The sequence below is a fragment of the Aotus nancymaae genome, unplaced genomic scaffold, assembly GCF_030222135.1.
Source record: "Aotus nancymaae isolate 86718 unplaced genomic scaffold, 86718_ANA_hifiasm-v0.15.2.pri h1tg000007l, whole genome shotgun sequence".
In the NCBI taxonomy this organism is placed as follows: domain Eukaryota; kingdom Metazoa; phylum Chordata; class Mammalia; order Primates; family Aotidae; genus Aotus; species Aotus nancymaae.
In genome coordinates this window covers 668,107-724,049 of record NW_026988418.1, presented here as the reverse complement: position 1 = coordinate 724,049, position 55,943 = coordinate 668,107, and the positions used below count along the sequence as shown (strand labels likewise).

At 48.1% G+C, this 55,943-nt stretch overlaps 2 protein-coding genes across 4 annotated transcripts; one reads left to right on the top strand and one right to left on the bottom strand.

Moving 5' to 3' along the window:
• Window positions 1-5,105: 5,105 nt before the first annotated feature.
• CDCA8 (cell division cycle associated 8) lies at window positions 5,106-23,004 on the bottom strand. Of its 2 annotated transcripts, XM_012439186.2 has the most exons (11): window positions 22,914-23,004; window positions 22,708-22,816; window positions 22,458-22,586; window positions 18,906-18,946; window positions 15,857-15,929; window positions 13,767-13,855; window positions 12,437-12,501; window positions 11,282-11,377; window positions 9,076-9,202; window positions 7,778-7,864; window positions 5,106-6,501 (listed from the first exon to the last, which is right to left on the bottom strand). In XM_012439186.2, exons 2-11 carry the CDS (start codon window positions 22,799-22,801, stop codon window positions 6,457-6,459), a joined length of 846 nt encoding a protein of 281 aa, XP_012294609.1. In that variant the 5' UTR covers window positions 22,802-22,816; window positions 22,914-23,004; the 3' UTR covers window positions 5,106-6,456. The 2 variants fall into 2 exon arrangements, with proteins under 2 accessions (XP_012294609.1, XP_012294604.1); XM_012439181.2 differs by having other exon boundaries at window positions 22,708-22,999.
• A 2,321-nt stretch (window positions 23,005-25,325) lies between these two features.
• On the top strand, window positions 25,326-33,484 carry AIRIM (AFG2 interacting ribosome maturation factor). 2 transcript variants are annotated; one of them, XM_012439196.3, is made up of 5 exons: window positions 25,326-25,491; window positions 25,619-25,896; window positions 29,670-29,849; window positions 32,678-32,796; window positions 32,955-33,484. In XM_012439196.3, exons 2-5 carry the CDS (start codon window positions 25,622-25,624, stop codon window positions 32,990-32,992), a joined length of 612 nt encoding a protein of 203 aa, XP_012294619.2. In that variant the 5' UTR covers window positions 25,326-25,491; window positions 25,619-25,621; the 3' UTR covers window positions 32,993-33,484. The 2 variants fall into 2 exon arrangements, with proteins under 2 accessions (XP_012294619.2, XP_012294647.2); XM_012439224.3 differs by having other exon boundaries at window positions 32,674-32,796.
• The last annotated feature ends 22,459 nt before the right edge of the window (window positions 33,485-55,943 follow it).

Genomic DNA, 55,943 nt, shown 5'->3' with positions numbered 1-55,943 from the left:
TCTGAGTTACTGGGAGTTAGGACTTCAACATAGAGGTCTGGTGGGGGCACAATTCAACCCATAAAGGTGACCTTCATTGTCAGGCGGAAGCCAGATGAGAGGACTGGGGAGTGGACTTTGGGAATCTCTGAGGAGTCCAGCGAAGGGAGGAAGAGTGGGCTGAGACAATGACCAGGAGCCAAAGGGTGCAGGGGCAAGGCCTGAGTGCCCATGCATGTGCACATATACGTACTCGTGGACACACGTACATGCACACACTTGGACCACATGAGTCAGTCCTCCGTGTCTCAGTTGGCTTGCTAGTGCTTCTCCTCTCCCTGCCCTGGGCCATTCACATCCTTAAGGCTGGAGAAGGAGTCTTCCTCATCTGCATAGTTCAGGACATGGGAAGTGCTCAGCGCAAGGGGTTGGATGGTGAGGGTGGTGATAAGTCACACCCCTTCCCCCACTGCCTGTGCTCAGAGCCAGTTAAGTACTAATTCCTTGGGACAGATGGAGAGCAAAATACCAGCTCTCCAATAAGGCTAACTAGAGAATGTTGCTTACTAAGTTTCTTTGAATCTAAGATGCCATTGAGTATGAGACATCCTACCAAGAAAGGAACATCACAGCCGACTGGAAGATGCATCCCAATCTCAGAGATGTTAACATGTGCATCTTCAATTAATAAGATGCTGTGCATCAGGGACAAAGTGTGTTTCCCATCATTCCCCTGAACTAGACCCACCCAGTGCCAGGCTGAGCCATGTGGGGCAGGCACCTGCTGCAGGGGCAGAGCCGCCCCCTCGGCTCCTGCATGATGGGAGCAGAGCAGGGTGCACCTTTCTTGTGGGCAAGCAGATCTGCAGGAGAAGCCAGATGGCACTGAGCTTAGCAGGTTGATCGTTCTGTCCCTCCATTCCACTTACGAAGTCACTCCCGGTGGGGAGGAATGAATGAGGAGTGGGTTAGAGATATTAGCAGCATTGCTCTGCTGAAGTCAGCCGCAGGAGAGGCATGCAGCCAGGGAATGCAGGACTCCAGCATTACCCCAGTGTCTGGCACACAGAGCACAGGAAGTGCCCACTTGTTATTAGCGTTACTATTAGCATCATCATCTTTATTATCACCTAGCTGGTGAGAGGCACCAGGTAGATGTACAACATGTGGTCAGGAATGGACCTTCTCTAGGCAGTGGGCCTGCTGATCTGGCTTGACAAGGAATTTACCCATTCACTGCACGTGGACTAGGCACCTACTAGATGGCTGGCTTGGGCAACGTCAGGCCCCGCTGCATAATGGGAAAGTCAGTTAAGTAAAAAGTACCCAAGCCATGGCAATAGGGATGAATCCTAGGTGTTTTGGGGACTAGAGGAGGGCACTACCTGACCTAGTCCCCAAGGAGGTGTGAGTGGGCTCCCAGGCGAAAGTGGGTGGTGTGTTCGCTGCCTTTGGGAGCCAATGCCTGCGCTCTGGGCCTTAGAGGAAGGCATCTCAGTTCCTAACATTACCTCCACCCCACGGCTCAGGATGTGAGTAGAGCTCACACCGCACTGCCCTGCACCCCTCCCTTTAAATCTTTTTATACCCTTTGCTGTTGAAATGGAACTGTCTGCCAGTATCTTGGAAAAACCCTGCTATTCTCAGGACATTTCCCACCCGAGTTTACTAGTGGAGCCCCTGGGGTCTTGGGGCAACAGAGAGAAGCCAGAAGTTGTTTTGGTTCATGAATGACCTCATGTTATCAGCATCTTGGGAGCAGATAATGGGTATCTCAAGCCTAGCTCCAAGGAATGTGTTTTGATTAAGACATTGTATAAGTGTAAGAAGAAAATGAAAACATCAAAACCAAACTTGTTTCCCCATTGCAACACCTTCCCTTGGCTTTCATTTAGGGTTCTCCTCAGCCCCTTTTCCTTCCTCCACCCCACAGCACTCCTTTTTTTTTTTTTTGAGTGCAGTGGTGTGATTTTGGCTCACTGCAACCTCGAACTCCTGGGTTCAAGTGATTCTCCTGCCTCAGCCTCCCGAGTAGCTGGGACTACAGGTTCTCGCCACCATGCCTAGCTCATTTTTGTATTTTTGGTAGAAACAGGGTTTCACCATGTTGGCCAAGGTAGTCTCAATCTCTTGACCTCGTGCTCTGCCCACCTTGGCCTCCCAAAGTGCTGACATTACAGGCATGAGCCACAGAACCAGCCTTTTTTTTTTTTTTTTTTTTTTTTTTTGAGACAATCTCTCTCTGTTGCCCAGGCTGGAGTGCAATGGCATGATCTTGGCTCACTGTGACCTCTTCCTCCTGAGTTCAGGCGATTTTCTTGACTCAGTGCATAGCTGGAATTATAGGCTTGTGCCACCACACCTGGTTAATTTTTGTATTTTTAGTAGATACAGGGTTTTGTGTGTTGGCCAGGCTGGTCCTGAACCCTTGACCTCAGGTGATCCACCCACCTCGGCCTCCCAAAGTGCTAGGATTACAGATATTAGCCACTGCGCCCTACCAGCACTCCTTCTTGACCCTCAGCTGGGCCCTTATAAAGAGTCAAGGGGAGGAGGTTTGCCAGGGTAACCTTGGCATTCGACTGGAAGAGTGTATCCTTGAAGATTGTCACCTGTCTCCATCCTGATGGTTCTTAGCGTATTGTAACATGGGTGTGCTCGTGGGTACTGAAAATTTGCAGATGGAGCTGAGCTCTTCCTGGTATCTTGGTGCCAAGGGTATGTTTGTCCTCCACCATATCCACCACCCAAGGATCAGAAAAGATAAATCAGGCAGATCCTAATATCAACTAAGGGAAGGATGATGGCAAAGCATAGAAGGCAAGAAGTGCAGGTTACGGCTGGCAGGGAGGGGACGGAGGGGCCTCGTTTGACAGATGAGGTGATGCAGGAAGGGACGATATGGGACTGAGGAAATGTCTAATTCCGGAAAGGGAGACGGCACCTTAGGCAAAGCAAATTGGATTCCAGACTCCCCGTTAGCGGGGAGCCCAGTGTAGCCCCCAGTTCTGATGGAATCCTCTCTCAAGCGTGTGTCTCAGTCCTTCCATTTCTGAAGCCACAGGAATTATCTACTACGAAAGTTTTGAGCACATAAATCATGCTGAATGTTAGGTATGGGTCAACAGCTATGATACTGTGTAAAATTAGAAAACGGACCCACCAGAGTGTGTACACAGGTGGACACTGAGACATGCTTTGTTTTTCAGAGGTGCGGGGCTACCTCGTGGAGCTAAGCCCTGCATTGGTATGTGAGCTCATTATCGTGGGTGGGGCTGGGGATATTAATTCCTCTGGGTAAAAGGCATGTCTGATGCTTTGGAGAAATGCTTAGGTGATGTCCTGTCATACACCCACACGAGCTAACTCTTCGTATGAGCAATGTAATCTAACCCTTTCAAGATAATACATTTGTAATCCTCACAACAGGAAGCCCCAAGTAGAGCTTTTGGAAATAACAGGGGCCCTATAAGACAAAGAATGAACCTACTGTTTACTGGACCTCTAGGGTTTCTTGAAACTGCCCCAGGGGCCTTGGGGAAGGACTCCAGGCCTCCATCCTCCTTTCAACCTGGGGCAGCCCTACTTTTCTATGCTTTCTCTCCACAGCAGACAGTGCAAAGTAAATTGCCTACAGAGATGAGGCAGGTAACATCAAGGGAAGAAGTAATCTCATTAGGATTGCTTTGAACCGGAAGAGGATTCTCCGTGGGCCCGGGAAAGCTGCTACTGAGCTCCGGCTGACTGTTGGCCTGGGCTGTCAGATCTTATTTTCGTAGGCTAGCAATCTTTGTGTAATCACCCCATATTTAAATGGTTAGCCACTAATTTGGAAACAACACAAAAAAATGAAACAAAACAAACCCAACCCAATGAGTGTGAAAGCATGTCTGGGGCTGGCAGTAAGATTTACATTGTCTTTGTTCCAGCCCTGTGACATAGTTCAGCCTGTACTTAAAAATCCTTGGATGGTAGGGACATAAGTAAGTTCTGCAAAATATATCAACAAGAGATATGAAATGATAAAAATTTTTTTTTTGGAAAAAATCCTGGAATAGGGCCGGGTGCAGTGGCTCATACCTATAATCCCAGCACTTTGGGAGGCTGAGGTGGGTGGATCTCCTGAGGTCAGAAATTGGAGACCAGCCTGGCCAACATGGTGAAACCCCGTCTCTACTAAAAATACAAAAATTAGCTAGGTGTGGTAGCGTGCGCCTGTAATCCCAGCTACTCAGGAGGCTAGGGCAGAATTGCTTGAACCTGAGAGGCAAAGGTTGCAGTGAGCCAAGATCGTACCACTGCACTCCAGCCTGGGCAACAAGAGCAAAACCATCTCAAAAAAAAAAAAATCCTGGGTTGGGGACCTTTTTACTTTCCAAGCCAGCCCCTTATATGAAATGACGAACTGCCACGTCTCAGTCCCAGGCATTAATTAGGCACCTGCTGCATAACATGCATTTCCTACAACGAGGTGATTTAGGCCGTGGTGCAGATGGAGTGAAATGGGATGAACTTGGTTCTGGGTAAAGCATGTTGGATCCTAAGTATTTCCTTGGTGTCAGGCTCTTTAGGCCTGATGATGTGTAGTCTGGGTTACACCCTTCTTCCAAATGCTGTCACCACCAGGCTTCTAGTCTCTTCATTGTCCATGCCCAGTAACTTGGCTAGGTATGTCCCAGGTTGTCTTCTTTTAGGCAGAACCCTCTGCATCATTAGCTCCCGGTTGATCATTTTCAGCCTAGGGCTCCGGGAGGCAGATCTGCCAGGGCCTCAGAAACTTTGGGAAGTGAGACTCATGATCACTGAATTACTCTTGCCCCGCTTTGTTCCTGGCCAGCAAAAGTCCACTGTACTGGGAAATTTTAGAGACCCTGGGTGTTCTCCTTCCAGATATAAATTTCTAGCTCATAGAATGAAGGTATTGGGGAGCTCTGCTGGGGGATGAAGGTTCTGATGCCCTGGATCTTGTAGTGAGCCCCTCTTTCAGATACCAGAATGATTCTGCCTGAAGCAAAAGTTTTCACATCTGAGACAAGCAGCTGTGCAGACCCCATACCAGTTCCTGTCTCCCTAGTCCATGGAGCACAGCTTGGAGAGGACGGGCAGAATGAATAGTGATTACAAAAGAAAACACAAAACCAGAATTTATTGAAACCAGGTACCAACTCTGACTACAACAATCAGCTTAGAGATACCATTACTCAGAATAACTATACATACAAAAATCTCAGGGAAAGGAGAATAAAAGAACTTAAAAGAATACAACTTGAACAGGACTTTTTTACCAAAATGGTCTTGTTGCAAAATAGTAACTACCACAAAGAGCCCAACATGAGAAAGCCATGTGTCCTTAGACCTGGGGGTGAGGACTCTAGTTCTCAAATTCTTAGAACACAGTGCATGATTCTCAGGGGGAGAGAGGCTGGCTGGAGCATGAGGACCTCACTGCTGACTCCGTTTAACAAAGCCCACGCCCCAGGCACAGGCACACATGGAATGAGACCACCGAGCAAGTCACCCGCCCCTGCCCCCATGAGCTCCATAACAGAGAAGTGCTCTCTGAAGTGATTGTCCATAGAATAACTGTCTCTAAGCTGGCCACTGGACCAGGGACAGCTTAGAGACAGTTATTCTATGGACAATCATATAAACCCCCCAGAATCTAAGCCCTACAATTCCCTTATCCAAATTCCCAGTAACTAGGGAGGTAGAAGAGCAAGACATGGAAGTTGTCTCCAAATCAGTATTTGGTCTCCAGTAAACAGGGATAAACATAAAACACTGTTCCACAAGCGGGTTTCAAAAGAACTACTGGGCACAGCAGGTGAAAGATCCCAAAGTCCCATTTAGCACCTCTCATAGGAGAAGGAAGAGGAAGGCTGGAGGGGGAGGTGTGATGAGTACAGGAGGGGAGACGGGCATGTTCCCTGCTGAGGTCACTGCTGCCAACTGTCCTGTTCTGCTGATCTGTACAGCTCTGCCCACTTTCTGGACCTGCCCTCTCATGGCCCAGAGCTCATTTATCTGAGCCTAAACCTCCCAGTCTCAAGCATAGAGAGCAGAGATGCCAGACGCAGAGGTTCTCTGGGTAGGCGTGGTGAAGGCAGTCTTCCCGAGAACACAGGGTTCTTCTGTGCCCTCTTAACTGCAGGGAGGGCAGGGCGAAGAGGATGCTGAGTTACAGGAGGCAGAAGGCAGCAGCTCAGAGGGCAGGGAGGATTCAGCTGGGAGACTGACAGGAAGCTTCCATGGCATGGAGTCAGCAAGCAGTGGCTGGGGTCGGCTGGAATGGGAGGCTGAACAGCATAGCTCTACCTAACTGGTGTGGGAAGAGCATGTCTGAATTCCTGAATTCCCCCAGAGCAACATGGCTCCTTGCTCTGGAACTTCACACTCAAACAATAAGCCTGAAGGGAAGAAGTCTCTTCAGAGTCCCAGAGGTGCCCATTAAAAGTCCATCTTGTCAACTTTGGCTTCTCATTTGTGGGTCCGTATGCTGCTGCAGATTTGGGCGAGACGGTTCTAAAAAGAAAAGGAGAAAGGTCATTGGAGAAGATGCCACTTGGCAGGCTTGCCCCTTGGCCACCCACAGTCAGCCTGAGCACAGGTCTGAGTGAGCCTCAGCCCCTCCATTCTCTATCTGTGTCACACATGAATTTACCTTTTTGAACCTCGTTTTCTCATCTGAACAAGGGAGTAAAATAACAACTCAAGTGAGACAGTAAAGTTATCATATGAGATTATTTGAGAATAGTATTGCAGTAGGTTTAGCTAGAGGATGACAGTCACAAGATGTGGGTGGCTAGGTGTGTGTGTGAGCTCAGCACTGGGCCTATGTTCAGAAGGACAGGTTTGGGAAACCAGCCCCACCTTGTCCCCTTCCTTGGATGTACCCTTCAGACCCCACAGAAAAGTGAGGGTAAGGTTGCTATGTTTGCACTAAGTGCTCCATCTACCACCCAAGACAATGGCTGACTGGACCAAGGAGGTTCATCCCTGGCTGAGCCAATTAAATTCTTCCTCTGGAGAATTTATTTTATTTTTAGAGTTGAGGTCTTTCATTATCACGCATGCTGGAGTGCAGCAGCACGATTATGGCTCACTGCAGCCTTGAACTCATGGGCTCAAACAATTTTTCTCCTGAGCTGCAGGGATTACAGGTGTGTGCTGCTGTGCCTGGATCTCTTGAGAATTTAAACCAAGACAAGAAATGGAACACCTGGGCAGTGAAGCAATAAAGCTGGAGTTGGAGGTGTGGTTACTCAAAGCCACATGCAAAGCAATGTTAAGTGAGAACAGAACCTAGAGCCTGTGGAGGTTATCTGCTGAGAGGGAGGAATGAAGAAGTGTGGGAGAAATGGGCACACACGCCCCAGCTGATGGGCCCCACCACTCCAGAGGCTTGGCTGTTCAGTTCGCTCTTTGATTCTGTTAATGCTGTTAAGCTTCCTGACAACAAGCCCGACCCACATTCTTGAACTATTCCAGGCTTCAATTTCCGGTGGCCAATAGTGCCCTAACATACCCCCAGCACTAACTGCCTGAATGAGGCAGAATTTTGATTTTGTAGTGGAACTTCTGCGGCACGCACCCTGGGATTAACCAAAACTCAACATCCACGGAGGAACAGAACTGCTGCTATCTAAGTAGGATAATAGTCAAAATCTCTGGGGAGAAGGAAGACAACATAAATTTAAGTAGAATGTATTAGCCCAGGCCCAAAAGACAATCCTAAATAAAGGTAGTGCAAGAAAGCTACTAGAGGCATGCTATGTGTGGAGATGAAGATGAGACTTACGGAGAGCTTCTTAATGTTTCCCAAGGCCTCTGGATCCAGCTGAGCAATACTGTGCCTCTGCAAGTCACTGGCCAATAATCGCAGGCTCTGTATAGAGAGGGGAGTGGGTTAAACTGGCATGTCCCTTAGGGCAGGAACCCTCATCTGGCAGTGTGCCCCAAAGGATCCCCCTGATATCCTGCACTTAGTGGTTGGGAATGGCTGGGATGGGGAAGTGGCAAGACAGGCAGGAAGGGTGTTAGCCCTATGGAGACAATGATAACATCAGTGCTATCACTGGGGTGGAGGCCGGAATACCTGGGCACAAAAGGCACGCACATTATCTCAGAAATGCCCAAATGCCCTGCAGAGCATGTCTGAAACAAACTATCCTCCCCTCACAGGGGCTGAGGTCAGCACCTCACTCCATGCAGTCCCGAGAAACTGAGCTCAGCCTGCTTCAGAATCCCTTAAAGTTACAGAAAGCTGAAGGCAGAGCTCATGCTCCCAGTTCTAGACTAAGCGCATAGCTTGGTGGTGCCCTCCTCTGCACCACCCTTTAACATCTCTATTATTGCGCACGTCACAGGTGCCATGATTGCAACCCCATCTTGACCACTGAGCTGCTTCTCAAGGGCAGGCCCCATGTCTACTTCTCAGGCCTGCTACAATCAGGTGGGCAAATGTTAGCTGATGGGCTCATGCCTGTAATCCCAGCACTTTGGGAGGCTGAGGGGGCGTGGATCACCTGAGGTCAGGAGTTTGAGACCAGCTTGACCAATATGGTGAAACCCCATCTCTACTAAAAATACAAAAATTAGCCGGGCATGGTAGCGTGTGCCTGTAGTTGCAGCTATTCAGGAGGCTGAGACAGGAGAACTGCTTGAACCCGGGAGGCAGAGATTGCAGTGAGCCGAGATCATGCCACTGCACTCCAGCGTGGGTGACAGAGTGAGACTCTGTCTCAAAAAATGAAACACACACACACACACACACACAGAGAAAGAGAGAGAAAGGGGGGGGGGGAGGGAGAGAGAGAGAGAGAGAGAGAGAGAGAGAGAGAGAGAGAGAGAGAGAGAGAGAGAGAGAGACAGAGAGACACACAAATCAGAAAAACAGAACCCAGAGCTGGGCAATGATCTTTGCAGTCTGGGCCTCTAACCTGGGAGAGAAAACTGGGTTCTGAGTCCTGCAGAAGTGTGATCAGGACCCACACAACTGAAAGGATTCTGATGGAGAAGTGTGGGTGAGGGCCCAGGGAAGGGAAATGCTTGACTAAGCAGCACACTGTGGCCTGGCTTCCCTTGGAAATACTTCACCTCTCCGCCGCCCACTGGCACAGTGAGGAAGATCTCTTTGCTGTCGGCAAGAGGGCTGCCATTCCCTGAGATGTTGTAAATCCGCTCTCCTGCTGCTGGAGTGCGCAGGCCAGGGGTCTTGAAGACCCTAGAATGGGAAAAATCTCTGTGAAGAAGGCTTGGCAACTGGATGACACCAGATTCTATAGACGCTTTTAACCTCCGTCTGGCCTCAAGCTGCAGTTTTCAAATCACACATTCCTAAGGCAAGTTCTAAATTAAAAAAAAAATTTTTTTTTAAGCAGTAATGACTAAACACAGCTGGAGAAAGAAGGATGTAATTATTGAACATACATCTAGCAAAAAGTCAACTCTTATCCACAAGTTTAGGTCCAAAGCTCCATATGGGTGCCAGTCATCCATCCATCCACAAAGCCAGAAATAAGCTGGTTAATTGTTTCCAGGAGTGGCTGCTTCCATCAGGAGGAATTTTTCAGAGGCAAGGAGGATGATTTAGAGATTACATCATTATACTAATTTCTCAAGACAGTTAAAATACGGCTACCTAGTTTTCCCTAAATGCCTTTTGTTAAATATTCATGTGAAAAAACAAGCAGTAAAGAAAAGTGGGAATTGGCTGGGAGCAGTGGCTCACACCTGTAATCCCAGCACTTTGGGAGGCTGAGGTGGGTGATCACCTGAGGTCAGGAGTTCAAGACCAGCCTGGCCAACATGGTGAAATCCCGTCTCTACTAAAAATATAAAACTTAGCTGGGCATGGTGGTATACGCCTGTACTCCCAGCTACTCAGGAGGCTGAGGCAGGGAATCACTTGACCCCGCGAGGTGGAGGTTGCAGTGAGCTGAGATCGCACCACTGCACTCCAGCCTGGGTGACAGGGTAAGACTCTGTCTAAAAAATAAATAAATAAATAAATAAATAAATAAGTGGCAATTAAAAGAAAATAAATCTTCCACACTTTCCCCACACCAGAGATAACCGCTTCTTACTCTATTCCCCAGGGGTAGCCACTCTGAATTCCTTATCTACCCTTCCAGAAACTTTCTATGTATATAAAACCAAATGGGATCATACAGCACAGTGTTCAGCAACCTGCTCAGAGATGCTCTGTGATCATGAAGCTCTTTCCTATCAGCACACACAGATCCAGTCTTTTTTAATGGCTATGCAGCATCTCCTATTTAGTTAACTAGGTTCTTTGGAAGGTATTAACTTATGCTGCAAGAACATCCTCCAAAAAAGCAGTATCAATTTTTACTTCTACCAAGAGTACAGGAGAGTACCTACTCATCTTTAAAAAACTGATTTGAGGCGGGGTGTGATGGCTCATGCCTGTAATCTCAGCACGCATTGGGAGGCCAAGGTGGGTGGATCGCTTGAGCCCAGGAGCTCGAGATCAGCCTGGGCAACCTGGCAAACCCCCATCTCTACAAAAAAACAAAAAATTGGCCAGGCATGGTGGCATGCATGGGAGGCTAAGGTGGGAGAATCACCTGTGCCTGGGAAGTCAAGGTTGCAGTGAGCCGTGATTGTGACACTGCTCTCCAGCCTGGGCATCAGAGTGAGACCTTGCCTCAAAGTAAATAAATATTTAAAAAATAAAAATAAAAACCTTCTGATTTTAATCAGAAAAGGCCAAAAACGTCACCTAGAGGCCTCCTAGTCATCATCGGCAGAATATTCGCCTCCCTCCCATCAGATAAAGAATCATTTTGCCACTGAAGATGGGTGAACCTACACTCAAGGGAGAGGCATACACCAGGAAACCCAGCTGGCCACTGTCCTCTGATGAGGCATCCTGGGCCAAGGACTCAGGACTATTTTCTTTTCTTTTTTTAAGACAGAGTCTTACTCTGTTGCCCAGGCTGGAGTGTGGTGGTGCGATCTCAGCTCACTGCAACCTCTACCTCCTGGCTTCAAGAAATTCTCCTGCCTCAGCCTCCCGAGTAGCTGGGATTACAGGCGTAGGCCACCACACCCGGCTACTTTTTGTATTTTTAGTAGACACAGGGATTCGCCATCTTGCCCAGGCTGGCCTTAAACTTCTGACCGCAAGTGAACTGCCCACCTCAGCCTTCCAAAAGTGTTGGGATTACAGGTGTGAGCCACAGTGCCCAGCCTAGGAGTATTTTCTTAGACACTATTTCTCTGGGTAGTGTTCAGTGTTGGAGTCCCATCATATCCAAGTGTTCCCCTCAATACTCACCTCGAGTCAAACCTAGGTGTCAGGCCTGGAGTTGGTTTGACCATGGACGCCTCCAATCGACCCATGGCTGGGGTAACAATGTTAGCACGGCTTGACCTACAGGTAAGAAACAGCCATCAGGCATGCCAACTCTCAGGTTCCACAATAGCAGCAGCAGAGGAGTGACACGTAGAGAGCTGACTGTGAGATACTGCTCTGGGCACCTCACACACCTCAACTCATGTGACCCTCCTAACAACAAGGGATGCCAGCACTGCTGCTATCCTCATACACAGATGCGGACACTCAGGTGCACCGAGTTTTAAAAACTTGCCCAAAATCACATATCCAATTAGGGTGGAGCCAGAACTTTGAACCAAAGCAGTCTGCCTCCAGAATCTGACTTTTTTTTTTTTTGAGACAGCTTTGTCAGCCAAGCTGGAGTGCAGTGGCGTAATCTTGGCTCACAGCAACTTCTGACTTCCAGGTTCAAGTGATTCTCCTGCCTCAGCCTCCCGAGCAGCTGGAATTAAAGGCACATGCCACTACACCTGGTTAATTTTTGTAATTTTAGTAGATGTGTTGGCCAGGCTGGTCTTGAACTCCTGACCTCAAGTGATCCACCCACCTTGGCCCCTCAAAGGGCTGGGATTACAGGCGTGAGCCACCTTGCCCAGCCTCAGAATCTGACTTTTTAATCAAGGAGACAGCTTCTTTATGCAAAGGCTCCCCCAGCTGGAATTCTGTCCTTGTGCCAGGCAGCTGCTGCTCTGCTCAAGGAGAAATTAGTTCACTCCTCCACAGACATGCAACCCAGTGACCACTCTCCTAAGCTGTTTCACCTTCCCCACATGGCTTATGGTAGAGTCCGGCATAATCAGCTCAAGCCCATAGTGGTTCTTCACTTTGAAGGACTGGAAAAAACATTTCAAGAAACTAATTATAGGTAAGTGACAGCCACTCTATGACGAGCTACGGGGTAGCTCTACACATGGGCTATCAGGAGCTGAAACATAACAGGCGGTTCTTGCTATACTTCAGACACTCAAGGGTTCAGTGATTTTAAGCTGCACTCAAACACTAGTCACCAGAGCCTTCCACTGCCCCTCTTTCAGCTACGATACATATAGCTCTTCAATAAAATCCAAAACGCCACAACTTTAGAAAGCCCACTACCTTTTCCTTTTGCCTTTTCCTTGTACAGACTGAGTTCTCTTCTTGGATGGAGGACACCTTTTGACCTGTAGTCACAATCAAATGAGACTAAGTTTACAAAAAACCCAGCGAAGAGGAAAGGTAAGGAGGGTAAGGAGGGTTTTTTTTTTTAAGGGTTTAAAAAAACAAAAACAAAAAGAAAAAACAAAGAGAAAGGGAACAAGCTTTGGATAGTTAATACTAAATAGATAGTAAGTTAATAATAAATATAATAAGAATTCAATGACTTAAAAAGTTCAGAACATAACTAACTGAATTTCCACTGGCTGGGTTTTCAAAATAGAGGATTTTGACCAAGATTAAAAGTAAATTTCTTTTGAACTGATTGCAGCCTGGCTTGTCCCCCACTACTATACATAAAGGGCTACTGTGAAGGTCACTCAGGGCATCCCAGGTGCCCAAAGGCAAACCCTGCAGTGCTCCCTTCCTGGGGCCTGGGAGGTCCCTGGCACGAATCACTCCTTATCTTCCATATATGCTCTCCTCCCTTGTCCTCCGTGATGGATCCATCTTGCCTGCTTCTCTAGCTTCCTTGGCAGCCTGCCTTAGGAGCTCCTCTCTCTACCCTCCCTCTATGTTCACCCTCAGGCTCCCTCCCTTCCTGCACAACCATCTCCACTCCCACCCTGAGACAAACACCTAAAATCTGGGAGGCAGTGTATTTCTCAATCTCTCTCTTCTCCCTGAGCTCCAGGCTGAAATTTCAGTCTAGCCTAGATGTCCTGGAAAAGTATCGAATGGTTCACATGCCATGCAATTGATACGTACTCCCCCTACCCCCAGTCCAGCACCACTCTGCCTCCTAAGTCCCACACCTCACTGGACGGCGGTTGCCTTAGCTAGAAACCATGGAGTCGTCTCTGATTCCTCCTTTTCTCCACCAACCATGCTACTTTCTAAAACCTATCTCAAAACCATCCCTTCTTTTTATAGTATCAGCATGTCAGTTCAAGAATTCATAAGCTTCCAACTGGTTTCCCCATCTCCGGTTCCCACCCCCCGCCATTCATCCTGAATACTGTTCCTCTTCCCTTTCTTCTTCAGCTAGCAGGCTGTCACTCACCTTGAAAGCCCTGCCTATGTCCTAATGGGGTAGGGGAGACTTGCTAGCTTCCTCTTCTGTGTTCTATACACTTTGGACACCAGTCAATTATCACTTTTGTCACTGCCATGTAAAGCAGAATCATCTCTACTAAACTGTGAGCTCTGGTGTACAACAATGTATTTTATGCATTTTTGTATTTGCTTGTTTCATGATAAGCCCCAGCTCCCAACCTCAGTGTCCACTTACTCTTGCAGTTTGAAGATTCTTATGTTTATTTTCTTCTTCTTCTTCTTCCTCTTCTACTATCATTTCATCTACTTGTATTACCTTTCGTGCTATAAGAAACAGTTTCGACAGTGTGGTATTTCTAATGAGAATAAAGTTTTGTGCATTCACATTTCTTATAGGAATAAAACATATGCAATCCTAAAAGAAATGAACTAAAATTAAAGAAGACTTTTTAAGAAAGAGAGTTTAGACAAAGGAAACTAATCAGTGTTAAGAAACCCCATATGATGCTTTGTAGGGACAGCCCAGCATTCTGAATAAGAGCAAAGACTCTGAGTCAGACAAACTTGAGCTTGCCCTGCCCCGAAATCCTGGCCATGGGTCAGGATGTTCTTATAAGAGCTGGATGCATCAAACTATCATAGTTTAATGACAGTGACATTAAGTCCATGTCACGATTCATCCTGACCCAATGCCTTGCTCACTAGTCACAACCTGGTTTCCCATATAACTTTTCCTGTAAGATAGTGTTTCTCAGAGTGTGGGACATGTATGTAAGATGATTTTATGCAGATAGATCATGGAATTGAATAACTTTTTTTTCCCCTTCCCTTCTTTCTTTTTTTTTTTTTAAAATCAGAGATAGCATCTCACTATGTTGCCCAGGCTGGTCTTGAACTCCTGGGCTCAAGTGATCCTCATGGCTTGGGATTACAGGTGTGAGCCACTGCATCTGGCCTGAATTGAGTAACTTTGAATTTTATGCAGAGAAAGGCATTCCTTTTTCTTTCTTCCTTTTTTTTTTTTTTTTTTTGAGACGGAGTTTCGCTCTTGTTACCCAGGCTGGAGTGTAATGACATGATCTCGGCTCACCGCAACCTCCGCCTCCTGGGTTCAGGCAATTCTCCTGCCTCAGCCTCCTGAGTAGCTGGGATTACAGGCATGCACCACCATGCCCAGCTAATTTTTTGTATTAGTAGAGATGGGGTTTCACCATGTTGACCAGGATGGTCTCGATCTCTTGACCTCGTGATCCACCCGCCTCGGCCTCCCAAAGTGCTGGGATTACAGGCTTGAGCAACCGCGCCCGGCCCCTTTTTTTTTGACAGAGTCTCGTTCTGTCACCAGGCTGGAGTGCAGTGGCGCAATCTTGGCTCACTGCAACCACCACCTCCCGGCTTCAAGGGATTTTCCTGCCTCAACCTCCCGAGTAGCTGGGACTACAGGCACACACCACCATGCCTGGCTAATTTTTGTATTTTTAGTAGACACAAGTTTCACCACGTTGGTCAGCATGGTCTTGATCTCTTGACCTTGTGATCTGCCTGCCTCAGCCTTCCAAAATGGTGGGATTACAGGCATCAGCCACTGCACCCGGCCAAGTCATTTCTTTTTTTATTTTCTTTTCTACTGAGACAGAGTTTTGCTCTTGTTGCCCAGGCTAGAGTGCAATGGCCCGATCTTGGCTCATGGCAACCTCTGCCTCCTGGCTTCAAGTGATTTTCCTGTCTCAGCCTCCTGAGTAACTAGGATTATAGGCATTCGCCACCATGCCTGGCTAATTTTGTATTTTTAGTAGAGTTGGGGTTTCTCCATATTGGTCAGGTTGGTCTTGAACTCCCAACCTCAGGGGATCTGCCCGCTTCGGCCTCCCAAAGTGCTGGGATTACAGGTGTGAGCCACCGCGCCCGGGCCAAGTCATTCCTTTTTCAATTCTCTTTCAACTTTGCTGATTCCATCAGGGAGAGTCTCAGTTGGCGTTATCAGTCTTTTAACACCTCTCTAGCAACAATGTTTGGTTTCTAGCACAGCTTTTTTTTTCCTTTTTTCACTTTCACTTTAGTTCACACAGGGGTCTTGAGTTTGGTTAGCAGCAGTCCTGCATATAATAAACTAAATTTCTGGTTTGAATTGGTGTTTGGGTAAAAAAATAAATAAAAAAATAACAAAATACAGCATCCAAAAGCAAGTTTTTAGATTTACAAGATTAAGAACCAGATATTAATTAAGGGAAGACACTCTACCAACAAGGCCCTGGCTAAGCAGCCAACCACGCAAGCTGAGCCTCAGTTCTTTCTATTGGACAAGGAGTTTTGAAAAGTACTCACTTTTGGCAGATTTCAGGGGTGTCTGAATAGCTTCTGCTGTTAGTTTGTTTATTTCGGTGATATCCAGGTCAGCCTATGACAAACATAGCCAGAAAGCATCAGAGTTATTTCACCAAAATACGAGGAACATTTCGAGATAAAAAAATTTTTTAACTATTATTTGATACATAAGACTGTTAAATGTAAGTGATAATACAATATATAATGTAGCAGACTCCCATAAAGCCACCACACAACCCAAGACCTAAAACATTGCCAATTACTTGCTTCGGCTGTGTATTTAGTCCTTCTTTTGTTTCCTTGTCTCTTCTCGCAAAGGTGATGAGTCTCCTGATCCTGTCATTCTCCAGAGGTAACTTACCATCCCATTCCACTTGCTTAATCATAAGGTGTATGTGTATGTGCTCACATTTACATGCATATGTGTATATACGTGTGTACACACATAGACACGCATTTTCACATGTACTTAAACATTTTGTTTGGTTTTGGCTGTTTTCACCACTATTTGTGGTTGTAGTAAATTTGTTTTCACTGTTATATCATACCCCACTGTGTGAATATACCACCATGGATTTGTCCATGCTTCAATTGTTTCATACTATTATAAACAGTGCTATCTTGAACTGTCTTATATGTGTCTGATGGACATGTCCAAGTTTCCCCTTGGCTCTATCCTTAGGATAGGGGATCAAAGGCATTATAGGTTACATAAATATTCAGCCTTTGTATTATGCCAAATTGTTTCCCAAAGTGGTTACCCTTGTCTACAGCCCGTCTGCAAACAATACAAGTTCCTAATGATCTACATCCTCTACAACACTTGGTGCTGTGTCAGGCTGACCATTTTTTTTAAATCAATCTACAGGGTCTCAATAAGGTTTTCTATGATGATCCTGGGTGTTTCAAAAAGGCTTCCAGTCACCATTCAAACTAGGTTTTTTTTAATATGTAGTGCCCATACTATGGGCACTCTTAATAAAGAGCAGTCATGATTCTTAGCCCTTTCCTTATAGAACATACGTAAATATCAGAATAATTATTACAGGTTTGGAATGGCACAAGTTTCATCTCTGGTAGGGACTGCTCGAAGTACTCAAAGAAGGATTCTGAGGCTGTCTTAGGCTTAGCAAGAAATACTGCTGTAATAAATTACTGATGTTTGCCAGGCTTGATGGAACAGAAAGTGGCTTTCCTGCCAACATTCTGCTATCTCTAGAAACAACTGACTCCATAACATGTTATGGAGTCATCCGTGGTGGCAGGCTACTGGTCATCTAGTGTGCAGGAGAGTTAGCAGGGCAGGCCTGAGGCTGATACACATAGAAAGGCCTGTTTGCAAGGCTGGCCTTGGTTGGCATCTGGGAACTTGGATTTCAGAGAGGTTCCCATCTTTCCTTAACAAGAATGCCTCATTGCACCTAAACTTTATGCAAACAATATGGGTCCTGCTGAACACCTACTTCCCTCCTGGAAGTCTAGAATTTTGACATGTGCTAGGCAGATGATGCCTTCACGAGCAGCCCCCAGTTAAAACTCTGGGCATTGACTCTCTAATCAGCTTTTCTGGTAGACAGCACTTCATAAGTGTTGAATTACGCATGTTCTCTGTGACTCCACAGGGAGTGGACTCCTAGAAGCCTGGTTTCCTCTGGACTATGCCCTATGCACTTTTCCCCTTTGTCGATTTATGCTTTGTATCCTTTCACTGTAATAAATCATCGCCATGGGTGTGACTGTATGCTGCTGAGCCCCATGAATCCTCCTATTGAATCACCAAACCTGGAGGTGGTCGTGGGAGCCCCAACACACTTCCCAACTAAGAGCTTTTATAGATTTTCTATCGTTCCTTTCTTGGATTTTAAATCATATTAATCAAGGCTAGAATTCGCTCAACTTGGTGTGGTAACAATGGATCTCTCGTATTACATTAGAAGTTCTCATTTGCAGTTCTGTATGTCTAATTTAAAAAGAGACAGCTGCATTAGCTAGTAAGTAGCATTCATCTCAGAGGTAACGCTTTTAAAACATTAGAGCTCAGTGTGTTTAGGGGGGTGAATAATCCCCACCTCTCTTCTATAGTATTCATCCCCAAATGCTCCAAATTTTTCCAAATTGATAATTGGCTCCTCATTATCTTTAACTTCTGAATGAAGCTGGTGGAGATCTACTGCTATGTACCCTTGGAGGTCAGACTCCTTCAAACCCTGAGATTCCAAATGCTTCTGATCAACTCAACAAAAGATTTTGGGGTTTACTTTGTAAATCCAGTGGAGGCTGCAATAAACTAACAGAAAGATACACAAATGCATATATACACACATTGTTTGTATATGACTTTAGAGTGCTTAGGGAACTCTGTGAAGCCCTTGTATGGACTAGTTTCCAATGCTGTCTCATAGAACTTTCGTAAGAGTAACAATGCTCTGTGCTCTCTGATGCAGTAGCCGCTAGTCACATGTAGCTACTGAACATGTAAAATGTGGCTAGTATATCTGAGAAAATAAATTCCTTAATTTTATTAATTTTAATTAACTGAAATAGCTACATATACTTTGTGGCTACTATTGGACAATGCAGCTTTCAATGCTCTATTTTGTATCCCCTTCTTACTCCCTTCAATCCTGGTACTGATGCTGGGAGGAAGGAGGTGAGAGGGGTCAGGGAGTAATGAGCATGCCCAGCAAGAGCACTGCATCTACAGTATGACATGATGAAACAGCCATGTCATCTAGCAGGCCAACGCATACTGTAATGACCCAGGGGCTTAAAGGAACTTGGGCTTGAGGCTTTCTACTTCCACTGTAGAATTCAGGACAAACGACTGCAAGAAATTGGTCAAAAATAGAACTGCCACCCTCTGTAGGGCTCAGAACTATCTGGGTCTCATGTACACAGTGTTTGGCCCAACTCTAACTTTTCAGTTGACACAAACAGATAATGTCTCTCTATGCAACCTCTTCCACAGTAAGCACCTATTCGTTGGATCTGGGGACTGGACTAGACTTAAGAACTAAGCAGCGGCTGGAAAACAGGACAGGTCACTTACTGTTGCTGCCTCTTCCAGGGCCTGCTTGTTTCCTCCAAGGGCTTTAAAAAGAACATTGTAGTTACGATTAAATTTTAACAATAAATCATCTCACCTAATAGTACCATTTATCTTTCTAAAACTGGTCCAGCCCGTAGTCTAACATTCAAGGACCTTCACCATCTAATCTATTCTTTCTCCAAGTTATATCCCAAATGTGCCACTGATTCTCATGACTTGTTGCTATGGTACTTTGTATTTCCTCTGCCTGAAATTCCCCTCCGTACTAGACTAATTTCTAAATCATCCTTCAAAACTCAGCTCAAACATCACCCCAAAAATTCTGCTTATTTTTCTTTTTTAAAAATACATTTTAAATTTTATTTATTTATTTTTGAGACAGAGTCTTGCTCTGTCACCCAAGCTGGAGTGAAGTGGCCATCTTAAGAGCTCTCTGTCTCCAGGGCTCAAGTGATCCTCCCACCTCAGTCTCCCAAGTAGCTGGGACTACAGGCATGTGCCCCCACATTTGGCTAATTTTTGTATTTTTTGTAGAGACAGGGTATTGCCAAGTTGTCTAGGCTTTTTTTTTTTTTTAAAAAACTAGAGATGTCTCTTGCTGTGTTACCCAGGCTGGCTTTGAACTCCTGGGCTCAAGTGATACTCCTGCCCTGGCCTCCCAAAGTACTAGGATTACAGGCATGAACCCTCACCCCAGGCCCTGCCCCCTGCTTATTTTTCTTTAAAAATTTTTTTTAAAACTTTTGTTTTTTCTTGTTTTCCTTTTGCTAGGAACTCATTAAAATTTTTATTTTTTTAAAGTTTAAAGATAGGGTCTTACTATATTGTGCAGGCTGGTCTCAAATTCCTGGGCTCAAGCAATCCATCTGTCTCATCCTCCCAAAGTGCTGGGATTATAGGCATGAGCCATTGTGCCCAGCCTGCTTATTTTTCGATCTCACAGGCTGCTGCAAAGTGTGGTGTTAGTTGCTCACCCTCATAATACCCAACAACTACTCAAAGCTGTTTAAATGTCCATCTCTGCCTTGGACTGAATTCCAGAGATGATATCCTTTGCTTCTGGCAAAAATCTAGCAGACAATAGCTGTACAGTAAACATGTGTTGAATGAAAACGTCTTTGTGAGATTTACATGTAGAACAAAAAGTTAGCTGAGATCCTCCTGCTAGAAACTCTCATAGTATCTTGTAAAACAGTTAAGATCTTAGGCTATGAAACCAGAATACCCGGGTTCAAACAGACTATGCCACTAACTAGCTTATGAGGCCCTAAGCAAAGTATCCAATTTCTCTGTACCTTAATCTTGTTTTGAAAAACAGAAATATTAAAGCTGGGCACGGTGGCTCACGGCTGTAATCCTAGCACTTTGGGATGCTGAGGTGAGTGGATTACCTGAGGTCAGGAGTTCAAGACCAGCCTGGCCATCATGGTGAAACCCCATCTTTAAAAAAAAAAAAAGAAAAAAGAAAAGAAAAAAGAAAAACAGAAATATTATTATTAGTTAGGAAGAAAAATTAGTCAATGTATATAAAACATTTGGTACAATGCCCATCCGGCATAGGAAGTACAATATAAATATGCTCACTGACCACGACTCTGTTCTATCTCTTTTGTAGTACCTATACTTAATTAGATAATTGCATGTGGATTTTTCTAATAGCTCTTTTCTGCTAACCTGCATATTCCTGAAGGCAGAGACACTGTCTGTGTTATTCCTCAGTGCATCTTTAGCATCTAGCACTGTGACTGACACATGCTCAATGTTTGTGGAAATGAGCAAATGAATGGCTTAATATTAATAAATAAAAGGGCAAGTCAAAAGGATCATTAAATGTCAAATATGTGAGCAGAACATGCATTTCTAACCAAGAAGGAGACTACATGCTGGGTAATTAATAATAAGGAAAAGAGAAAAAGTAAAGGCAATCCAGCAGAAAGTCCAGCCTCCTGCATTTCCCTGGACATTTAATAAGGGAGTAGGGAAACAGGCTGGGATTTTTCTCTGGCCAGGAAAACTAATGTGTCCATTTTTAAGGTAGCAATTTCCATAAGCTGCAGAAGGAGCTGCTTCAGGTTATTCTTCTATCTGAGCTCTGGTTAACTAACCACATCATTATTCATTGTTACATGGGTTGGATAAAATATACATATATTTTTATGGTTTTTGTTTTTATTTTTTTTGAGACAGAGTCTTGCTCTGTCACCCAGGCTGGAGTGCTGTGGAGTGATCTCGGCTCACTGCAACCTCTGCCTCCCGGGTTCAAGCGATTCTCCTGCCTCAGCCTTCTGAGTAGCTGGGACTACATCCACCCGCCACCACACCCAGCTAATTTTTGTATTTTTTAGTAGAGACAGGGTTTCATCGCATTGGCTAGGCTGGTCCTGAACTGCTGACCTTGTGATCCGCCCACCTCAGCCTCCCAAAGAGCTGAGATTACAGGCGTAAGCCACACCCCCTAACCCCGCGACCGGCCAAAATACACATATATTTTTAAAAATACATGGCCGGGCGCGGTGGCTCAAGCCTGTAATCCCAGCACTTTGGGAGGCCGAGGCGGGTGGATCCCGAGGTCAAGAGATCGAGACCATCCTGGTCACCATGGTGAAACCCCGTCTCTACTAATACAAAAAATTAGCTGGGCACGGTGGCGCGTGCCTGTAATCCCAGCTACTCAGGAGGCTGAGGCAGGAGAATTGCCTGAACCCAGGAGGCGGAGGTTGCGGTGAGCCGAGATCGCGCCATTGCACTCCAACCTGGGTAACAAGAGCGAAACTCCGTCTCAAAAAAAAAAATAAATAAAAATAAAAAATAAAAATAAAAATAAAAATACTATTTCCTGGCCGGGCACAGTGGCTGACGCCTGTAATCCCAGCGCTTTGGGAGGCGGAGGCAGGCTTGAGGTCGGGAGTTCAAGACCAGTCTGGCCAACACAGCGAAACCCCGTTTCTACTGAAAATACAAAAATCAGCCGAGTGTGGTGGCGGGAGCCCGTAATCCTAGCTACTCCGGTGGCTGAGGCAGGAGAATCACTTGAACCCAGAAGGTGGAGGTTGTACTTGAACCCGGAAGGTGGAGGTTGCAGTGAGCCAAGACCGCACCACTGCACTGCACTCCAGCCTGGGTGACAGACTGAGGCTCTGTCTAAAAAATAAATAAATAAATAAAAATACTATTTCCTGATGTGGAAAAATTATGTGGAATTCACATTTCAGTGTATCCATAATTAAAATTTTATTGCAATGCAGCCCATCCATGCCCATTCACTACAGCTGTTTTGGAACTGTATCACAAGAGTTGAGTAGTCCGACAGAGACCCTCACCGCCCCCGCACCAGTGGACTAAAATATTTGCTAGCTAGACCTTTAGAGAAAAGCATGGAGAAAAATGAAGTAGGGAAGTGAGACAGAGAGTGAAGGGGAGCAGTAGGCATTTTCCGTAAGTGGTCATGTCAGATCTCATTAAAAGGTGACATCTGAGCGAGCCCTTTCTGAAGGGTGTCACCTAACCCCAAGGGGCTCCAGGCCTCCGCCAGGGAAGCGTTCCAGCTCTTACCGAAGTAGTCGAGCCAGTTCATCTCGCGCAGCGCCTTGGGGAGTCGCAGGATCTCGATGTTGTACAGGTTATCCACCTCCTTGAGGAGGTTCTGCCTGTCTGACTCAATCTGCTTGATTCGTATTTCCACTGCGGGAGGGTAGAGCCGACGGGACACGGGTCACGGGGCGGCTGAATAGGTACTGTTCGTGTCCCCACCCGCCAGCATCCCGCGACCGCCCCAGGAAGCCGCGACGGCCCGGCCCCTTACCTTCGCGGTCGAAGTCTTTCAGAAAAGAGGCGAGCTTCCGCTTCCGTAAGGAGTTGGTTTTGGCCACCCGACTGCCGCCCTTCCTAGGAGCCATGGCGCTCGGCGGAGGCTGCGGGGAGCGGCGGAGATGGGACAGGGAGGCAAGGAACCGGGTAGACACGAGAAGGGCGGACAAATACCACCCGAAGAAGTCCCCAGGCACGTACCTGCTGTCCCGAGACAAGGGCTGAGCAAAACCTTCCTGTGCTAGTGAGAGAGAGCGGCTCTACCGCCAACCGCCACCCAATTCAAACTCCACAGCCACAGGCTGACGAATGAGAAGCCGCCGTCCCACAACATCCAATCACAAGCAAGTTCCTGCCGGCCCGGGGTCTCCCGTCCAATGCGCCCTCTACAGCCTGAGTAAAACAGCGCGGCCCCTGCCGTCGCGGGTGCTCCTGGGAGTTGTGGTTCAAGATTGTTTCCCCGCCCTCTCCACCTCCCACCCGGCTCCGCCCTGGCCAGCTGCAAACGATATAAACTACTACTCCCGGCAGGCCTTGCGGCGGCACCCCAACCTTGTAAAATCTGGAGGGCTGGGGGCCGACTAGGACGCTGGGGGCCTGCTTGGATGCCGGGAATCCCAGCACTTTAGGAGGCTGCTTCTTTCTGGCCTGGTTGCCACTGAGTAGCCGAGGGCCGCCGTGATCCACTAATTGACTGACTACTGACTGGCTGGCTGCCTACCTCTGCGCTTCTCAGGGCCCCAAGCTCCCCAGGCCGAACTTCGGACAAGTGGAGGGAACTTCGGACAAGTGGAGGGTAGGCGGGGACAGAGCAGCCCCACCCAGCAGCGTTTGGAAGGGGGCAGGGGTGCTAGCGCGCGGCCAGTCTGGACAGCGAGTGGGGGAACCCTCCAGTTCCTCGCTTGCCCGCGGGCTGGCCCTTCCTGCCCAGTTCTCATCCTGGCGCCTCGACTGGGTTCGCAGTGCGGGGCCGCGACTTCAGGTGCAGGTAGTGGCGCTTGGCAGCTGGCCATACGGTGACTGCAGCAGGAGCCGCGGTCGCCAGACAACAGGGAGCCCAAGGCAGGAGGCAGCCCTGGGTGTCGAGGCCGTGGGCCTGATGGGCGTGTAGACGGCGAGCCCCGCCAAGCCGCGGTCCATTCGGAGGTGCTAACTGTGCATCTTGGCATCTGTCCACAGCCATAAGGTTGGATTGCTTAGTGGTTGTGCTGAGGCTCAGCAAGGCTAGAGGCTAGTCTCGAAGTCTCCAGGGATCAGAGCGATAGCTCAGGCTGAGTGTCAAGGCGGGCGGCGACCAGACGGCCAGACTGGTGAGCTCTTGACGGGTTTGTGGTATGATTGTTTGGATTTGGTGCTTTTCACCTGTGGATGCGGTCTGAAGCCATGTCAGAGGGGTTGTGACTGTGTTTAAGTGTGCATTCTTATAGACTGTAGGGGTAATAATCTTGCCTCTCCCCTCTGAGTTCAGGAACAATCGAGGAAATAAGCAAAGGTGCCAAGTAGGCTCCTGATAGGCACCAGCGAGCTTGGGGGCACAGCAGGTCGAGCATAGGAGCCCTGGCAAGCCTGGCCCTTCCTGGAGAGTCCTTTCTCTCCCTTCCAGCCTGTCCTGTTGCTCCATATGCAACAAGTATTTGAATGTCGCTCTTCCGCCCGAGGTCAGCCCTGGGCAGTGGGTGATGGGGGTGACACCTTAGTCTGCTGGGTGCTTGAGGATCTTCATCAGGCAGATGGCCAAGATGAGAGGGGATGACAACCGGTACCTCATGCAGGCTCCCCCCCAGCAGGTGTTTTTATGCTGGGCAAGTCGGGCTTCCAGTCTCTTGGTTTCAGGGCTTCTTTCACCCCACTCCCCAATGTGTCCGACTTCCCTGGGTACCTAGGACGTCCCCCTGCATCTTAGCTAGAGCTGCCACATCAGGAGACCCTGAATCACTAGTTTTTGCCAGTTGGCGGTGCCACGAACATTGTGAAATGTGTCATTAAGGCGTAGCCGGAGGCGCAAGCTGAGAGGAAGAGACTCCCAGCTAATAGGACGTGGCAACACCGCCACCAATTTAAACTGCCGCAGGCTGACAAATGAGGAGTTGCCGTGTTGGGACGGCTGCAACATCCCAAGGAAGCTTCAAGCCGAGTGGCCAATCCACATGTGGGACTACAGTACCCAGAAGTCATTGCGGCACTACGATATATTTTCGCGACTCAGTAGCCATGCAGGCTAGAGGAGCTTTGGGGGGTTGTCGCGTTTGAGCACACGCAGACAGACTACGGGTACGGGTGCAGGTCTGGAGAGTTCTCACACTTTGGCTGTCTCCGCTGGTTTCAGGAAGGGGACCGGCAGCCTCGGGCAGGGGAGACTGGCCTCTGGGTCAGAGAATAGACGGCACTTGGATGCCGGGAATCCTCTGAAGCAGGAGACTGCCCTATCCAGGCCACCCTTCCCGAGGGAAAGCCAGGATCTCCTTCACAAAGCTGAGGCAGGGCCTGACGCTGTGGCTCACGCGTGTAATCCCAGCACTTTGGGAGGCTGAGGCGGGCGGATCAGGAGTTCAAGACCAGCCTGGCCAACATGGCGAAACCTCGTCTCTACTAAAAATACAAAATTAGCTGGGCGTGGTGGCAGGCACCTGTAATCTCAGCTACTCTGAAGCCTGAAGCAAGAGAATCGCTTGAACTTGGAAGGTGGAGGTTGCAGTGAGCCGAGATCGCGCCACTGCACTCCAGCCTGGGAGATGGAGTGAGACTCCATCTAAAAAAAAAAAAGAAGCCACTTCTGGAGGTGAGACAACTCCTGTCCAAACACGAGGTTGGAGATGACCGCCCAACCTCTACCCAGCACCTCCCTGACTGACTTGGCACCCCTACCTACATGGTTATTTTCTTTATGTTTTTATCTTTTTCAACAGAAGATGACTCAAGACCGGCCTCTGCTTGCCGTGCAGGAGGCCCTGAAGAAGTGCTTCACCGTGGTGGAGGAGCAGCAGGGCCTGTGGCAGAGCGCCCTGCTAGACTGCCAGCCCCTGCTGGTCTCCCTCAGCAACCTGGCGGAGCAGCTGCAGGCCGCACGGAACCTGAGGTTTGAAGATGTGCCGGCGCTTCGGGCCTTCCCAGACTTAAAAGAGCGACTGAGGCGCAAGCAGCTGGCGGCTGGTGACATCGTCCTGGACAAGCTAGGGGAAAGGCTGTAAGCGGCTCCGTAGTACTCTTTCTTGGTGGAAGGATTTTAAAACGAGGTATTTTATATGTAGCTAGGATCAGTCTAGAAGGTGTTTTTCTCCTTGAAAGCATGGCATTTGGAGGTATCTCAACCTTCCTTATTTTCTATCTGGGGCAGTGGGACCTCTGTCAGAAAGCAATTTTCTGGTATTTTCCTTGTCAGAGACTAGGCATGGTAGTGGTGAGCTTAGTAGAAGTCACAAAAGAACAGAAAAGGAGCAGAGAAAGTGTATTAGCTCTCCCCTATACTTTTCTTTGGTAAAAGGCAGTGAGGAGCTGTGTAAACTTAGTAGGAGCTAGAGCTAAGCGTTTTACGTATATTACATCATAAAGTCTCTTCAGCATATCTCTGACTTAACTGCACTTATTCCATGCAGGTAGGAAACTGAGGCTCAAGCAGATTGCCCATAGTGACACAACTAGTAAAGAGTAGAGCTGGGATTCTAACTCAAGTGTGTCTGACACAAAAGCTAGAGCTCTTAATCACCACTTTGTTCTGCTGTAGGTTGTAATCTCTGTGCACAGGAGTAGCACATCTCTAAGCTCTGATATGCTTGTTGTCAGACCCAGTATCTGAGTTACAGATTTTTTTTTTTTTTTTTTTTGAGACAGGGTCTTACTCTGTCACCCAGGCTGGAATGCAGTGGCATGATCACAGCTCACTGCAGCCTCGACTTCCCTGGTTCAAGTGATTCTCCCATCTCAGCCCCCAAGTACCTGAGACAACAGGCATGCACTTCTATGTCCAGTTAATTTTAAAATTTTTTGTAGAGATGGAGGCTTACTTTGTTGTCCAGGATGAGAGTTATAGGTTATTAAGGACAGAGAAGAGACAGGGCATGTGTATCCTTTCCTTGAACCAGAACAAAAGAAAGTTCCAGTATATAGAGTCTGTGCCATAGACTAATAGGAAACTGTCACAGATGAGGACATTCCTATTATTTATTTGTACAAAATACATTCATCAGGCACCAGTGCAAGATGCCAGGAATATAATAATGAGCCAGACTTACTTCCTGTTCTTAATAAAACAGAAGAAATAGACAATCAGTGAATTAAATTGTGAGATGTCTTAAGATATTGATAAGTATGGCTTGTGAGGAGGGAGAAACTTCTGGGAGGAAGTGATATTTAAAACCTGATGGTTGAAAAGGTGTAAACTGAGTCAAGACATGAGTGTGAGTAGTGTGCATAGAGAATAGTATGACTGGCCAGGCACGGTGGCTCATGCCTGTAATCCCAGCACTTTGGGAGGCGTATCACTTGAGGTCAGGAGTTTGAAACCAGCCTGGACAACATGGTGAAATCCCATCTCTACTAAAGATACAAAAAATTAACTGGGCATCATGGTGCACACCTGTAGTCCCAGGAGGTTGAGGCAGGAGAATCTCTTGGACCTGGGAGGCGGAGGTTGCAGAGAGCCAAAATTGTGCCACTGTACTCCAGCCTGGGTGACAGAGCAAGACTCTGTCTCAAAAAAAGAGAGAATAGTATGACTGGAGCAGAGGCCTGGTAAGAGATGAGATCAGCTGGGTATAGCAGCTCAGCCTGTAATATCAGCACTTAGGGAGGCAGAAGCAGGAGGATCGCTTGAGACCAGAAGTTTGAGACCAGCCTGGGCAACAAAGTGAGACTGACTCTACAAGAAATCAAAAAATTATCTGGGTTTGGGGATGGGCACCTGTGGTCACACGGGGGCTACACACGGGGCTGAGGCAGGAGGATCACTTGAACCCAGGAGGTCAAGGTTGCAGTGAGCCATGTTTGTGTCACTGCACTCCAGCCTGGGTGACAGAGTGAGATCTCTAAAAAAAAAAAGATGAGATAAGAGAGGTAAAGCAGCTCATAAAATGATGGGTAAGTTAATGTAGAAAATCATACAGTTGCTAGATCTGTCACTTTTGACAGAGTCTCACTCTGTCACCCAGGCTGGAGTGCAGTGGCACAACCTTGGCTTACTGCAACCTCCGTAAGATCACTGCACCCTCCACTCTCAGGTTCAAATGATTCTCCTGCCTCAGCCTCCTGAGTAGCTGGGATTACAGGTGCCCGCCACTATGCCTGGCTAATTTTTTTATTTTTAGTAGACACGGGGTTTTACCATGTTGGCCACGCTGGTCTCAAACTCTTGACCTCAAGTAATCCACCTTCCCCAGCCTCCCAAAATGTTGGGATTACAGGTGCGAGCCACCACGCCTGACCTTTAGGGACATTTATATACCATTGTATTATCATACAGAACGGGTTTACTGCAAGTTGTATACTTTTAAATGGTAAATTTTATGGTTTGTGAATTATATCTCAATTTAAAAAATAAAACACTGCCTGTCAAAGCCTACCACCCAAGAGGCACTTGGTTTTTTCTAGTTCAGTGGTTTTCAGCTTTGGACTTTGACTTACAGAATGAAATATGTTTTGTATCATTCATAGACACACATACACGCGTATATAACTGGAATGTTTCACAAAACAATAGTGGGTGCTTTACTTAATACTTTGTCTTCTTTTTATTTTATTTTTAGAGACAGAGTCTCGCTCTGTTGCTCAGGCTGAGGTGCAGCCCTATGATCATAGCTTACTGTAGCCTCTAACTCCTCTTGCCTGAGCCTCCTGAGTACAGGTGATTGCCACCATACCTGGCTAATTTTTAAAATTTTTTGTAGAGATGGTCTTGCCATATTGCCCAGGCTGGTCTTGAATTCCTAGCTTCAAGCTGTCCTCTGGCCTTAGCCTCCAAAAATGCTGGGATTACAGGCATGCCACTGCACCTGGCTTTTTTTTTTTTAATGTTTTAATTTTTAAAAAATTCTATTTACTTTTGAGATGGAGTCTCACTCTATCACCCAGGCTGGAGTGCAGTGGCACTATCTCGGCTCACTGCAACCTCTGCCTCTGGGTTCAAGTGATTCTCATTCCTCAGCCTCCCAAGTAACTGGGTCTACAGGCGTGCACCACCACACCCGGCTAATTTTTTTATTTTTAGTTGAGACAGGGTTTTGCCATGTTGGCCAGGCTGGTCTCAAACGCCTGACCTCAGGTGATCCACCCACCTCAGCCTCCCAAAGTGCTGGAATTATGGTATCAAGCCACTGTGCCCAGCCCCTTTCTTGATTCTTGAGCCACTCCTACCTCCAAGGCATTGTCAGTAATTCCCTTATCCCACTGGTCTCGATTGGAGATGGTTTTTCTTTTTTCTTTTTCGGAGACAGAGTCTTGCTCTTGTTGCCCAGGCTGGAGTGCAGTGGCATGATCTCGGCCCACTGCAACCTCTGCCACTCAGTTCAAGCGATTCTCTTGCCTCAGCCTCCCCAGTATCTGGGACTACAGGTGCCTGCCACCATGCCTGGCTAATTTTTGTATTTTTAGTAGAGACAGGGTTTCACCATCTTGGCCAGGCTGGTCTTAAACTCCTGACCTCGTGATCCACTTGCCTCAGGCTCCCAAAGTGCTGGGATTGCAGGCATGAGCCACCGTGCCCAGCCTGGAGATGGTTTTTCAATGAAGGGACATTTGGCAACATCTAGAGACATTGGTTGTTATGTCTTATGGAGGGTATAGGTATAGTTTACACCTGTTGTTATTGGGTAGGAGCCAGGCATACTCCTAAGCATTTTCTAATGTACAGGGCAGCTCTCCACAACAGAGAATCATGTAGTCCAAAATATCAGCAGTGCCAAAATTGAGAAACCTTCCTTTATACCTGTCTCATGATATTGCCTAATGTCAGACTCTTTCCTACAGAGCCATCCTCCTCAAGGTGCGAGACACAGTCAGCAGCCATGTGGAGCGAGTGTTTCAGATCTATGAACAACATGCAGACACAGTTGGCATTGATGCTGTCCTGCAGTCTTCAGCAGTGAGCCCCTCTGTGGCCGACATGTTGGAATGGTTGCAAGATATTGAGAGGCATTATCGAAATTCGTATCCTTTGCACACATTTCAGATCATAGCCAGAGCTGTTCTAAGTCTTTCAAATTTCAGTTTTCACAAGATTGGAAAACTATATAGTGTGGGTCAGTTCTCTTTGGGGGTTCCTGAACTTGGATTCTTCCTGCATTCTTTTGTACAATCCTTCCTCTAATAATTTATTGAGTAGCTACTGCATGTCAGGCACTGTTCTTGGTGCAGAGAGGCATTAAAAAAGGAAAATAGAATGCCAGATGATGATAAGTGCTATGGAGAAAAATAAAGTGGGGAAAGTGAAGAGGGGAGGGGAGGGTTGTGATTTAAAATAGAGTGGTCAGAGCAGGCCTCATGAGAAAGTGATATTTGAGCAAACATCTGAAGAGGGAAAGGGAAAGAGCTTTGCAGATATTTGGGGAGAGAAAGTTCTAGGCTGAGGAAACATCAAATGCAAAGGCCTTGAGGTAAGAACATTTCTGGTATATTCAGGAAATAGTAAGGAGGCTAGAGCAGAGTATGAGGGGGAGCTTAATAGCAGATGAGGGTAGTAAGATGGGGCTCGACTTTGTAGGGCCTTAAAGGTATTTGAAAGAATTTGGGATCTGGGTGTGGTGGCTCACACCTGTAATCCCAACACTTTGGGAGGCTGAGGTGGGAGGATTGCTTGAGCCCGGTAGTTTGAGACCAGCTTGGGCAACATGGTGAAACCCTGTCTCTACAGAAAAATACAAAAATTAGCCAGGCATGGTGGTGTGTGCCTGTAGTCCCAGCTACTTGGGAGGCTGAGGCTGGAGGATTGCTTGAACTGGGGAGGTCAAGGCTGCAGTGAGCTGAGATTGTGCCACTGCCCTCCAGCCTGGGTGATAGAGTCTCAAAAAAATAAAAAAGAATTTTGGGCCAGGCATGCTGGTGTACACTTGTAGTCCTAGCTACTCAGGAGGCTGAGGTGGGAGGATTGCTTGAGCCTTGGGAGGTCAAGGCTGCAGTGAGCCGTGATCACCAGCCTAGGTGTGAACAAGTCTAGATGACAGATTAAGACCCTGTCTCAAACTGCAGCCCCTCTCCCCCTAAAATAAAAAGTATTTGAGTGAGAGAAAAAGCTCTTAGAAACTTTTGAGTAAGGAGGGTAAGACCTATGTCTTTAACAGTATCATTCTGGCTTTGTTGTGGAGTAAGATTTGGGGTACTGGGGTCAAAGGTAAAAGCAGAAAGACCAATTAATTGAAGCTCTAACCTTTTTCTCTCAAAAAAAAAAATTCCCTAGGAGATGGAGTCTTGCTGTGTTGACCAGGCTGGTCTTGAACTCCTGGCCTCAAGTGATGCTACCAGCTTGGCTTCCCAAAATGCTAAGAGTCCAGGTGTGAGCCACCATGCCTGGTCTTCTCTCAATTCTTGCCTGATACCTAATTTTAGCCTCTGGCTTAGGTTTCTGCCTTCATGTGAATAACTCCCAAACCCCAGCTTTTCTTTTCTCTAGTCTTGATTTTTGGTTTCCTGCAGATGCCTCCAACTAGATTGTTCTTGGAACTGCAAACTCAAGTTTACAATTGAACTCCTCAATCTACCCCTCAAATTCAGCCTCCTTTTCCTTGAGTTGTAGAATCTACCTTGTTTTCTCTTTTATTTGTTTATCTTTTGACACAGAGTTTAACTCTTGTCGCCCAGGCTGGAGTGCAGTGGTATGATCTTGGCTCACTGCAACCTCTACCTCCCGGGTTCAAGCAGTTCTCTGCTTCAGCCTCCCAAGTAGCTGAGATTACGCCTGGCTAATTTTTATATTTTTTTGTAGAGATGGGGTTTCACCATGTTGACTAGGCTGATCTTGACCTCCTGACCTCAGGTGATCCTGCCACCTCGGCTTCCCAAAGTGCTGGTATTACAGGCATGAGCCACCGCGCCTGGCCTGTTTTCTCTTTTAAATGCATGGGTAGCAGCAGTAGTAACAGCAACAGGAGCATGGGCAGAAGGAGCCAGAGCCGTGGCTGACATTACAGAGCACTTGCTATGTGCCAGAATGTTGACACAGTCACTCTTCAAGTCCTTTCATTCTGTTTCCCTGGTGCTTCTTCAATTTTCCTTCTCTGTCCCCTCTGCTACTTACGTGGCTTCTTACCTCTCACTTGGACTCTTAAGTGCATGTAGCTTTTTGACAGGTTTCTCTATCTGTAGTTTCTTTCCCTCTAAGCTGACTCTAATTAATGATCTCACTCTGTATCTTCAGGAAGTCTGGTTCTGATCCTGCTACTTAGGATCAGAATTGTACTGTACTGTATAGGAATAGCTCCTGTTGCCAGTGGGATCAAGTTCAAAGTCCCTACCTTGGTACTCAGTGTTCTTTCTGTTCTGGGTCAGCCCACCTTTCAGCTTTGCCGACTGCTCTCCATGTGACATCCATGCTGAGCAGACTGGAAGATTTGCTTTCCCTGAATTCATTCCATGCATCTCTGCTTCTGTGCCTTCTCTTATGTTTCCTAACAGCTGGAGTGTCCCTGCTGTCCTCTAAATTGGATGTATTGATTCTCTGGACCTCCACTGAGCTTTACCTTTCATGTCACTTTTGTTTTTCTTCTCAGGATCTGGTTTTGTCCTCACCGTGCTGAGATCCCAGATTTCAGGGATGGTCACATTCCTCTTTCTCTGTAGCACAAAACCATATTAGGAAATATTTGTAGGAAATATTTGTAGCGTTGGTGAATCAGGCCCACTTGGTAAAATGTAAGGATATCTGCACTTGCACTTTTATACTTCCCTCTTCTTCCCTCTGGTTCTTACCAGGATGGTTTTTTGTTTTTTTTTTTCTTCAGCATATTTCATTTTCTTTTGAGCAGTCCTTAACTTCCAGGAAGGTACCTGAAGAGAAAGTATCTTCTTTCTTCTATCCAGTGGGGAGACTTGGCAAACATCCAAGCTTTGCCCAAGTCCTGGGACCGAATTTCAAAAGATGAACACCAAGATCTTGTGCAAGGTACTGGGTTTTTGTTCTTCCTTCATGTCTCCTCTCCTCCGTTCTTTCCCTGTGGCCCACCTCTTTGAAAACATTAGAAAGTGCCCTTGCTGTGCCTCTGTGTGTTTTATATTCTCTGGAGAGGTGATAATGCCAGTTTTTCTCTCTTCCTATTTCAGATATCCTATTGAATGTTTCCTTCTTCCTGGAAGAGTAAGGAAGCTGTGTTTATCTGGAGACCATGGGCACCACAGTTGAAGACTGACATTGCTGCACCCTGCTATTTCTAAAGAAACGTCAGTATGTCAATCTGACATGTTTGAAATATCAATGCCTTAAACCTGAAGACTGGGTCCTGGGGAGGATTAGTGCTTAGATGTCTGAAGGAGCTGCTACATGCCAGGCCATGGCTGAGAGTATGTGAGCAATGCACCTTGCCCTTTTCTGAGGCTCAGGGAAGTGGTTGGAGATAGAGAGAAAGCAGGGAAAGCATTGCTGAAGAACATAGTGCCTTGCATCCATTGTAGACCTGAAGAGATAAGGAAGGCTAGGACAGGAGGCAAAGAGCCACACTGCCCTTGGTATCATCCAGAGCATCGTCTGGTTGACAACAGGTCCTGGCTTTGTGTCTTTTGTCAATACCTGAATCCTTGACAAAAGGAAAACTGGTTTTGATAATTTAAAGAAATAAGTGTGATTTTGACAATATATATTATTATTATTATTTTTTTTTTTTTTTTTTTTTTTGAGACGGAGTTTCGCTCTTGTTACCCAGGCTGGAGTGCAATGGCGCGATCTCGGCTCACCGCAACCTCCGCCTCCTGGGTTCAGGAATTCTCCTGCCTCAGCCTCCCGAGTAGCTGGGATTACAGGCACGCGCCACCATGCCCAGCTAATTTTTTGTATTTTAGTAGAGACGGGGTTTCACCATGTTGACCAGGATGGTCTCGATCTCTTGACCTCGTGATCCACCCGCCTCGGCCTCCCAAAGTGCTGGGATTACAGGCTTGAGCCACCGTGCCCGGCCTGACAATATATTTTAAAAATGTTGACCAATTGCAATAGTTATCATCAAGCCAATTTCCAGAGCCTGCCACCAGGGGGAGGTGGTGCAGCATGAATCATTCTGAATGCTTTGTCTTTGAAGGGTTCCCCGTTACTGTTACAATCTCAGAGGAAGTCACTGGGTATGGTGAGACTTCTAAAATGACAAGGGTTTTTTTTTGGCTAAAGCTGGCATCTGGCTTGCCACATTCCTCTGAGTCTGGAGTAGTTGCAGGGTGGGAGAATGCCAGCCCAGAGTCACTCATTTGGGGTCACATTTCCAAGGCCCGCTACCGTCATCCATGTAATGGTGGTGTTACTTTCAGACCTTTCAGTTCCCAGGGCTCTGTAGAAATCTTGGTTATTGAATGTAAAGTGGCTTAGTAAAGGGTATAGATATTTTTCCAAAATGAAAATAACTTTTTCTTATAAGTGATATGCTCTTATAAAGATCATAGGAAAACTAGACAAAATTTAAGTAGGAAATTGTAAAACAAACTTCATTAGAGATATTTTCATGTGTATCTTTTCAGTGTCTATTCATAAATTTTATTTTTTTAATAGAGATGGGGTCTCACTATATTCCCGAGCTCAAACTCCTGAGCTCAAGGGATCCTCCCACCTCGGCCTCCTAAAGTGTTGGGAATACAGGCATGAGCCACTGTGCTCGGCCAATTCACAAATTTTTTAAAGAACAAATGTGGTATCGTTGATACATACTGTTAGATTGTCTTTTTTTAAAACCTAGTGTAATTTGTTCATCTTTTTATATCTGTAAATGTAGCTCAACACAATTATATACCTTTTGTGAATGTATTATATCTTACAATTTACATTTTATCTTACATTTTACATGCATTTTCCCAAATCTTCATGTTTTTCTATCTGTAAAGATAATCCATTCTGATTATGCATCATTATCTACCTATAACTATTATTAAAAATGTGTATTTATTTTTCCAGAAATTAAAATCTATCATATACATATTATAAATAAAACTTAAAAAACCTTTGAGTGTCAAGTCTTATGTTGGGCTCAGGGGACAGAGATGAAAGAGAACCCTAGAAAGGCTCACAGTTCAACCAGGGAAAGATTAATGTGCAAATAAATCTGTGATATCTTGTTAAAGTTTGGATTCTGATTCCGTAGGTCTGAGGTGGGCCCAAGATTCATTTCTTTTTTTTTTTTTTTTTTTTGAGATAGAGTCTCACTCCATCACCAGGCACCAGACTGGAGTGCAATGGTGCGACCTCAGCTCACTGCAACCTCCGCCTCCCAGGTTCAAGCAATTCTCCTGCCTCAGCCTCCCGAGTAGCTGGGACTACAGGCACACGCCACTACGCCCAGCTAATTTTTTGTATTTTTAGTAGAGATGGGGTTTCACCATGTTGGCCAGGATGGTCTCGATCTCTTGACCTTGTGATCCGCCTGACTCAGCCTTCCAAAGTGCTGGGATTACAGGCGTGAGACACTGTGCCCAGCCCAGATTCATTTCAAACAAAGTCCCAGCTAATGTCGATGCTGATGGCCCAAGGTCCAGACTTTGGGTTGCAGAGATTTAAGTTGTAATACGATCATAAAAGTGTGATAGCTAAGGTAAAAACAGGTGCTGTGGGAGAATGGAGGTGATAACTAATTGCCTGTGGGACTCCTTGATGACAGTACATTTGAGGTAGGTCTTGAGGGGAATTTTACTTGGGGCTGGGAGAGAGGTGCAGGGCATTCCATGCACAGGAGTGGAAACCAACCCTTGACGAAAGCTTGCTGTGTGCCAGGCATTGTGCTTGTTGCCTTTACCCTCCAGAACTGGCAAATAACAGTTCAGTATCACAAATAACAGGTTCATAGAAGGATGGCAGGAAATGGATCAGTAAGGGTGGACTGGAACCAAATTGTGAAGAGAACTGTGAATCCCAGCTCGAGCGTGTGTATTTTGCTCTGCAAATGGGAGTTGCTTGCTTATATGTATGCATGTGTAATAAAGAGGTTTCTAAACTTTCAGAAGCAAGTAATGGCTAGGTAGGACCAGGCATGTTTATGGTGCTCAGTAATAACTATATAGTATTTAAGTATAATTGTTACTGTTTTCATTTTGTTCCCTCTTAGCTTTTTTTTCTGTTAAAATGCCATCCTTTTCATTGTTCTTTTTAAATTTAAAATAAATTTTGTTTATATTTTTCAGATGGAGTCATACTCTGTCACCCAGGCTGGAGTGCAGAGGTGTGATCTCAGCTCACTGCAACCTCCGTCTCCTGGATTCAAGTGATTCTCCTGCCTCAGCCTCCCAAGTAGCTGGGATTACAGGCACGTGCCACCACACCCAGCTAATTTTTGTATTTTTAGTAGAGCTGAAGTCTCACCATGTTGGCCAAGTTGGCCTCGAACTCCTGACCTCAAATGATCTGCCTGCCTCGGCCTCCCAAAGTGCTGGGATTACAGGCATGAGCCACTGCACCTGGCCTGATTTATGTTTTAACTAATACATCAATATTGTTAAAAAGGTATGCAAGAGCATATTAGGCTGGGCACAATGGCTCATGCCTGTACCAGCACTTTGGGATGCCGAGGTGGGAGGATGGCTTGAGGTCAGGAGTTCAGACCAGACTGGGGAATATAGTGAGACCCTGTCTCTACAAAAAAATAAAAGAGCTAGGTGTGGTGGTGTGTCCTAGCTATTTGGGAGGTTGAGGCAGGAGGATCACTTGAGCCCTGGAGTTTGAGGTTACAGTGAGCCATGATCATACCACTCCACTCTAGCCTGGGCAACAGAGTGAGACCCTGTCTCTAAAAGAACAATAGTATATTCAGTGAAGAATTCTTCTCCCCCAGTTTCCCAGTTCCCTTCCCGGAAGGCAACCAATATTGAATGTTTCTAGTGTATCCTTTCTTCCATAAATACTATTTGCCTGTGTGAGTGTGGTGGGTAGATATTCTCAAAGACAGTCCCCAGTGGTCCCACCTCTGGTATTCATGCCCTGTGTACTCCCGTCTTGTTCCATACAGGTTGGACTTACAGAAACACTTCTAATGAGTAGAATACTACACAAGTGGTAGGATGTCACTTCTGAAATAGGTAAAAAAGACTGCAGCTTCCATCTTGGGTTCTCTCTCTCTCTGGGATCACCCATCCTGGGAAAGGCAGCTGCGATGCTGTGAGGCAGCCATGGGGAGGCTCATGTGAGAGACCAATGCCTGCCAATAACTGTGTGAGTGAACTTGGAAGCAGATCCTCCCTCCCAGTTGATGGGTCCACAGCGCCAGCTGACAGCTTGACTACAGCCTCTTGAAGACCCCAGCCAAAGGCAATCAGCTAAGCGGTACCTGGATTCCTGATCCATGTAAACTGGGATAAAAATGTTTTAAATCACTAAGTTTGGGGGCCATTTTTCCTCAGCAATAGATAATCACTGCAATGAAAAAAACTCCCTTCATTTTTATATGAATGGTAACATACCATGTACCCACTTTTGCACCTTGTTCTTCCCGACTCACTGTATCTTGGACTTCATTATATATAAAAAGTTTCCTTGCATTTTTTTAAAAAAAGTTGTCTAGATTTCTGTTGTGCGAATAAACTGTAATTTACTTAAACAGCCCCTGAAGGTGGACATTTGCTTCCAAAGTCTTAATACCTATTGGTTTTTATAATAGCAACCCCCCTCTACTCCCACTCTTGTTCATCAGGCCTTGCCCCACCCCCTGGAATTTTCCAATTAGCTAATCCCGCCACCTTCCAACAAAAAAGTCAGTATTTTTTTTTTTACTAGGATCACTAAATTGATAAACTAATTGAGGGAGAGTCACCACAATGGGAGTACTTCCGGTGCTCCTCTATGTATGCCACTGGCTAATGGACAAAGACACCAATGTGAGTTCCGGTCTCTGTTGCCCTCATCTGGGTCAGAACCCCTTTCTCTGCCGGTGTCAGACAGTCTTGGGATGAAATGAAGAGTTTTGGTTTCCCTCTATCCTGTCCCTCCCCATCCACATCCAGAAATTGACGTTCAGGTTCTTCTCTCAGAGTAAGGTTGTCTCAAGCTGCTGGGTTGCCTGGGCCCAAAGAGAAGGACTCCTGCCTGCCCAAGAAAGCCCAGGCTTTATGGGGACTGTATGACGTCTGACTGTAATTGGGATGAGAAGCCAGGTACCTTCCCAACCTGCTCAAACATTGGATCATTTATAATTCCATTATTTCCCTGTGAGAAGGGAGGGAGAGTGCACATTTCAGGGAGCAGGTTTGGGGATGAGGGGAAGGAGAGAACTGAGACCTGGGTTCAAGTCTCAGCTGAGCCTTTAGCTAGCCATGTGATCTTGGGCAAGTAATTTCCCCTAAGTCTATTTCCTCATCTATATGGTGGAAGTGATGATACGTCCTTACAGGGTTGTAAGGTTTAAGTGAGAGGAGATAGTGAGGGCTTTTGGTACATTTATGAGCATTAAAGGGATTGAAATTCACTTAAGCTTTATTAGTAACACACTAAGTATATAGCTCTGTGCTAGGCTGTTTAATATCTTTTTAAACCCTCAACAAGTATTAAAACAAGTATGCTTACTTCCAATAGGTAGATGAGGAGACTGAGACAGAGACCTGGTAAGTTTTTTCTTTTCTTTTTTGAGACGGAGTCTCACTCTTGCTAGGCTGGAGGGCAGTGGCGTGATCTCGGTTCACTGCAACCTCCACCTCCCGGGTTCAAGCGATTCTTCTGCCTCAGACTCCTGAGTAGCTGGGACCACAGGTGTGCACCACCACACCCAGCTAATTTCTGTATTTTTAGTAGAGATGGGGTTTCACCATGTTAGCCAGGATGGTCTCAATCTCTTGACTTCGCGATGTGCCCGCCTTGGCCTCCGAAAGTGCTGGGATTACAGGTGTGAGCCGCCGTGCCCAGCCACCTGGTAAGCTTTCTAAATGCCCACAGCTTGTCAGTGATGTTGCCAGAATTTGCACCAGGACTTGCCTGGTTCTGGTGAAAGGCGCTTCTCCCCACATCACTGTTCCCTCTCTGCCACAGAAGGCAAGAGCACGTCTAACATCTACTCAGCTGTAACAAGAGTGAGGCTTTCTGATACCCAGCCCTGCAGAGGACATGGATCCTGCAGTGCAGAGCTGCCCCCATCCGGCTTGGCAGTGGCACATGAAGTATCCAAGCCTCTTTCAGACAGCCACAACCTTGCCAGTTACCCTCCCTTCTGATCCCATAGCCAAGAGGGCTGGAGCAAATCCTGGCACGCTCTACCAGAGTCTTAAACTTTTGCCCTTGATGCCAGGGCCTGGTAGGAGAAAGTCAGTGCTTCTGAAGGAATGACGGGTATCCCTTCCAGGCACTCTCCTCCTCCCCATCCTTCCTGGAAGGCTCCTTCTTGGTTTCCACATAGTGCAAAGGAAAGTCATTTTTCTGAGACTGTAGGGCCCAGAGATTCCGATCTAGTGTGTGGGGGTGAGGGGCTAGATATCTGCAGCCTTAGTAAGTACCCTTCATTCTGTTTCAGGGTCATTCTTTAAGAAAGAGCCTTAATCCTGAGAAAAGGCAGCAGTTAGCACAGAGATTGATGGCTGGGTATAGCAGCCACAAAGATCACCCTTCTCTGGGGGAAGAAATGCCTTCATAACTTCCTCACTGCACCTTTTCTCCCCCTTTTGTTCCCAGTCCTCGAGTCCAGCAGGTACCTCAGCATTGCTCCCCGGCCCCTCCATGCTGTTTGAGGTGGGATAGTCATAACTTATGTATATGGGACTTTACAGTCTGTCACAACCGTATCCATTCATTCTGAGGCCTCCCTGTGTGCCCAGCACAGAACTCATCATTAGCAATACAGAAGTAAATCAAAGAAGTCCATGATTTAGTAGGCCAGGCGGATCTGCAAGCCCTTCGTGAGAAGTGCTATTGTGAAGGATGTGTGGGGAGTGCAGTGGATGGAGAGAGTGACTGATTGTTTTTGTGGGTTTTTGTGGGAGGCAAGATGGGGAATGTGAGACTAGATCCTCTATGACAATTTCAGCGAGCGTCTTCCCTCTGCTCTCTAGTAGAGTAAGTGATGGGGGTAGGGGTCAGCATGGCCTGTTGGCCATCATGTGAGCAGGGAGCAACCCTCTCTGCTCCGGCTCATCTCTTCCGATTGAAACGTGTGGAGCAGTTCTTAATTTGCACAGAGGGCCCAGACTAATAAATCCGCTACTCAATTGCAATCCCCACAGTGCGTTTATAAGCAACAGCTGACTTTTATCAGCTAGTTTGTTCTTTCATATAAGCAGAGTTTTATGAGGGTCTCCTGAGCTGGCTCGTAACGTGATGAAACGTCTGCAAAACTCAACCATAAATCCCTGGCACCTGCCAAGTAGAGGATGCTGTTTTCCAGGCACATTTTGTCCAGCTGACGGCTCTGTCCCCTTGCCCAGTTTGCATTTTTGCACTTGTCTCTTTAAATTGGATTTGTTTTTCAGTTCTCTGCGGCCTCTTTAAAGGCAACTGAAAAATGAGGGGTAGGAAAAAGGAACTAGAAAGTTACGTCTGTGCTAAAAATTACCCCTGGCTTATGTTGCTCTGAAAGCCAGTTTTGATCCCACTGTTGAAACAGACATCAGGCTTCCCAGCCACATGAACCCCAGGGCGGGGGACAGGAGGCCAGTGCCAGGCGAGCCCGTTATTAATACTTTGATTCTTTTCTGGGCCATTACCCTCTGTACTTGCCAAAGGCCCCTACCCTCAGTTGTCAGTTTTGTAAATTAAAGAAACAGCTCTGGAAGCCTTTTCCCCAGATGGTCTCCAGGCATGACATCTTTTCCCAGCATTTAGAGCTCTCTCAACACAGAGAGATGAAATTTAAATGCCCTCTCTCCTCCAAATAGGGCAAGACCTGGACTCTTTGAGCATGCTGGTTGGCTGGGGTGGACTGGGTGGCTGGAAGAGCTAAGAATGCCTCAGTGGTGCATGTAGGAAAGGTGGAGTGTGGCCCTGGCTGTGTCTTAGGGTTACCCATCTGTGTTTATGGGTTCTCTTCATTTTTTTTTTTTTTTTTGAGATGGAGTCTCGCACTGTCACCCAGGCTGGAGTGCAATGGCGCAATCTCAGCTCACTGCAACCTCCGCCTCCCAGGTTCAAGCAATTCTCCTGCCTCAGCCTCCCAAGTAGTTGGAATTACAGACATGTGCCACCACATCTGGCTAATTTTTTTTTTTTTTTTTTCGTATTTTTAGTAGAGACGGGGTTTCTCCATGTTGGTTAGGCTGGTCTTGAACTCCCGACCTCAGGTGATCCGCCCACCTTGGGCTCTCTAAGTGCTGTGATTACAGGCCTGAGCCACCACCCCCAGCCCTGTTTTCTTCATTTTGATCAGACCGTTAGATCAGAGGCTCCTGAGGCTGCCCTTCCTGTGGCCTTATCCCTCGCTTGCTTCCCCTAGCCCACACTTCAGAGCTGGCTTCATGGGCCTGTGACCCACACTTACAAGGGTTCCCAAGGTTGGTTTCGTGCTCTGCTGTCACTCTCGAAATTCTGAACAGTTTTTGAACAAGGGGCCCGATTTCCCTTTTGCACTGGGCCCTGCAAATTATGCTGCCAGTTCTGCCCAGCTTCTCTCTGGTCCTGCTGCTTGTAGCTGCCCTAGCTCTATGAACAGACCCTTTCTTCTCCAGGTTTGAGCCTTTGCAGAGCAGGTTAGCTACCTGTCATGGAGGAATCTGGCCTTGTCCCTCTCCCAAAGGTGCCCCGTTATCCACTCTCTGGCTACAGCCAACCCCTATTATGTGACAGTATCGCTACAGGCCCTCAAGAGGTGCCTGCCAATCCCAACTCGCTCAGTCGTCTGGAGCTGCTCCTGGCCCCTTCTTATCATTGTCCAGAAAAGATTTCTAGTCACTGCACTCTGCTTGGAAGACGCTGCCTGCTCTTATGGAGGAGCTGGGGTCTTTGCTAGAGAAAACATCCTCGAACTCCCACCTCCACCTCAAAGGCAAGACATTGCTTCTCATTATGGGAAAGGAGACCTATTTTCTTATTTTCCAAGCCCAACTCAGACACCATCTCCTCTGTGGTATCTCTTCTTACACTCCTAGGTGAAAATAACCCTTCCTTTCTCAGCACACGACTTGTACTTCTCTTTACCACTTAATTAAAAAAAAATTTTTTTTTAATAGAGACAGGGTTTCACCATGTGGTCCAGGCTGGTCTTCAACTCTTGGGCTGAAGTGATCTACCTGGGTTGGACGCAGTAGCTCACACCTGTAATCCCAGCACTTTGGGAGACCAAGGCGAGCAGATCGCTTAAGCCCAGGAGTTTGAGACCAGCCAGGGCAACACAGTGAGACCCCATCTCTTAAATAAGTAAATAAATAGAGATCTGCCCACCTTAGCCTCCCAAAATGCTGGGATTATAGGCGTGTTTTATTATTATTATTATTTAAATCCAGCTCCTGCAGGAAACTTTTTTTCTTATCCATTCTTATATCTCTACCAGCTCAGCGAGGGGCTCAGCCCCATCTGGGAATTGAACCAAGTGGTAGAAATGGTGCAGGGGCCTCTGCAGCTGCCCGTCATGGAGAAGGTGAGCTCTGCTCTACCCGGTGGGAGGGTGCAAGAGGTGGCAGTGGTCCCTTGCAGAACTGGCTGGCTGCTGGTAGCCATGGCCTCCTGTAAAGCCATGGTATCCTAGAAAGATTGTGAGCTTTGTCATAATCCTGGCTCCACCACCTAGGATGTGGGCCTGGTGTTTTACCCCTCTTACCTGTAAGATAAGGATAAGAAGACCTGACTCACTGAGCTATTTTGAAAATGAAATGAACTAATTCATTCAAACCACAGAGGATGAAGCCCAGCATCCAGTAGGTTCTTAATTAATTATAGGTTTTATCCTCCCACTGGAGGAGGACTTGGGGCTGAGGCCCATTTCCTCCTCTGTCAGTTACCAGCTGGGCTGGGGATGTAGTCACTGGCTACCTAGGAACTAGGCTGGCTGATGGAAGTGAAACAGGACAGAAGATGACCCCTATCCCAACAGCAAAGACCCACAGGCCAGGCTGGGCAGAGCATCCTCCCTTTCCCAGCCCGCCTGGCTTGGGTTCCCTGGCAAGGCTGGTGGACCTAGATCCACCTGGCATTGCCACACCGGGAGAAATGGTGGTTGCCATCCCAGCCAAACCCTAGGACTGTGGCGACAGCCCTGACGGGCCCAGCCACCACATCAAGGACACAGCTCCACCCTCCTCTTAGCATCCCCTCCCACGCCGGGCTTCCCCACCTCCCTCCTTCCTTCCCAGAGAACCAAGGGTGTAACCTCTCCTTGAGGCCAAGGTAAGCCACAGCCCTCTGTGGCTGCTGCTGTGTGGTGAAGGTCCTGGGCGAGGAGTCAGGACATCTGGGTTCCCAGTGGGACCTGAGTGTGTGACTTGACCTCTCTAGACCCCAGGGTCTTCATCAAACAAAGAGGGCAGGTAGACAAAAGTTTCAACTTCATAGAGCTGATGCAAAGCTGTCTCTACAATAATAAATAAATAAATAAGCTGGGTGTGGTGGCACACACCTGTAGTCCCAGCTACTTGGTAGGCTGAGGTGCAAGGATCACTTGAGCCCGGGAGGTCAAGGCTGCAATGAACCATGACTGCACCACTGCACTCCAGCTTGGGTGATAGAACAAGACCTTGTTTCCAAAAAACAAACAAAAAAACTTGAAATCACATCAGAAACAGAAGCAATTTTCCTCTGAGAAGCAAAAGGATTTGGGAGCCAATAAGAATAACACTATAATTGCCACTTGTGGAAGTTTCCCAGCTTCATGCTTACTTCTAACGCTTTCACATTCATTAAGCAATGCTGCGAGGTAGGTGCTATTTCCCCCGTTTTACAGGCAAGGATGCTGATTTGGGGGTGTGTGTGGTCAAATGACCTCTCAAAGGTCACGTAGCCAATCTGAGATTTTAACTCTGATCAACTCTAGGCAAATCACCTACCCTCTCTGTGCCTCAGTTTCTTCTCCTGTGCAATGGAAAACATTATTCCCCTCTGAGAACCACTGGGATGAGATGAACCCATGTGTGAAAAGCACCTGGCACAGTGCTGGGCAAATTTTCTTCTCTTGCTTGAAATCAGGTATTCCCGCTCGGCATCTTAGCATTAAGAGCTGCTTTGGGTTGGACGGTGGCTGACTCCAGCCTTTCTGGGGAGTTCTGGTGATTGCTCAGTGCAGGAGGCATTGCCCAGGTGGGAGCATAGGCATGTCAATTCCTGGCTACACTTCAGCGCCCAGGCCAGCAATGTGAGCCTCCTCCTTGCCCAGGGGAATCTGGGGACCTGCATCATTTTCTATCTCTGTCCACTGAAATAATCATTGTTCCCTGCAAGTCTCCAAAGCACCAGAATCCTGCATCACAGCAAGGGGAAAAATGCTCCCAGTGCAGCAAGCCGTGCAGACGTGTTTGAGAGAATAACCAGCACCGTCTGTGCAAGCAGCCAATCCCATCTCTTTGATCCACAGCCCGGGACCAGGGAGGGTAGTTCTCACCCACAGAGAGCTAAGTAGCTTCCTCAATCCAGTTGCCCTTGGGCCTGGCTGTCTGGTCCAGCAAGACAGAGTTGCCCTTATTTATATCCAGTGCAATTCTGGCCCAGTGAGGAATAAACAGTCTCCATCAGTGAGGATTTAAGAATCTAGACCAGTGATGCTTATTCTCGTCTGCACATTGGAGTAATTTGGGGAACTTTATAAAACACTGATGCATGGTTAGACTCGGGTTCACCCCCTGAGATTCTGGTTTAATTGGCTGGGATGTAGGAATTTAAAAATCCCCGCCCCACAAGTGATTCTAATACAGAGCAATGGCTGAGAACAACTGCTTTGATACAATTCATTCATTTAAAGATCTTTGACGCTGTGTGTCAGGCACTATGCTAGGCTCCAAGGTGAACAAAAGAATCTGGATTTTGTTCTCATGGAGCTTGCATTCTAGTGGGGAGGAAAAAAATAAGCAAGAAAACAATTTCAGATGGTAATAAATTCTATAAAGACCATGCAAGCCAGACACGCGGCTCACACCAGTAGTCCCAGCACTTTTGGAGGTGAATCACTTGAGCCCCGGAGTTCAAGACTAGCCTGAGCAACATAGGGAGACCCTTGTCTCTACAAAAAGTTAAAAAAAAATTAGCCAGACTTGGTAACACACACCTATGTTTCCAGCAATGCACGAGGCTGGGGTGGGAGGGTCACTTGAGCCTGGGAGGTCGAGGCTGCAGTGAACTGTGGTTATGCCACTGTACTCCAGCCTGGGTGACAGAGCAAGACCCTGTCTCAGAAAGAAAGAAAGAGAGAGAGAGAGGGGAAGGGAGGGAAGGAAGGAACGAACGAAAGAAAGGAAAGAGAGAGAAGGAAGAAAAGAAAGGGAAGAAAGGAAGAAAGAAAGGAAAGAAAGAGGAAAGGAAGGAAGGAAGAAAGAAAGAAAGAGAAATAAAGAAAGAAAGAGAAAGAAAGAAAGAAAAATCTGAGCGAGAGAGAGAGGCTTTCTGAGGAGGTGACTTTTGTTCTTACACCTAAATGAAGTGAATGAGTGGGGCATGTGACTGTCTGGTGAGCTGTGCTCAGTACCTTCTGAGCACTCCAAGACCCTTTCAGGGGTTTTGCAAGTGGAAATTTTTATGATACTAAGATGCTATTTGTGAGTCTCATTCTCTCAGCAGTCTACAAGGAAGTTTTCAGGTGCCCTGTGATGTATGATGATGTCATCGCTCTAACAGCTAATGGTATATGTTCTTAAGTGTGCTAATGTTTGGGTTTTTTTGTTTGTTTGTTTGTTTTTTGAGACCAAGTCTCACTATGTTGACCAGGTTAGTTTAGAACTCTGGGGCTCAAGCAATCCTACTTCCTCAGCCTCGCAGGTAGCTGGAACTACAGGCACACGCCACTGAGCCTGGCTTGTATTTTGTTTTTAAAAAGCCTCAAATTTAATTTCTGTATTGGTAAACAATGATGGATATAACCCACGTGAACACAGACAGACATTCTTTGGAGTCCTCAATTCTTTTTCTATTTAATTTTTTTTTTTTTTTGTAAACAGGATCTCACCCGGTTGCCCAGGTTGGAGTACAGTGGCACAATCATAGCTCACTGCAGTCTCAACTTCCCAGGCTTAGGTGATCCCACCTCAGCCTCCCAAGTAGCTGAGACCACAGGTGCATGCCACCACACCTGGCTGATTTTCTTTTTAGTAGAGATGGGGTCTTGCTATGTTGCCCAGGCTGGTCTTGAACTTCTGGCCTCAAGCAACCCTCCCACCTCCGCTTCCCAAAGTGCTGGAACTATAGGCATAAGCTACCATATCTGAGGCCTGGAATCCTCAATTCTTTTTTCTTTTTGACCTCCTGGACTCAAGCGATCTTCCCACCTCAGCCTCCTGAGTAGCTGGGACTACAGGCACACACCAGCACATGTGGTTAATTTTTGTAGTTTTCGTAGAGACAGGGTTACACCATGTTTCCCAGGCTGGTCCCGAACTCAAGTAATCCACCCGCCTCGGCCTCCCAAAGTGCTGGGATTACAGGTGTGAGTTGCCATGCCCAGCCTCTCAGTTCTTAAGAGTGTAATAGAGTCATGGGACCAAAAAGTTTGAGAACTGCTGATCTGGCAGGAGAGCCTTCCGGAGAGTCCAGGGATGAGAACCAGCTTGGTGTATTCAGAAAAGAGCAGGCAGGCAGGGGACTAAAACGAAGAGAGAAAGGGGAGGGAAGCAGATGAGGTCAGAGGGGAAGGCAGAGACCAGCTCTGCAGGGACCTAGAGGGAGGACAACTTTAGGCAGAGAAGACTGGGAGGCTGTCCAGGTGTGAGATACCAGACCAGGCTCGGGTAATGAAAGTGGAAATGGGGAGAAGTCGATCCCAGAGATATTTGGAAGGTTGAATCAGCAGGACCTGGTGATACATTGGTTATAGGGAGAGTAAAGGTCAATGACTCCAGTTTGCTGGCTGTTCAGCAAGGCAGGGGACAGGTGGGGAATGGGTGGGTGGAGGAGACAGAATATGAGACATGGGGTGGAGGACATCTGCTGGCTTCTGGAGAGATGGGTTTGGAGGTCATTAGAGAAGTCAGGGCTGGAGTGAGGATCAAGCTTCGGGAGAATGTGTGCAAAGAGAAGCATCTGGGGGCTTTGCTGGGGAAGTTCAACCTGTATGACCTTGCCCAAGGAGGTGGCAAAGAAGGTGAGAGGAAAACCAGCAGGTACTGGAGGCAGGAGCCAAGGAAGGAGACAGAGAAAGGAAGAAAGGGAGGCAGAAGGGAGGGAGGGAGGGAAGCGAGAAGGAAGGAAGGGAGGGAGGGAGTGAGGGAGGGAGGAAGGGAGGGAGGGAGGGAGGAAGGGAAGCAAGAAGGAAGGGAGGGAGGGAGGGAGGGAGGGAGGGAGGAAGGGAAGCAAGAAGGAAGGGAGGGAGGGAGGGAGGGAAGCAAGAAGGAAGGAAGGGAGGGAGGGAGGCAGGGAGGGAAGCAGGAAGGAAGGAAGGGAGGGAGGGAGTGAGGGAGGGAGGAAGGGAGGGAGGGAGGGAGGAAGGGAAGCAAGAAGGAAGGGAGGGAGGGAGGGAGGGAGGGAAGCAAGAAGGAAGGGAGGGAGGGAGGGAGGGAGGGAGGGAGGAAGGGAAGCAAGAAGGAAGGGAGGGAGGGAGGGAGGGAAGCAAGAAGGAAGGAAGGGAGGGAGGGAGGCAGGGAGGGAAGCAGGAAGGAAGGAAGGGAGGGAGGGAGTGAGGGAGGGAGGAAGGGAGGGAGGGAGGGAGGAAGGGAAGCAAGAAGGAAGGGAGGGAGGGAGGGAGGGAGGGAAGCAAGAAGGAAGGGAGGGAGGGAGGGAGGGAGGGAAGCAAGAAGGAAGGAAGGGAGGGAGGGAGGCAGGGAGGGAAGCAGGAAGGAAGGAAGGGAGCGAGGGAGTGAGGGAGGAAGGAAGGGAGGGAGGGAGGAAAGCAGGAAGGAAGGAAGGGAGGGAGTGAAGGAGGTAGTGAAGCAGGGAGGGAAGCAGGAAGGAAGGGAGGGAGGGAGGGAAGCAAGAAGGGAGGGAGGGAGGGAGGCAGGGAGGGAAGCAGGAAGGAAGGAAGGGGGGAGGGAAGTAGGAAGGAAGGGAGGGAGGGAGGAAGGAATAAATGAAGGGTTTGGTATGATGAAAGTGCAGAAAGGACATGTAGGATGAGAACAGGCCCATATAGGCTGTGGCCTCTGTAAGAAGAGTTTTTGGAAGCAGGGGCACAGCAGCTAGTTTGCAGCTGGTTGAAGGGTGAAAGAGATGAGGATATGGAAGTGATGCGTGTAGAAAGCCCTTTAAGGGAGAAAGGAAGAAGGCAGTAGCTTGAAGCAGATGCAGGGGGCAGTTTAGAGTGGAGGAGACAGGGCTCTGTTCTGTCAGCTGACGAGCAGGAGACGGCAGCATAAGAAAGGATGGTTGATGGCACAGAGTCCCCGAGCACAGGTGGAGAGGCTGGCTCAGGACTAGGGGAGGGACAACTGGAAACCTGACAGTGAGTTTGAGGGATGGGAGTGTCTTTGGGATGGCAGGTAAGAGGCAAGGTCATTTGCCGAGGGGTACCAGCGTGGCGTGGAGGCTCTAGGGGAGGGGAAGGTATGGAAAGGCCCCAAGGATGCTGGATGAGGAAGCTGCTGGGCTCAACAGCAAGACTGGGTTTGGGACTTTCTGTCCATCACTCATCGTGGACTTGGTGGGCTCAGAAAATCCAAAGAGCTCCTCGCGTCTCCCCCAGATGTTTCCCAGTTGTCTTCTCCATGCTGGAAGGAGGTGGATGAAGAGGGGTGGGAATGAACTTTCTGACTTGGGGAAACATGTGCCAAGTGAAGAAGAGGAACACGGATGTCCTGGCTCCCTGGATCCTAACTACTGGGCAGCCATGCCTGGGGAGGATCCTTCTGCCCCTCCCCATGCGAGCTTCCTCTCACCCACCAGCCTCATGGTTCCTGACTCTTTCTTCCTTTTTGCCTCCTCACCGCTCCCCTCTACATCCCACCCCAGCATGGAAGTCCCCAAGATAGTGGTACTGTCCAAACCTCCATGAATCTGCCCTTCCCTCTCCCTTCTCCCCGCCTGGACGATTGCTGGCCTCTGCCTCCAACCTCTTTCCCTCCAGTACACCCTCTGCCGAGAGGATCGCCCTACCATGGAAATCGAGCCAAGTTGTCCTCTTGTCCCAGAAGACCTTCAGAGGTTCCGTGGATCTCCAGCCTGGTGTCCAAGGCCTCTCGTGAGCCCATGAGCCCCTCGTCTTCCCATGCTCTACAATATGCCCTCCTCTGCCCCATGCCTTTGTCACGGGGGATCTCCTGCTAGGGATGCCTTCTCCCTTCATCCACCTGGGGAGGTTCTGTCCACCTTTCAGTTTAAATATCACCTCCTCTATGAAGCCTTCCTTGACCACCAGGCCAAGTCACCGCCTTCATCCGAGTCCCCAGAGTACAGTTAATCCTCACTTAACGTTGTTGGTAGGTTCTTGGAAACTGACTTTAAGGAAAACAACATACAGCAGGTCCTCAAATAACAGCATTTTGTTTCTTTCAATGTCCATGAGGAAAAAATTAGTTTTGTTCTATGTCGTTTTGCTTAAAGTCAGTCCAAGAACCGGCTGACAATGTTAAGTAAGGACTTACTGTACCATACACTCCAGTACGAGAGTCCATCCCACTTGCGGGTAACCAGCTATTTACACGTCCATCTCCTTTCCCTGGACTCCTCCAGGACAGGGGCCAGGTTTGCTGCTATTTTCTGTCCCAGCCAGGAACACTTTGGAGCCTTGTGGGTACTCGAATGAATGAATGAATGAATCAGTAATGCTCTTATGGATCCTGTGTCTTCAATGTGGGAACCTTTTCCATAGCTGTCTTTAAAAAGATGTGTTATCTGGCTTTATATAATCCAAAAATGCACAGGGACTCAAAGACCCAGGGAGGGGGCTTTGCAGTGCACGTGGAGGAGGACTTGGCCCCGCTGGACTGTGTACAGAAGACCACTGGCAGCTTCCCGGCTTCCCTTGCAGAAACCCTCCTGAGGCCATTAGCCAGGACCCCTGGGGAGTCCCACCCTACCAGCTGAGCCTCTGCGCAACACAGCCCTGAGAAACACTGATGGCCGGGAGGCCTAAGCGAGGCAGCAATCACTCATCAGCCCAGACTGGCACAAGTCTGCCTTGCCCAGAGGCAGGGGGCTGCATGGGAGGAACCCTGCTCCATGAGGCCCTGGCTCCCCGAGCCTGCGTGACAGCCTGGACAGTCACAATGGTTGTGCGTAGTCACATCTGCAGGTAATTTCTTCATCCATCTGCATTGGAACGGATCTCATTCAGTTCATTAGAACAACACCCTCTGTCCCAGTGCCATCTCTCAGGTGGGAGGGGCTGCTGTGTGCCCTGGAAAGCACGCTGCTCAGGCTCGTGTTGGAACCTTCTGTCTCTTAGCGGTCTCTAATTGCATTAAGAGTAACCATGAGGTCAGCAGGCATGCTTGTTATAGGCGGCCTGGCCTCCAGCCGCCTGGGTGCGTGCACAAGGAGCTCCCAGGCCGTGCTGCCTGACATTTGAGATCGTTTAATGGAAATAAGTTCCATCTTGGAGCTCTGCTCAGCCTTTCATACAGCAGCCAAACCGTCCTCCTTGGACAGGACATAAATTCTGCTGGCAAGTCACCGGGCCAGCTCGCCTCCTGGAGCGGGTTCTCTCCCGGAGCTCACCAGGGTGCAGCTGTTTGCACCCCAGTTCAGAAAAGGTGCTGGGGTTCTGATGGGATACAGGGGGGAAGACAGCACTATTTTGGGAGCCAAATTCCAGAGGAGCAGCTTTCGGGCTGGTCAAGTTATTAACACTTAACTCTCTGAGCTTTGGTTTTTCTCATTTGTATAAAGGGAAGATTGATACCTGCTTCTCTTAGTTATTCTAAGAATTGAAGGCCCCAGCTATGCCTGACACCCTGTAGCTACACGGAATGCGATCTTTCCATCATCCACGTACCAGCTGTGTGACCTCAGGTGAAGCACATAACTTCTCTGTCCTCCCATTTCCTCACCTGTAAAACGGCATCATGGCAGTGCCCATCTCATACGGTGTTTGTGAGGATTAAGTGGGGCAACGTGGGTAGATTGATGAGAACGGTGCCCGCACATGGGAAGCACTCAGTGCACATTGCTGTCACTGCTTTTACTTCTTTGCAGGACACAGCTTTGGAGCGAGGCCCGGTACATACATGACTTGGGATGGTTTGGCAGTTGATCCTCTCCTGGCAGCGCTCTAAGCTGAGACAGGTTGCAGGTTTGGGGGAGAAAGAGGGCCAGTGAGAATACGGAGTTCCAGACTGACCAAATATCTTGTTCCTTTAACAAATGTTTGTGGAGGTCCTACTGTGCGCCAAGCACTGGGCTAAATATGTCAAATTGACAGAGATGTCTTCCAAGTTACTGGATATTCATGTGATCTGCTGGTTTGATTTTTCTCTGCATTGGGCTATCACTTAAAGAATTAAAAAAAGGCTCACTGATGCTGCCCCAGCTGAGCTTCTGGGTGTACCTCAATGGCACACAGGTCCTGGGATTATAAGAGTCCAACTCTTGCTCTGTTCACTGTCTCCCTCTTTTTCCAGTCTCAGCAGAGACGTCTCTTCCTCCAGAAAGTCTTCCCCATCCCCTCTAGAGCAGTCGAGGTGTCTGGACCCGATTGTCTGTCTATCACAGCAGTGATAAGGCACTATCTTGAAGCTTTCTGGTCACTGGTTCCTGACCTGGGATGGACAGCCACTGTGTCTCTTGCTCCCTGCTCTCCAGAACCCAGTAAATGCCCAGCACCAAGCAGATGCTCAACCAACATTTGTCAAAGGGATGAGCATGGACTTTGGGCCTGCGGCTGGGCTTAGGACTAGGGCTCCTAAGAGGTGACCTACCTCTGTCTTTAACAGACCCTCAAGCCTCCCCACACACCCAGCCCCCATAAAATGTCTCCAGGGCCAACAACTTCACCATCTTCCTCGTGCTCCTGTTTCAGCATCGAAGCCCCTGTTGGTCAGGAAGTTCTTCCCAATATCTGCCTAAGTCTCCAGGAATAACTTAGGCCAATTGTCCCAGAGCCAGGCAGCATGGAGGCAGAGAGGTGTCCCTCCCCAAATGCCTCCTCTTGCTTCCCCAAGGAAAAGAATGCAGGAGGAGCCAGCACAGGAGAGTGAGGAGGATGGGGGACAGGTTGGAAATTGAACTGACAAATGTCCAGTGCATGTTCCCAAGAAAATACAATGTAATTGTAGTGAACAGGGCTTGGCAAAGAGAGCCTGCATCTGATCTGAAACTTACAAGCTTTCCTAGTGGAGAGGCACTGGCAACCAAGAAGGGTGAGCTCTCAAGTCATGAGCCAGGCATCCCTCCAGCGTGGCAGGTGCATCGGAAATCTTTGCATACCTACCAGGCACAGTGGAAGAAGCAGGCAGGGTGGGGGTTTCCAGACCCTTAGCCTTCCTAGGCTGGATTGAGAGAAGACACCCAGGCTGGCCTGGACAAACAAAGGACCCTGCAGCCTGGGCCGGGGCTACTCACTATTAGACCAGAAAGAAGGGGCCTCCAGCAAGGCTGCCCTACAGGAAGGAAGGGCCCCTGCCATCTGGGTCAGCCTCGAAGGCAGGGGCCCTCCAGCCCAACTGCACACAGGTCCCTGCCATCCTCACTGTCCTCACACTTAATTGTTCAATGCCACTTCTCCCATGCAGGCCTTGTGCTGGCCCAGAGAGATGAAACGACTTTCCAGGGACTCTGGGAATACCAACCAAACCCTTCTTCCAACCTCTCCACTCCCTCAAGGACCATTTCTAGCCTCTCTCTGTTTTTCCTGAAGTTTCACTGGTTACTCTAAGCAGAGGGTGGTGGGATCACCTCTGGGCCAGGAGGCCAGTGACTTGCAGTCCAGTCCCATCTCTCTGAGTCCTGAGTTATTTCACTTCCAGAGAATGGGAAACAGCAGAGATTTTTTTAAATGCATTTTATTTTTATTTTATTATTATTATTTTTGAGACAGAGTTTTCACTCTTGTCGCCCAGCTGGAGTGCAATGGCGTGATCTTGGCTCACTGCAACCTCTACCTCCTGGGTTCAAGCGATGCTCCTGCCTCAGCCTCCCAAGTAGCTGAGATTACAGGCGACTGCCACCATGCCCAGCTAATTTTTGGATTTTTAATAGAGATGGGGTTTTACCATGTTGGCCAGGCTGCTCTTGAACTCCTGACCTCAGGTGATTCACCTGCCTCGGCCTCCCAAAGTGCTGGGATTATAGGCGTGAGCCACTGTCCCCAGCCTATTTTTATTTTTTAAAGAAGTAGAAACCTTAGTATTGTGGAGAGAAATGTGAGGAATGTCGATATGTAGAACAAGGCGGGACTGCTCTGACTAGAGCAGGGGATGCTGGGGCCCTGCCTGCTCAGCCTCCCCTATGCCTCTGAGCGCCTCTCCCATACCCATTGCCTGAGAGCCACGGCACTGCAGGACCATTAAGGGACTTCTTGCCCTCAAGCTTAACAGGGGCTTCCAAGTGGGCTAAGGATGGGAGGTCCAAGGGCAGTGCTATCTGATGGAAAGACGACAATTGGCTCACTAGTAGGGTCAGGGGAGGGCAGACCCACTGTGCCTTGCTCATGAAGACATTTCTGAAGGAGAACTAGCTTCCCGGGGATGGTTGCGGCTCCAGCAGAAGGTGCAATATGAACCACCTCCCTCCAGAGCTGTGCACAGTGGGAGGCAGCTGCCCAGACATCCCTCAGGAAGCTGCCGGGGTCACACTGCCTGGGGACAGGAGACCCATGTGATGACCCCCCTCCCAGCTGCCTGCACCTTGGACAGGATAGCAGGAAGCAGACGTAGAGGAGAGCTCGGAGCATGGAGCTCCCTACCTAGAAGTGATTGGAGTCCTCGGGTCCAGCCTTACTGTCCCCAGGGACAGCGGGCGTCAGACCAGGTCCTGAGAGCATCAGACCAGGCCCTGCCTCCAGCCTCTGCTCCGGAAACCCCCTCATTCCACGCTGTCTGCTTAATCCCTGTTAACAGTGGGCTGACCTCCCGCCTCTGTGGCCTCACACTGGGCCTGCCCCAGATCTTCACAGGCCTCCTTCGAAAAATAAATAAATACTTTCTCCATTATCCCATTAGCAGCTTCACAGGTTTTTCTGCTATTAGTTCCCAGCTCCAGTGAAAGTGGAAACACGTGTTCCAAAGAGCCTCCGCTTGCCCACCAGCCACCATGGGGCTGGTGCTATGCATGAGGCGGCAGGAGCTGTGCCTGGCCACCTGCAGCTGCCCCCTGGGGAGAGAGGGGGTCAGAACCCGTTCAGCTCCTCACAAATTCTGCCACCTCCAGCATAAACCAGGGGTCTCCATACAACTGGGCAAGGAGCTGGGAGATAGCCTCTGTGTGCTGCTCTTCACTGGCTGTGTGTCTTCTGGTAAAGCTCATTACCTCTCTAAGCTTCAGTTTCTATTTTATTATTTTGTGATAGAGTCTCACTCTGTGGCCCAGTCTGGAGTGCAGTGGTGCAATCTTGGCTTACTGCAACCTCCGCCTTCTGGGTTCAGTGATTCTCATGCCTCAACCTCCCAAGTAGCTGGAAGAACAGGCGTGCGCTACCATGCCTGCCTAATTTTTTTTTCTTTTGGTATTTTTTAGTAGAGATGGGATTTCATCATGTTGGCCACGCTGGTCTTGAACTCCTGATCTCAAGTAATCCATCTGCTTCAACCTTCCCAAAGTGCTAGGATTATAGGCATGAACTACCATGCCTAGCCTCAGTTTCTGTTTTAAAATGGAGATTAAAACTCTGATTTTAAGGACTAGAGGATCAAAATTTCCTGAGAGGACAAGGAAGGGTCTCTAAGTGCTTCGCCAGTGGGGATGGGGCACTTGGGAAAGGTCTTGCTCTTCCGGTTGTTGCTGGCCACCTCTCCTTCTACAGACGCAGTAAAGGAAGTAGCCAGGCCTTCCCTCACTGCACTGCCTACACCCCAAGAGAGAGCTTTGGAAGCTCAGACCCCTGGGGTTGGCTACCACCCTTTCGGTGCCTAGTGCATTCCGCTCCCCACAGCCACAGTTCTCTGAGGAGGTTCTAGGATGTTCCATCATTGGCTCCTCAAGGTGGGGCAGGGCGCTGTCCATCTGGTCTCGGCTACCACTATCACAATGCCCAGTGCAAGCCCTGGCACAGAGCAGAATCAGGATGGGAGCTGCAAATGTTCGTCTCCCAATTCCATCTCTTGGCTCCTTCTCACTTGCTCTGCCTGAGGCCCCAGGCAAGGGGGGCCAGGTGTGCAGGAGTGTGGCTGCTTCTGGCTGCCCACTGGGCACCTGGGACTTGGGTGGACAGGCAGCTAGTCTGCGCAGAGCCTATGAGCAGCTGGAATCTGTTGGCAGTGCCTGTGAGGTCACTGCTCTGCCTTCCCTTTCTGAAGGAGGTGGGACTAAATCCTAGCTCAGGCCATCTCCGGAACCCTCCAACCCTTGGCTCCCACTCTTCTGCCTGCCCCTTCCCTGGTACCCCACCCCGCTTCAATTCTCTTGTCAGCGAGCTTCTTTCTTATGGATTGGCTGTAACCTTGAACCAGTGACCTAACTTCTCTGGACCTCTAATTTCCTCATCTTTAAAGTGCAGATGGCACATTGCACTGCTGTGAGGGTCTAGTGGGATAGTGCATTAGCACAGTCCCTGGCACTTTGTAAGCCCCCCAGAGAATGAGCTGTTTTTACTCCCTATCCTGGGACCGCAGCACGGCCTGGAAGAGTGTGGCCCGCAGCAGAGGAGCATGTGAATGCATGCTCAGTCCCAGGCCCTCGGCCCCTCCCTCTGGTTCCTGGCCAGGTGGGAGCTGCTGTCAGCTCTGCCAGAGTGTGGTTTCCCAGCTTGGGAAATGCCGTCTGGACACCTGGGAACAGCAGGATGACTGTGCCTGGGGAGCCCTGGGGCCCACAGTCTCTCTGGGAAGAAAGGAGCCGGAGTGCATTCCTGGGTGGAGAGCGGGATTGGCCCACCTGCACTGTGGGACTTGGCCTTGGTGTTCGTCTGAGGAGTTGGCCTCTTCTCATCAACCCCACAGTTTCTCTCTGTGGGTCCATTTCAGCAGCCAGGCTTCCTTTCCCGGGCCCCTGGGAAACCCCCT

Bases quoted from the DNA above. Each gene is read 5' to 3' on its own strand.
- AIRIM (XM_012439196.3), top strand. From the start codon at position 25,622: ATGACTCAAGACCGGCCTCTGCTTGCCGTGCAGGAGGCCCTGAAGAAG. The intron at 25,897-29,669 runs GTAAGCGGCTCC...TCTTTCCTACAG, and splicing joins GACAAGCTAGGGGAAAGGCT to AGCCATCCTCCTCAAGGTGC. The intron at 32,797-32,954 runs GTACTGGGTTTT...TTCCTATTTCAG, and splicing joins ACACCAAGATCTTGTGCAAG to ATATCCTATTGAATGTTTCC.
- CDCA8 (XM_012439186.2), bottom strand. From the start codon at position 22,801: ATGGCTCCTAGGAAGGGCGGCAGTCGGGTGGCCAAAACCAACTCCTTA. The intron at 22,587-22,707 runs GTAAGGGGCCGG...ACCCTCCCGCAG, and splicing joins GAAAGACTTCGACCGCGAAG to TGGAAATACGAATCAAGCAG. The intron at 12,502-13,766 runs GTAAGTGGACAC...TTGTGACTACAG, and splicing joins AGAATCTTCAAACTGCAAGA to GTCAAAAGGTGTCCTCCATC.